The sequence below is a fragment of the Quercus lobata genome, chromosome 5, assembly GCF_001633185.2.
Source record: "Quercus lobata isolate SW786 chromosome 5, ValleyOak3.0 Primary Assembly, whole genome shotgun sequence".
In the NCBI taxonomy this organism is placed as follows: domain Eukaryota; kingdom Viridiplantae; phylum Streptophyta; class Magnoliopsida; order Fagales; family Fagaceae; genus Quercus; species Quercus lobata.
In genome coordinates this window covers 65,089,591-65,161,679 of record NC_044908.1, presented here as the reverse complement: position 1 = coordinate 65,161,679, position 72,089 = coordinate 65,089,591, and the positions used below count along the sequence as shown (strand labels likewise).

Sequence of the window (72,089 nt, the reverse complement as noted above, 5' to 3'; positions counted from 1 at the left end):
TATTCTTGAGTATAGCCCTTTGCCACCAATCTAGCTTTGAACTTTTCCACTTTTCCTGAGACATCTCTCTTTCTTTTAAAAATCCATTTGCATCCAACTATTTTCATTCTCTGTTGCCTTTCCACTAGCCTCCAAACACCATTCTTTTGCATAGAATCAAGCTCCTCATTCATAGCACTAATCCAATTATTTGAATCAGTATCTTCTAAGGCTTGAGAGTATGTTGCTGGGTCTCTCAAATCTTGACTAACTTTCACCTTCTTATAGTTTTCACTATTATAAAGGTAATAGTCAGACATATCATGCCCCTTAGAAATTCGAGTGCTTCTTCTCAAAGGTGTTGGTTCTATAGCTTTCACTATTCTTGACTCTGTATCTCTTTGTTCTTCCAAGACTTCCTTTTGAAAATCATCATTACCCTCAATTTCAAAAAGATCCTCCAAAAATTTTACATTTCTACTCTCCAAAACTACTTGACTTTCTGGATCAAACAATCTATATCCTCTAGACCGCTGTGGGTAGCCCACCATGACACACCTTTTTGTTTTAGACAACAATTTATCCCTACTAGGATCAGGAATTAAAACATGAGCAATACATCCCCATATCCTAATATGAGACAAACTAGCTATCTTACCAACAAACAACTCATGAGGTGTTTTCTCTAAGGCTTTAGTGGGAATTCTATTTAAGATATGCATAGCTGCTAGAATAGCTTCACCCCAAAATGAAGTTGGCAAATTTGCTCTTGCCATCATAGATCTAACCATGTCTAGGAGTGTTCTATTGCGTCTCTCAGCAATCCCATTAGCCTTAGGGGTATATGGAGGAGTGCGAAAATGAACAATTCCATTCTCAGCACAATATCTCTCAAAATCATTTGATACATACTCTCCACCTCTATCTGAATTGACAGATTTTATTACATTGTTTGTCCACTTTTCAACCTCAAGTCTATAAGTGATAAACTTTTCTAAAGCCTCCGATTTATGTTTCATCAAATAGACATACCTATATCTAGAAAAGTCATCAGTAAAGGTGATAAAATAACGATATCCTCCTCTAGCATTTATATTCATAGGTCCACAAATATCAGTGTGAACTTTCTCCAAAACCTGAGAAGTATGACCTCCTATAGAGTAAGACTTTTTCGTCATTTTCCCTTCAATGCAACTTTCACATGTTGGATAATCTTCTAATATGACATCACTTAACAGACCCATTTTGATCATTCTTCCAATTTTTTGTTTACTAACATGTCCCAATCTTAAGTGCCATAGATAAGTTGCATTATCTTTCACAGAAACATTAACATCACACACAATACTCCCACACAAATGCACTTGATACATATTATTATTTCGAAAACCATATAGCACTACAACATTATTTTTCTTCATCAAGAACCGTCCATTTCCAAAATAAAAATCATAACCAAGTTTTTCTAGCATAGAAACAGATAACAAATTTCTCCTAAGACTCGGAGCATACAAACAATCAACTAAATCAAAAGTTGACCCATTATTTAGTTTTAACTCAAAAACTCCTATGCCTTCAATCTTGGCTTTTGCATCATTTCCCATATAAATGTAACTTGCTCCATCATTTATTTTCTGTAGCCCTTTGAACCCCTGCATAGTATTAGAAATATGAGCAGTAGCTCCTGAATCAGCCCACCAAGATCCAAACTTAATAATAGTGGTATTAATTTCATTGAGAATAAGATTGCCAAAAATACCTTGAGGTTGTTTCTCACGTGACCTCAAAAGAGAATGACATTCAGATTTTTTATGGCCTAGTTTGTTGCAATGATAGCAAATAATCTGTTTTGTTTTGACCTCAACATCTTGCTTAACTAAAGCCTTCTTGTTACTTCTCCAATCATTTTTACCACTTTTGAATTTTCTTTTCTTCTCAAACCTTTTGCTTCCTTTAGGAACAGACTCCTTTTATTCAGCAATGTTAATTGAAAAATTATTAGCTCTCACCTTTGCATCCTCTTTAGCTGTGACCTTAGATAAGAGATCATCTAATGTCCAATCCAAACTCAAAACAAAATAAATTTGTCTTAAGGTATCATAAGAATTGGGCAAGGATGACAAGATAGTTGAAATTTTTGTTTTATCATCTATTGGTCTTCCTTGAAGGGCTAATTCATCGGTTAAGGCAATTATATTAATCACATGTTGACGAGCATCTTCTCCTTCTGATAATTTAGTCCTAATAAATTTTTCCCATAAGCCTTCCACATGTGCACTATACTTTTTTCCAAACTTCACTTCTAGGCTATCAATTATGGATTTAGCACTAGGGGAATTCATATAGCTAACCATCAATGAATCAATCATATATCCCAACAGACTCCTCATTGGGCTTAGGTGGACATTCAGATTTAATACAATGACTATAATCATAAAACCCCATGTACAAATCTACTCTACGTTTCCACTCTGAATAATTGGGTCCAGAAAGTGTACAATTTTTCATGATATTAGCCATGTTCAGAGAACCAGAGGAGTTTGCCATCTCTCTGTAAAACGCAACACATATAATTTGTGTATTAAAATCCAATTCTTTTGGCTATCAATTTCTTTTGATAACATACAAGAATTTATATTTAATGACAAATATTTCAACCAATTAAATTCATCCCGTATCCGTAGGGGCGTAAGGAAGAATTTAATCAATTAGTATTTATCTCTCAAATATTTATTTATTTATATTAAATTAGAGCCTGTGTCTATCCGTAGAGGCGTTGACACACACACACACACACACACACACACATATATATATATATATATACATTGTGTCTATTCGTAAGGGCGTTGACACATTTATATATATAATCTTTCAAAATCCTATCTCATCCATGTGATTAACCGAAGGGGTGTCATCATGTTTGAGTTTAGAATAATGAAAGAATTATAGATGTATTAACTTTGAAGAAAACTAACTCCCACTACAAACTTAAAATTAACTAAATGGCGTTATGCTGTATTTGTTACAACCATTTATTAATAAAAATTTATTGTAATAACACATGTATAGGGGGAAAAAAAATTAACCATAAAGACAAGTTATCATAAATATTAGTAGAGCCTACATGCTTGTGACTGTTGGAATTATACTTAAAAAGTAATAATTCAAGAGAAACAAATATAATACATCTATCAATTAACAATTATATCATGTGCATATGTAATAAAAAAAAAAACAACAATAAGATGTGAGAAATTTACATACTAGATTATGTTATTCAAGGACCTCACAAGCAATCAGGATGCTCTCCCCAGCTGGTCAGGATTAACAAGAGCTTTATTTTATCTTTCACACCCCCTTGCAAGTGTGGCCTTGACAATATTTATAATATTCAGAAAGGACATGACCAGCCATAAAATCCTTCCTATCGTAATAACACTTCACGTAACAAAAATGTTACATTTGTTAATAAACAACTTTATTAATTAGATTCATTAATGAAGAAGTTTATTAATGTGTTATTACTTTTGTAACTCCATGCTAATACATGGATTCATCTATCGTTCATATCCAGAACTACTATAATGACAACACCTTTAATAGGAGTTCAAGTTACTGGTATTGACATGATAGATTTATTAAAGCCAACACTCAACGTGCATGAATCTCATTATGGAAGGACTTCCGAGATTATTATGCACTAACCATCGAAAGATTAGCCCTTATTGTCTTCTATAGTCTGAGCAATTTTAATTTGCACCTCCCTTCCATCATGGTCCAACAATGTACCTATCAGAATAGGCTACATCATGATGGATATGGTCAAGTCAAGGACTACAATGAATGCATTCATAATCTTAGTCTACTAAATCAAGTAGACCTATTTCAATATATCAATATCTTACATCATAAAAATATTGCATAATTTCACAAGAGACTGAATATTTATTTGTTAATAATAGAGGCATCATACATATTATGTTGGGCCACATTATTCTAACAAACATAAACTTGTATTTAAACATATCAAAGAAATTATATTATTTTTTAACTATATCCAATATGTACATGTTGCTAAGTGAAAGATTAATTGGCAGTAAGCTTCTGTACTGGTAGTTTGGTAGTCTTCAAATCATTCTTGATTGGTGGGGGTCCCAAAATTGAAGGCTTAGACACTTCACTCCATGGTCTGACATTCTTCTTGCACGCAAAAATGTATTCTTCTTGTATTTTGGCAAGACCAAAGGCTGCATTCAAATTCTGGGGATTCAGCATCCTAATTGGTAATCTAATTTCATCCCTCAGTCCACTCAGGAAACAGCTGAGTCTATGCTTCTCGGATAGTTCCTTAATTCGATTGGACAAGGCTTCAAACTGTCCCTTGTAAGCAGATACAGACCCCACTTGCTTCAATTTTGTTAGATTTTCCATAGGATCATCATAGGAAGAAGAACCAAACCTCACGTACAATGCTCTAACAAAGGCCTCCCAACTAGTAAAAAGACCAGCCTCCTCTGCATCTTGAAACCAAATCAGGGCCTCATCTTCCATATGATATGATGCTAATAATATCTTTTGGTTGACCGGGGTATTATACAAATGAAAGAAGAAGGGTTGAAGATCGAAAGAAGAAGGGATTATGCTTCCATTGTGAGGATAAATGGTATGTGGGACATCAATGCAAGACACCAAAGATTTTCCTTATGGAAGGGTTTCAATAGAACAACTTGGGAAGTGAGCAAGAGGTTCTTGATGAAGAAAGAATAGTGGGGTATGATGTTTCCACAGAATTGCAGCAACAAGGGGCAGGGTGTGCAGAAATCACTCTCTATGCCTTACTTGGAAGTCCTTCTCTAGGTACAATGAGAGTATGGGGTAGAATTCATCATCAAGATGTGCTTATCTTGATTGACAGTGGTAGTACTCATAATTTCTTGGATGTTTCTTCATGGTCATCCTTGAAATTGCCATTGTCAACTCAAGAAAGCTTCACAGTTAAAGTAGCTAATGGGGAAGTACTTAGAACACAAGGTGCTTGCCATAAGGTTAATCTCAGAATTCAAGGTCAGGAATTATAGATTGATTTGAATGTTTTAGGCATAAATGCACTTTTAGTCCCTACATTTTGAACTTTTTCCATTTTGGTCCTTACATTTTATTTTTTTCACTTTTAGTCCCTAAAACCAATTAGCGCGTCCCATTTTAGTCCTTTCCGGCATCTAACTAGCGGAAAAGGCTGACGTGGCAGCCGGAGCAAATAAAAAAATAATATAAAATGCCAGTCAACATTTAATTTTTTTTAAAATAATTTATAAATTTTAACTAAATAAAAAAATTAAAAACAGAATTAAAAACAAGAACACAAAGAACACAAAAAAAACCCAGAACCAAACACAAACTCAAATTTAAAAACACAAAAAAGAAGCAGAAGAAGGAATTCAAAATCCCAAAATGGCAGAACACACAAGAGCACAAACCCAAAAAAATCATACAAACCCAGAAATCAAACACAGAAAAATCATAAAAGAATATTGTAAGAAAACTTGATTGCTCAACACAAACCCAGCTTAACCACAAACCCAGAACCAACCCAGAACCAAACACAAACCCAGCTCAATCCCTCTGTTTTGCCCTTTAACCTCCACATCTCATTTTTGTGGATCAAGCGCCATTCAGATCTACATACCCAGAAATTTGAACCCACAAACCCACTAATCTCCAACTCGAACACGCACTGATCTCCACCATCCTCTAGATCCCACCATTTCGCCACAAATCCATAAACCCACTTATCTACAACTCAAAAACCCACTCATCGGAATCACAACCCACAAACCCACCAATCTGCCATAAATCCACAAACCCAGATCTCCAACTCGAAAACCCACTCATCGGAATCACAATCCACAAACCCACCATCGGAATACACGACCATCTATCTCAATCTCAACCTCAACCGTGATCTCCACCACTGAGCAGATAGAGAGATGAAAGAGAAAGACCCATCGATTTGACAGAGACCCACTGATCTAAGAGAGAAAAACACCGATTTAAGAGAGAAAGACATCGATCTGTGAGATAGAATCTAGAGAGGATGAGCTTGAGCCATTTAGGTATGAGTTTGAGCGAATCGAGAGATATAGAAAAGATGGTCGGTCAGAGAAAGAAAAGAAAAAACCACCGTCGATTGTGGTGGTGGCGGTGGTGATAAGTGAAGGAGGCTAGCCATAAAGTTTGAAAGATATTTGTGAGAGTTTTGGAAGAGAGAGAGAGAGAGGAAGGTTTGAGAATGTTTTGGAAGGGTTGGTTCTGGGTTTGTGTTTGAGCTGGGTTTGGAAGAGAGAGAGAGAGAGACGAAGGTTTGAGAATGTATGATTTTTTTGGGTCTATGCTCCTGTGTTCTGCCATTTTGGGATTTTGAATTCCTTCTTCTTCTTCTTTTTTGTGTTTTTAATTTTGAGTTTGTGTTTGGTTCTGGGTTTTTTTTGTGTTCTTTGTGTTCTTGTTTTTAATTCTGTTTTTAATTTTTTTATTTAGTTAAAATTTATAAATTATTTTAAAAAAAATTAAATGTTGACTGGCATTTTATATTATTTTTTTATTCGCTCCGGCTGCCATGTCAGCCTTTTCTGCTAGTTAGATGCCGGAAAGGACTAAAATGAGACGCGCTAATTGGTTTTAGGGACTAAAAGTGGAAAAAATAAAATGTAAGGACCAAAATGGAAAAAGTTCAAAATGTAGGGACTAAAAGTGTGTTTACGCCTATCCTTGGGTGACTGTGATGTGGTTCTTGGTACTCAATGGTTATGTACTTTGGGACCAATTAAATGGGATTTCAAGAAGTTGGTCATGGAGTTTAGTCTTGGGGGTAAGGAAATTCTATTTACAGGATTACAACCATCCGGTCTCACTCTTCAAGAAGCTGACCAATTCTTTAAACCAGTCATCAAGAAAGGACTCCTGCTGCAAATCATATCCTGTCCTACTCCTTCCACACCAGTGCAGCAACATGGGGCCATTACTGAGTTACTAAATGAGTTCAACAAGGTCTTTGAAGTACCTACTGCATTGCCTCCTCTCCGAGGACATGAGCATCAGATAGTCTTGAAGGAGGGCACTGAACCTGTTTGTGAGAGACCCTACAGGAGTTATTCAAGTTGCAGGGCACTGAGCTAGCTATGTCTTCAGCTTACCATCCCCAATCTGATGGCCAAACGGAGGTGGTGAATAGGAGCCTTGAACAATACTTGAGGGCCTTTGTTGGTGACAAACCTAATGCTTGGGCTGATTGGCTTCACTTGGCTGAGTATTGGTTTAACACCAATTTCCATACTTCAACTAAGCTGACCCCATTTGAGGCTCTTTATGGCATACCACCTCCCAGTTTGTTGGATTATATTCCTGGTGCTACCCAAGTGGCTGTTGTGGATCAGTTACTGCAAAACAAACAGGACCTCATCTCCTTGCTGAAACAGAATTTACTTTCTGCTCAAGCTAGGATGAAATCTCAGGCTGATTTGCATAGATCTAATACAAGTTTTACTGTTGGTGATTGGGTTTATTTGAAGCTACAGCCTTATAGGCAGCACTCATTGAGGTTGAAAGGTTTCAATAAGCTTTCTCCTAGGTTCTATGGACCTTTCCAAGTTGTGCAGAAGGTTGGTCAGGTGGCATATAAACTTGCCTTGCCTACTGATTGTTCTATCCACCCAGTTTTTCATGTATCATGTTTGAAACTGAAGTTGGGATCAAATGTAGTTCCAGTTCCAACTTTTCCTCCTGTTACTTCTGCTGGTGTACTTAATCCTGAACCTATTGCCATCCTTCAACACAGGACTAAATGGCTCCGGTCTAGAACTATCTCTGAAGTCTTGGTCCAATGGCATGGTCATTCTCCAGAAGATGCTACTTGGGAATCCCTCTACAACTTGCAGCAGCAGTTTCCTCACCTTGTGGGCAAGGTTTTGTAACCGTTGGGGGGAGGTGGACCTTGGGGGCAAGGTCTTTTTAAGGGGAAGGGAATTGATAAGATTTGTAATGAGGAGAATTGTAATTAGAGAATGAGTGGTGAGTAGTGATAGTTAGTTAGTTGTTGTGTTAGTGATAGTTAGTTAGTTACTGTGTGTTGTCATTGGCTGTTGTGATGATGTCATGGAAGTTAGTTAGCTTAGCTGGGGTTAGTTAAGAATGTGGAACTGTAATAGTATAAAAAGGGGAGAAATAGAAGGTTGTAGGGGTCTTTGGATGCATAATAAGAATTACATTCTCATTCCTATCTTCTCCTCTCTAATTCCCATCTATCTCTCTTATCTTCTTAATTCTCCTTCTTGAATGTTCTATCTCTCTTCCTCGTTACTCTATTCAATTCATTTCTTCACTGGTTACTAAGATCCTATCAAAAAGCTGCATTATTTCAGATAATATTTTGGTAGCATTTGAATCCCTACATAGCATGCAAAAACACATAGGGAAATATGGCTTCATGGCAATCAAACTTGATATGAGCAAGGCCTATGATAGGGTGGAATGACCTTATCTAGCAGCTGTGATGAAAAAATTGGGGTTCAATGATAGATGGATTAAACTTCTCATGTTATGTGTTACTACTGTATCATACTCCATTATTGTCAATGGGGAACCCAAAGGATTAATCCATCCATCAAGGGGCATCAGACAAGGAGATCCCATCTCCCCATTCTTGTTCCTACCATGCACGGAAGGCTTTCATGGCCTAATCAATCAAGCAGCAGCATAGGGTGATATTCGGGGCTATTCTTTATCTAGAAATGGTCCTCACCTAACCCACCTCTTTTTTGCAGATGATAGCCTCTTGTTTTGTAGCTCCACAGTTCAAGAATGTCAAAAAATCCTAGACATTCTAGATACTTATGGCAGGTGTTTGGGTCAGCAGATTAATAGAAATAAGACTGCCATATTCTTCAGCAAATCCACAGATGAGGGCACAAGGGACCACATTAAGCTTGCATTGGAAGTGGAGGAAATAAAACAATATGAGAAGTACCTTGGCCTTCCATCTCTTGTTGGAAAAAATAAAAAGGCCAGCTTCAACTACATCAAAGAAAGGGTATGGAGAAAAATACAAGAATGGAAAGAGAAGCTCTTATCACAAGCAGGAAGGGAAATTCTAATCAAGGCTGTGGTTCAAGCAATTCCAAGTTACACCATGAGTTGTTTTAAACTCCCTTTGGTTCTATGCTCAAAAATTGAAAGCCTTATAAGGAAGTTTAGGTGAGGTCAGAAAGGAGACAGAAGGAAGATTCATTGGGTCAAGTGGGAAATATTATGTCTTCCAAAATCTGAAGGGGGTATGGGCTTCAAAGACTTGGCCCTTTTCAATGATGCACTACTTGCAAAACAAGCATGGAGACTCTTGCACAATTAGAATTCTCTATTTTATAGGGTCTTCAAATCCAAATTCTTTCTGGATTGCTTGATTATGGAGGCCTCAAATTCTCATTCAGGATCCTATGCTTGGCAAAGTATCCTAAAAGGGCGTGATGTTTTGTTGAAAGGTGCTAGATGGAGAGTAGGAAGTGGGGAGTCCATTAGTGTGTGGCTTGATGCTTGGCTGCCATCATTGGAGCACCCACGGATCCAATCACCAATTGTAGTAGGTTTTGAGGATATTAAAGTCCAAGACCTCATAGATTCGGTGACACATAGCTGGGATGATTGTCTCATTCAAGGTTTGTTCAACACTTAGGAGGTAAGCTTGATAAAGAGTATTCCCTTATGCACTACCTCTGTTGCGGACACACTCACATGGCCCTTCAATGCATTGGGTACATACATTGTCAAGTTAGGTTACAAATTCTTAGCAAAGGAAGAGCTCCACAATCAATTTCCTACTCACTCAGATCACAACAGTGAGTTGTGGAAGCTGATTTGGGGTCTTGATGTCCCAAACAAAATCAAAAATTTTGTATGGAGGTCAAGCAAGGATGCGATTTCAGTGAAGAAAAACCTGAAGAGGAGGAAGATATTGAATGAAGACAAATGCAATCACTGTGGGCAAGCTAAAGAGTCAGTCTTACACACAATCTAGGAGTGCTTCAAGCTTTCTCCAATCTAGGATGCCATACCAGACTTTTCATTCCGCCAAGCTCGCTCATTTGCAGACATAAAAGAATTGCTTCTCTATGTCCCAAATGCAGGTAGCAAGGTGCATTTAATGGTGGTCATCATGTGGAACATCTAGTTTCGTAGGAACCAATTGAGAGTGAACAACAAAGATCACCCCATCTCGCAGGTACTTCAAACTTCTCAACAATCCTTAACGGACTTCCAAAAGGAAAGTAGAGTTCAAAGAGCTCAGATGGTCACCCCAACACCAACCTGAGTTGCATGGCACCTCTACTTAATGGCTGCTTGAAAATTAACTTCGACAGGGCAACATTCAAGGACATCAATAAAGCAGGTTTGGGAGTTGTTATTCGGAATGGGTTTGGACAGGTGCTGGCCTCTCTATCAGAGCATATTCAACTCCCTTTCTCTTCAGACCTGGTTGAAGCTATGGCAACGACAAGAGTTCTCTCTTTTGCTACAGAACTTGGCTTCTTAAGATTCGTATTAGAAGGGGATTCAAAATTGATAATCAAAGCACTACAAAACAAGGAAGACTCACTAGCTCCCTTTGGTCACATCCTAGCTACAACAAAAACCACAAAAGATGTCAACTGTATTTCATTCTCCCACATTCGTAGACTTGGCAACTCTATTGCTCATAACCTTGCAAAACATGCACAACATGTCGCGGGTTTAAAGGTGTAGATGGAGGATGTTCCTCCACACCTCTATTCTATATTGTTAACTGACCATGGTTGATTTACTTTAATGAAATTCAAGTCTTGATTATCAAAATAAAAAAAATAAAAAAAAAGATTACATGTATATAACCATTCCTTAATAAAAAAAATCTTTGTAGCCACTCACTGTAACGTTTCACATGGTATAATTGCCAAGTTACGTACACGGCATAATAACAAACCTACGCTCAGAAAAATTCTTAAACTTACATGCGTACTATTCCTTTTATAATTATTAATTAATGATTTAAATGTTGTTACTGACATATGGTTGATCAAGGAATCATGATCTTTATATTTGAGTGGAGGTTAGTCTTGATTTTGGTCTCGTCTCCAACACTATTTTCATGGTATAAACACGTGAGTCGTGTGTTCAAATACTCTGGTTGTGGTATAAACACGAGGCATAATTGTGAACTCTTAAAAGAAAGAATAAATAATAAATAGAAAGAGGTTGAAGGTTTCAAAGTTGGACCAAATATCGGGTCAGGCTTAGGTTTAGTGTTCAATAGCATTGTACCTGTTGAGATGATAATATGTGTTCATTTTTAAGCACGTGTCACCATCTGACCGAGTTCAATGCACTAGATGCACATGACTTAAACCAAGTCCCCAAATATCATCTTAAATACTAAACAGAAAGAGGTTGAAGACTTGAAGGTTTCAAAATTGGACCAAAGATCAAAGATGATATAAGAATTAATATAATAATTAATTACATTGCAAAAAAATGCTATTGATTCTTAAACTTTAATTCAAGAGTGATTTTTGCAATGAGTCAATTTCATATATGAAATATTTCGATATTAATTAATATCAGTGTTCATTTCAAGATTACCTCTATTTATATATTTCTATACATAAAATATATATTTGTATTATTGACAAAAGTATGAATTTATGAATTTTTATATTTATTAATATAAAATATAAAATTCACATATTTTATAAGCCTACATATTAGCTTTAAGTACATTAACCAATATATTAAATTAAATATAAATGTTTTTTAATAAATTTTTTTATTGTATCGACCGGAACGCCAATACCAGGTGGTACAATCTAATACCGGGTGGTACAATCTTATACAGGTCGATATAACCAATATAGGCTGGTACTACCTAGTTATTTTTTCGGTATATTTTAGAAGAATACCAATACCAGCTTAATAGTTGGTATGGTATATTTCTTCGGTACAACATTGGCTTCCTTGGATTTTAGTCCCTAAATTGTAAACAATTTCATCATGATGCACAAAAGAAGCGAGTCTTTTATACCAAAGTAAACAAATTATCAAACACATTAAGACATCCATTAAACACAAACACAACTTATGCTACAATCAAACCATCTCCACATTCTTTAGTCAGAAGCCTATAACAAAAGCAACTCGATCATGCTACAATCAAACCATCTCCACATTACTTAGGCATAACCCTAAAGAAAGATAAAAAGAAAAAAGAAATTTGCAACTCTGACTTGCAAACTTTAAGCAGGAGGAGGTGTAAGGAAGGGGATAGTTGGAATAGGGAGTGGAGGAGCAGGTGGTAGCATAGGAATTTTAGGTAATGGGGGAATTCCAGGAATCTGGATTGGAGGTGGAAACGAAAATTGAGGAAAAGGTGGAAAAGGTATATTTGGAAAAGGCAGCATGTCCTTCATCTCACCCAACTCTTTTGTATTCGACTCCATCTTCCCTTCATTTGCTTCTCCACTACTCCCAAGATTTTCATTTCCTTGACTGGCTTCCAATTTCTCAAGTTGTCGACCTTCACCTAGTGTTATAAAATTGGTGATGACCACGATCAAGCTTAACGTAAAAATGAGGTTCAAAACCACTGTAAAAGACTTGTGGAAAGCCATGCCTTAGAGATAGAGCCCAGTTTAGAGCTGTACTTAATTTGTGGGGTTTATATAGAGAGATCGAAAGAAGAGACTGGAATTCAAGGGAAGCACTTTCTATCTCTAGAAGATTGTCTAAATTACTAGGGTGGCTCTTGATGGCTGTGCCAACCATTGGGAGAGTAACAAATGACAATGCATGCTGCATGGGAAACCTAAGCAGCAGTGCTTTAATGCTAATTGTGGCAGAAGAGTTGAAATGAGTGCCAGTTCTATCTGCTGACCACACAAATTAATGAGAAATCGACAAAGAAGTTTACAACTCATTGCCATTTGCATTACTTCACCTGTGGCATATTCTCATGTTATTTGATAAATATTTATAAAATAAAAAAGATATAACTTAATTACCAATATATATATATATATATATATATAAACATATTATAAGCTACGTGATTAAAAAAAAAATAAAAATAAAAACGCCGTCTAACACTCTAACGAAGCACGCGAAGGAAGAATAAGGCTAAACTTTTATCAAATGAACAATTATAATAAATTATTTAGATAATTTAAAAAAAAATGAACATCATTTTGATTATTTAAATTATTTTAGAAAAATAAATAGTGAATTTTCATTAAAGTTATTGAAACTTTCAATAGGTTCATCATAAACTATCTTAAGCTATAAAGAATAATCCATATAATATTTGTTTGTAAAGAATAATTCGTATAATATTGGGGTTGAGTTCAAGTTATATGATATAACTATAAGTCATGTTGAACAATTTAATATTTTTATTTTGATGTGAATTTTAATAAATATATTGTTAGATTATTATTATTATTATTTTTTATATTCTTTATGTTTATAAAATTTAAGATGATCAAAGATCAATAACTATATCATTTATCAAAATTTTAAATTTTAAGTTCTTTATTTATTTTAAAATAATGTATGAAAATGTGTTTTTGTATTTGATAGGCTAAGAATGTATTGATCCCCTAGGTAAATTAATCAATTAATTAGCCAAGTAAATTAATTAAGTCAATTAACATGCAATACGCGTGGTAGCACAAAAAAATCACCAAATAACTAAATGTAGCAGAAAATAAATTTGACACAACTGATTTGTTTATGAATGGGGAAAACTACCGAGGCAAAACTCCACCGGGTGAATTTAATGTCACCACTCTCGAGAATCCATTATTTTCAAAACAAGCGGTTACAAGTAAAGGAATCTCAGTACCTTATACTAACCCACAGTTGAACCCATACCCCAATACACAATTGGGCTTATAATGTAGTGACAATATCTCCTTTCAATGCACGGATCCAAGTACATGACTAACCAATCGATGCACGGATCTCAATATGTGACTAACACACCAACTTGAGAAGGATGTTGGCTGCAAAGTTCTTCAGTTCATTTACACGATGAAGATCAAGAAGCTCCTTGATTACAAAATCCTACGGTGTACAAACGCAACAGATTCTTCAAGAGAAAGATGAACCAGGACAATTTTTGTCTTCGGTCACAATGTGAGTGCAACAACAATTGCAATAACCTTTGCATCAACTGAGACGACCATTAAAATAATCCTTATATATGTTTAGGGTCATAAGAAAAGAAACCCTACACAAATAACTTAGATATGTGTGAAAAACAAATTTGGAAATTTGAATTTCGTAATTCTCGATAAATACAGTTGTCGAGCTATCTATCGAGCTTCAAATATTAAATCCCAATAGATAGATCTGTCGAGATATCTGTTAAGTTTTAATGAATAACACTTCTTCACTTGATTTTTGGATAGATTTGCATGGCTTCAATACTTGGAGATGAACTCTTGTTCTTTGAAATATTAAACACATTCTAGAACTATCCAATTACAAGTAAAATACATTTTATCAAAGGATTAGATTCTAAATGACATATGTTCATAACATGTTCCACATATGTCCTAATAGTATTGTATAATAAATAACAACCAATTCATACAAAATTTCACATGTACGTTAAAAAAACAATATGCAATTCAATAATAAGATTTTTAAAATTTTAATGACAAGTAATTATATTATAGTAAATCATGTGCTGGAAGCACCCCAAATGTAAATTGAAATCAAAGTTAGTCATGTAAAGGAAACTTCACGCATGGTTCAATTCCTTAGCATCACATCATAGCATATACTATATAATAAAATATAGACCAAGAAGTAATGGTGCGCGAAGTAGCTATCCTTCTTTGTACGACAAATCTTTAAATTCTCGTCAATTAGGATAGTTTATTTTATGTAGAAGCCTATAAGCTAAGTTTTAAGAAATTTTAAATTCTACTTCAACTATAGTTCAAATTTAGATAAAATTCTATTAGCTAAGTTTAAAAAAATATAATATTCTACTCCAACTAAAATTTTATTTCATTAAAAAAACTCATCGTGTGAGTGAATGATTATTATTATTTTTAAAAATACATACCAATAAAATTGGCCCCAACCAAATACATGTTTTGTGGATTTCTTTTAATCATATTATTAATTGAAAATGACATTTTAACAAAATTTAAATACAAGTGAGAAAAATTTAAATACTGGATTGAGATGCAAAATTATCAATAAAATATAAAAAATATCTTATATTATAATTATCGCCATCTGCGTCAAATTGTATTGAGTTGGCCATGTTGTTACTTGAACGCTATGTGCTTATTATTTTTATTTTTTTGGGGGGGTGGGGGGAAGATGGAGGTTGTGAGAATTGTTAGTAGAATGATGATATAGCTAGCGTAATTTGGACTATTTAGGATGGTGTGTGTGAATATGATCATTTTGACTATTTACTTTAAAAGAATGATTACAAGAACTTTATGTGGTAAAATTTCCTACAATATTAAAAAAAAAAAAAAAAAAATTCTTATATATAAAGAAGTGGTGTCTTATATCGCTTTTGTCTAATTATTCCACTTTTTGTTCATGCTTCACTTTGGAAACTCTATAGACTAATAGTATGATAAATAGAACTTGGGACCTCGGGTTTAATTCATTGATTTGTGTAGTTGATATAGATACAAAAACTCAGTTCTATGATTATCTCCCTATCATTGCAAGAAAGCCATACAACCATACGCCCAATGATGGAATGTACTATGTAATGCATTTGAGACAATGTGTCTAGGGGCTAAGTTTAAGTGGTGTAGCAATTCACGAATGAACGATTGAACTGGGAAACAAAGTCTAGTTACGAAAGTGGCCTAGTAGAAGCAAATCTCTCCCATGGGCAAACAAGCAAGCCTACCAAGTATTAATTTGGTCTTCCAAAACTCATCTCAACGACTGGCCATTGAGATATTCTTTGTATCATCGAAAGCCATTTAATATCAGAAATTAGTCCTTGATAGTCATTGGAGCCACAACATAATTAACCCAAGTGAAAGTAAATATCTAATCTGGCAGAGGAAGAAAACATCACGAACATGCTAGCTCTTGTTAGTATCACTATTGTTTATCAAACACAAACACAAACACAAACAAACTCAAACACAACATAATTAGCTTAATCTCTACTCTTGTCCATATCACTATTCTTTATCAAATTCTCTCTCGTTAGGCTACCTCATGGCTTCCACACTCAATCTTCTTCACTTGTCCTTCTTAGTCCTATGCTTGTTGTGACGAGAGTCAAACTTCGTCATAGATTGCGTTCAGGGACTACGAACCATGAACCTTGGGAGCAAAGGTTGCTTTCTTGAGGTTGAGGATAACAAAATGTAATTAAGGATTTGTTAAATTACTAATTGGCCAGGTAAATTTTAATTTGATCTCTCAACTAGTAATTTTATCAATTTTGTTCATCAACTTTTAAAATTAAATTAAATTTATCATTTGATCTCCTCTTCGTTAAAATTTTACCAAAATTAGTTAATGTTCCAAGGAAATGTCACATTAAAGATTGTTAAATAATTATTTATTTAACATGGTATCAGAGCTTGATGAAATCTTGAGATTTGATAAGGTTGAGAAGATCCCTTGAGTGAAGTTTGGCTCTGTGACGGTAGTTTGAGGAAAGTAATAGTCTTGTAGTGTTGATGCGACTTCTAATAGTGGCTTGACTATACCGGAAAGTTTTAACGGCAGCAGTAAGAAGCCAAAGAAGATGAACACAGCGAAAAAAAAAACACCGACGAAGACAAATAGGAACATCGAGAACACGAGGGTTACGTGGTTCAGCCTTATCGCCCTACATCCACGTGGTTAAGGGCTACATCTTTATTGTGTATAAGAGTGTAGTGCAATAACCTGTGTTACAATGAACCCTAACATGAGTATATATAGGCAACTAAACCCTAGACTACTAGTACAAGCAGGAGTGGGCTTGGGCCTATTACATTGGGCTAATATGTCTAATATATATCTCTAATAAAGATTATTATGGAAAGTGTAAAATTCAACCGTCTATCCATATAGAATTATCTAAAATTCCCTTAAAAAAATCTATACATATATAATATTCAAAAACTGAAGCATATTATTTATTGTTTCTACACTTTTATTGAGTCATATCAACGTAGCAATTCGGTCAATTTTAATTGTAAAATCTATAAGTAAATAATTAAATGAGTTAATTTAAATATTCTCAAAAAAAAGAAGAAGAGTTAATTTAATTATTCTATCCTAATCCATTAGTACATGAAGTCATTTAGGCTCGATTCTATAAAATAAATCATTTAAGCTTTTTAAAAATTAATATTAATCAAATAATAAAATCTTTTAAATGATGCATTTTATGAATGTTTCCATTTAATTTTTTTAAAAGTAAAAAGAACATTTAAATGATATCGGTTACTAACTAAAAAAATTTACAAAGTGATATGATTAGTTAGTTTCATATCAACAACATAATAAACAAATTCTTAATTAGTTTTTAGTGATACCGTAGTCGATACAAATTTTACTTTTTTTTTTTTTTTGAAATTAATTAACTGTTACACACACACACACACACATACTTAATTACACTCTTTCACCAAGTTCAAATACATTACTTAACTCAAAGTTCCATTACAAAAGGGTCTAAATTTTACTAAATATAATTCTTAGTAATATATATAATATCTAAAAACAAAAGTGTATCATTTATTGTTGCTATGCTCATTTTGAGCCACATCAATGTAACATTTTGGTCCATTTTGGTCTACTTTAATGCAATTTAGTCCATTCCTTTTACTTTGGTCCATATAATCCATTTTGGTCTACTTTGTCCAATTCAGTCCACTCCTTCCACTTCGATCCATACAGTCCAATTTAGTCCACTTTTGTCAACTTAGGCCCATTCCTTCCACTTCGGTCTATTTCAATACATTTAGTACCTTCTATCCACTTCAATCAATTTGGTTAGCTTTGATCTATTTGGTCCACTTTGGTTCATTTGGTCCACTTTGGTTCATTTGGTCCACTTTGGTCTACGTCGGTCCATTTTGGACTAATTGAACTCTAAATTAATTCATTTTGTAGGTTGTCTTTTTTAGTTTTGAGCTCAAAAAAATTTTCTTAATTTTTTGGTTAAAAATTATGAAATTTTATTCATTTGGGTCAAACTCTTTAAAAAATACAAACAAAATAGACATTATAAATTAGAGATATGCGTCTTTAAAAAGTAATAAAAATGATAAATATTTAAAATATTTCCTTAAAATTCAAGTTTCAATAATATAGACATTATAATTATATTTGAAATGATAAAAAAAAATACTACAATTCTAACTTATATAATAATTTAAAATTAATATAACATGTTACATGTGTTCCGTGAAATGGAGGTGTACATTTTTATTATTATTTAATATTCTTGGATATGTTTAAATTATTCAATCGACTATGGTATATTTAAAAAAAAAAAAAAACCCTTTTAATAACATCTCTCTCTCTCTCTCTCTCTCTCTCTCTCTCTCTCTCATATATATTGCTATGTATTATTGTAGAATACAAAATACATTATATGTTACATTATATAAAAATTATAAAAATAAAAAATACTTTTAAATAATACATGCACTATTTAACCTACGAAGTTTATATTATACTCTTATAAAATAATTATATTACATTTTTTTATGCATTGCGTGAGTTTGGGACTATTTAGGAAATTATTGGAAAAAGACTTAAACCATTGATCACATGGGGCCTAGATTGGAAACCAGCAGACTAACCATAGCTGCATATTGTCAATTATTACAAATTTGGCAAAGGATAGAATCGATAGATGCATTTCTCCATTATCAAAAGCGGTAATCAAAGTAATTTAAAGGGGTAGAAAAAATCATGCATCAGTGACGGATATTGGAAAATAATTGAAACATGGGTGCCATGTTTTCATCGTACTGTTGGCATCATCAAGTATTTTTTTTTTTTTTTTTTTTGAGGAACTGGCATCATCAAGTCGTGCAAACGAATGCAGAGTGATAATCATTCCCCCCCACCAACTATTGGCATTAAGCGTTGCAAACTAATGCCTCTCAACATTAGGTTCTACATTACTAAGCCAAGAGTCTAGGCTCAATGCTCAAAAAAGAAAATGGTCTTGGCTCAGAACATTATTCCAATTGCAAAAATTTCTTTCACAATTACCTTCAAATTTTCGTCATTATATATGCTTCTTCGTTCAGTTTGTAAAGTGAACATTGTAGCCATGCATGCAAGGAACATCAACTTAACTTACTGAGAACAAGGATTTCTTTAAATTCAGATGGTTGAGAGAGAGAGAGAGAGAGAGAGCAAAATAACTGCTGATTATCAATCATTCATTCATAGTTATCTATATTGGCAAAAGGTGCTTTATCATTTACATGATAATGAATGAAAAAATTGGTTAACACTTAGCACATCTTACAAGACAGAGAAGAGGGGGGAAAATAGTAGAAGAAAGAATTATGAAACACAAAACAAAAAAAAAAAAAAAAAAAAAACAAAAAAAAAAAAACTATGCAGTTAGCCATTAGTGAGACATTTTAACAATAACCGATAGAGGAATGTTGACAATATGACCTTGATTTCCAAAAAGACCAATTCTCCCAAAGCTGGCAACAGAACTGTTCGTAGTTGCATTAAGGTACACACTTAAGACCTGTCTTTCCCCATATACAATAGAAAAGTGCAGTGGAACCACCTTCATAGACACCCCGTACGGAGCACTCCAACCAATGGTGTAAGTTTCATTTCCAGCAACATTGATCACTGATCTTTGTATTGTTTTAGACTGGTTAAGTTTTGCTATCATGATGGAAGGCAAGTTCAGGTCAGCACCACCCATGGTATAATTATAAACCCAACAGTTTTGGCCAGTGTAATTCAAAACCACAGGAGCTGATCCATTAATGCCACAAAGAAACATCATGTAGTCATCATAACCTGTGACAAGAAAATGCTCTAGTTAGACTTCAAATAAGATTTGGCAATTTTCATGGAAGCACTTGGCACAAGTCAAATAATTTCAATTGAGATTCAGAATGCCAACAAATAGAAGAGAGTCACAATGTTTTATGTCTTTTTTTGGATTATTATCCATTCTTTACAAATCATCATCTAGTTTTACCTCTTGCTTTTCAACAGCTAGCAATGGATTCAAACCATATTATGTTTAGCAATTCATAATAAAGTACCAGGTGCATTTGCACAACTTAACTCATTGAGAGGAAGACTATTGACTTGGAAAACGGACAAAGCAAGGAAGATGACATTACTGCCTCACTATTTCACAAGCGCAAAAGCTTAGTAAATAAATTATTGAGAAGTTGGGATAAGGGGCAGGGTACAAATAAATGAAAGCCTACAAGAGCACTTTTAACCTGAGGTAAAAATATAAAAGAAATTGATTAAAAAGTGATGACTGGAAGAAAGTTTCTAACTTTAGAAAAAGCCCCCTGCCTACCCATCTCTTTCTTCACTATTTCTACCCATATTAATATAGGCCTCCCTCTGACTCCCACTCTATCAACTTGAATTAAATCACTCTCTCATTCGTGCAACTCTTGCTAGTCTTTATCTAAATAGGAGCCACCTATTCCTTTGAACGAACAATTTCATTCCTTATCCTATCTTTCCTATATTTACATTCCTCCAGCTTAACCTTCTTGTTTCAGCTACCCTTATTATATGAATATAGAGCTTCTTAATAACCAAACATTCAGTATCCTAGACCATATTTGAATCCAAGGAACAAAGTACATGACAAGATCAAGATCACAACCAAATTTCCATAATTTAGATAGCCTGAAACTTCTTGACTAATAAAGCATATAGGCTTGATGTAATTAGACTTACTGGAATCAAAAATCAAACCCGGATTGAGTGCTGCAGTTGCATTCACAAAACCACTGCCCATGTCAAAGGGAGTTGCTGGAGACTGGTTTAGATCTGGGTTGGCATAGGCGCGCTGAGCCATTATTGGTCCACCATTCTTGTCATGTGGGATAGCAGTGGTGGAAAGGGCAGATGCAATGGCAGAAGGACTGAAACTGGGGAACTTTTGCTTAATAAGTGCGGCAAGTCCAGCAACATGAGGGGCAGCCATGCTTGTCCCAGACATCATTGCAAAGTTCTCACCTAAATTGTGGGGAAAAATTATAAATTATAAATTAATAGAGAATGTAAGTTTTAAAAGAATTGGTAAACTTGGAAACTTATGGATTAAAAATTATAAAGTTGATCTAATCCTTATTTTTCTTTTTTTGGTGATATATTTTCCCTTTTTTGGTTTTAGATATGCAGGCAATCATAATGGCAGCATTTATTGTCTGTGTATTCATACCTTGAAATTCAACTGAATCAGTGCCAGCAGAACTCCAAGCAGCCCATATTGAATTTCCAGGAGCTACCAAGTTGGGTTTCATTATGTCAGCATCATCAAGAAAACCGTCTTCTGGATCTGGTCCTCTAGCAGAGTAATACATAACCTTTGGAGCAGCATTGCTGTAATTTGCTTTTTGTCCACCACAGATGCTTGCAACTGCCCCAAATTTAATAATTTTCTTTGTGAGCTCATCTCTCTCCAAAGAAGAATTGTAGTATTGGAGTAAAACCTGTTATATAGATCATGAATGTAAGAGAGAGAGAGAGAGAGAGAGAGAGAGAGAGAGAGAAGAGGTTAATCAAGAGCACATGGCTAAACAAAATGTGCACACTCATTATCAAACACACACAGACCCCAAACCTTGGAAATATCTGAGGACGGAATTATGATCCCAGGCATTTGCAATGGAACTGGATTAAGCTGAAAACCAATTACAAAGGGGTCCATGTAGAACACAACACCAGTTGCACTGAGGTTTTTGGCTGTTTGTAAGGCCTGTTTGATAGTTGAGAGCCCAAGCACAAATCGTATTGAGTAGCTACAGATCAAGAGGTTCCCTTGGACGAGATCCTGATTGAAGCTACTGGAGTCTTGGCATTCACCCACATACATATCCTTGACCGTTGTCGTCTCATTGTTCAAAGCATGCGTTGCAAGAATCAGTGTGTACATTGAGCCATTTGTTCCCGCTGAACAAACAAGAAAAAAAATCAGTTTATCTTCAAATCAATTGGTTACATTCACAATATGCATCCAAGTTGTAAAGCATGCATCTAGAGGTAGGCCATAGAATCCTACGCAAGGAGCTGTGCAATATTGACATGATTTGAAGGTGAAAGTAACTGTGCAAATACATAAATAACGAGAACAGGTAGGATTCATAACAACTAGTCCAGACTACATCTTAATCATAATATTCAGGTTACGGACCACAATTACTGTATAGGTACTACCTAATTATTGTGCTCAAATATGAAGAGGGAGTTCAGGTTTCTCATTTACATCTAAACTGCTTCTTCTTGGAGTAACTTTTTTGAGGAAAGAATGCTGAAGTTACTCCATCTTGTAAGAGATTAGGCAGCAGCTTCATAGGTATCTAAATAAAAAAATGAGCTGAAAATTGAACTGCCTATGATCTAAATAAATGAAATTAGAAACTATCCCTTCCTTCCTTTAGAATAAACTATCCCAGAGAAGCTCCAATTTTTGCACAATGAGCTACAAACCAGGTTCCAGCCCTCACCTTCAATTCCCAATGTCTGTTCACATGGATATGATAAACTAACACTTGTCCCAAAAGCTTAAGCTTTAGGATGAGGTCAATTTAATCATTCAACCATTATTCTAATAGCATATAAGTTTCGGCTAAGACTGGAACCATATAAGAATGTTATCTTTGACATCCCTATGCCATGGACAAAGCCCCCATCTTCATAAGCACTTGCCAAAACTCATAAACCATAGAAAGCTATGTGAGAACGTTTAAGGTGAGAACTGCAATCCTGGTTGCAACTCATACTTGTCCTTTTCTTTGAGTTCCAGTAGAAGACAGAAGCCATCTATAATGAAAAGTGCTGCTTTTTCCAGTTTTTTCCTTTTTTGATAATTGCAACTCTAAACAGCTTTAACTTCTATTCTTTTATAATTTTGCATATATCAGCAATTGATGAGACATGCCACATCCTCATCAGATCCAAATGTTGATTGGCTACCATATAATGGACCTTGAATTGTTCAAAATAATGACTGGTTTATATTCACTTTGAAATCTTATTCCCCTGCGAAAATAGTAGTTGCTTATAGCACGGATCAAGAATCTATGTATTTGTTACATGGTGCACTATAAATAAACTGAAGGGGGATGAACCAGTTAATTGGGGAAAAAAAAAGACCTTACGTGCAAGCCCAACTCCATTAATGGTTAAATTATTGCCAAGGACTATAGAGTTACTATAGACTCTGTCGTGAGATACAGCACCAACAGTATTGATCCACGGACTGAAGGAAGACATGCTCTTAGGTGATGGTCCAGTATTGCCTGCTGCTTGCACAGCAAAAATTCCAGCCTTTACAGCAGATAGCAATGCCATGTCTATGGGATTAAAAAATGTTGCAATACCAGGAGGCCGCCGATTGGGGGTGATAGATAAGCTTAATATGTCAACCCCATCCTGAGCTGCCTGCATATTTATGTCATCAAGATCAAGACAGTGCATATTTGGATAGATACTTATGGCTGACTTTTACATAGATAAGTTAAAAACTCTTTTCTAAGCAACATAAATACAATGATTGACACCTACTGTCTGACAAGTACTCCACTGAAGATATTGTGAACCAAAAACACACGATAACACGAATGCAAGTGGTTACTGACAAAAGATATGCAACCAACAGTGGTTGTATTGATGAAATAGAGCTTGAAACCCGTAAGGGGAAACAAAAAAAGGCAATAGGTCTCACAACTACAGTAGGACAAACAGAACAAGAATTAAAGCTTATTGTTGAGGGTATCAAATGTTGCCATGCTAGGTTCTAAACTACCAAGCAGCTAAGTTAGTTGGGAGACAGAAGATCAATTGCAGAAAAAAGACCAATAAGATCTACCTGGTCTATGGCAGCGACTACATCTGCAGCAAAGCCTCCAAAGCTCCTGTACAATGCCTTGTAAACAGCAATGCTGGAATAATTGGCATCTAGTTAATACATAACCGCATAAATGTACATATAAACATTTATAAAAGAGGGAAATTGATGTATGCTGTTAGGCATTAATATAGAAATCCTAACGCTTGCTTTCTTTATTTGTTTATGAAGGAAAACAGTATTTTCTAGTTAGTTTTCTTTCCTTGTTTTAGTTCAATTATGTATAAGTTTTTAGCGTGAAACTTCACCAAATTACTTGTTTTGGGTAGGATGAAAAGTTGTTTTCAAGTGAATATTTTGAGGATGAGGTGGCCTGCACAAAATGAGAGGAGTAGCAGAGAACTTAAACATAAAGGAGAGATATACAAAAGCTAAGGAGCATGCCAGGGATGAATGAAAACGAAATCCAGCACTCTCTTGGTTTGGAAGGAAGGATATGAGAGGAACAGGCAATAGGAGAAAAAAGGGGAGAGCAATGGAACCTACATTTATTTTCCATGAATTTGGTAATCCATGAAAGGCAAATTTTGGTCTTAGGTAGGATAAAATGAAAAACAAAAAACCCCTATCTAATGATCCTTTCAGTACCATTTTTCTAAAGGAAGGAACACCTCCATTAGATGGAGAACTGGGGTGAAGCATTAACCCAAGGCTTGAACAAGGCCCTAAGGACCCTTTTCTAGAGGCAAACGTAGATCATGCAATGAGTAAAACATGCCTGAATAAACTAAGGAACCTATTACTATTGACCCATATATGAGTGCCAGGCACACAAATTTAGGCCAATTCTTGACACCCAGTCAAGACTGTCAAATTATCTAACAAACTCGAGGGCTAAAGCAAACTGTACTAGACCATTAGTACCTAAAGAAAGATGTTAGGTGCAAATCTATGGGTCCAATAATTTATCTGTACATCCATATACAGACGCATGATCCACCTGTGGCCAGTGAAGAAAGTGGAGTGTTTTCTCTATACAGAACATCTATGTACGTCTAAGATACATATCAACAACAATAACAAATCAATGCTCAGATCTGGACTTATTACTGTGAACGAGGAGCCATCCCGCTGGCATTTCCAAAGTGATGCCCAGCAACTACCACTGGAACTCCATGGTTTCCTGCTGCAACTGAAGCTGTGTGCCTGAAAATCAAGATTAGACTCGTCAGTGGCTTCTTTTTTGTTTGTTGAGATTTTAAAGGCCTTCTGGTGCATGCATAGAAGTGGAAATCCATATCATTGATTCATCACTTGTGGAAAGTGCTATGTACTGCTATTATAGAAGGAACATATATGTAATGCTACATAAATTTTTGATAAGTACGTACTGCTACATCTGCCAGGCTTGTCCATGTTACATTGCAGATTAAACCATTGGGAAGACTAATAATTGTTTTTTAATCATAATTGACCACTCATGGAAAGTGGAATCCTCATTTAAAAGACTCGGCCAAGCCAAAAATGAACTAATAAAATAACCAGGTATAGAATAAAGCTCTTTTCCACTACCTTTCTTTCTGACCTTAAAAGTATTGATTTGTATGGATGCAATAATCTTTTGCCTCTTTCTTTGTGTGTGTGTGTGTGCACGTGTGGGAAATTTAATACTCAAGATTGATTAAGATATATCCCACTTCCACCCTATCCCTTTTACCTCTTAAACCAATGTCTAAGTTGCAATCAGGCTGCAATAATGCAAAACCAGTTCATATGGCTGCAGTTGAACATATTTAAGATGAGTAAAACCTAATCTGGATTCCAATTTCAAGATTTCAGTACACTTGGCAGGCTGAAATTGCTTCCAGAAACCAGGTTAGCTCAGAGCCTTTAATAACTCATGGAAAAGAAGAATTTGGAAAAAGGAGTGCAAATTCACAAAAATACAAAAGACCACAGAAGTCAAAAACAGTAAAACTATGAGACAATCAACCAGGATATAAGACAAACACTCACGTGCCATGGCCATCACCATCAAATGGTGAAGCATAGTCCTGAGTTGAATTGAAAATCCCTCTGGTTATAGCAGATGCTGCAAAATGGCGGGCCCCAACAAGCTTCCTATTGCATGAACCAGATGGAAACTCCCGAGTAACCTCACAGATGCCAGAAAAATGAGCCGGAACTGGATATGGATGTTCAGATATATCATCAGCAAAGCTGGGGTGTGTTGGATCAATGCCAGTATCAACAAACCCTATCACGATTCCCTCTCCAGCATATTCAAAACCTCCCTCTTGAATCCATGCCCCATTTGGTAGTCCCAAGAACTCTGGGGTATGGGTGGTTGCAGTTTTAACAGAGAAATCCAAAATCACATTTGCCACTTCTCTCCTCTTTGAAAGCTTGTCTGCCTTCAATTTTTCCAAATATTAATAGAGATAACAGTCACAAAGTGTAAAAATTTCTACAAACATGTAACGCCCCAAGAATTCACACACAAACACAAAACTCATAATTTTAAATACACAATCTTTTCCAAGAAAATATAAGCATCTACATTAATTATACAGTATCACCATCTTATAGCATTACAACATACAAGTATGATCATGGGCAGAGCTAGGTGTGGCTGAATAGGGGCAGTAATAGTATCCCCACTGAAATTTTGAAACTTTTAGGTTTGGCTCATAATTTATAAATTTTTTAGAATATCTATTGTTTCATTCACTTATATTTTTTCAAGATAAAAATAGGCTCACTTTGTAGTACTGAAAAGTTATGAGATTTTATTATCAAACAAAATGATAAGATTTCAATCAATCTTCTTTGTCCCACTTTTATATCCGTTTATGTGCTTCTTATAGGCTATGTTCTATGTATGTATTGAGTTACCCAATTGTATGACCAAATATGTCTGCAGCATCAATTGATTTCCTAATACACATTGAATATTGTAGTAATTAGGTTTTCCTATAATAAACGTGAATAATTTGAAGATAATTTAAATTGTTCAATTTAGGACTTCTAATTTCATGTTTTCCTATGATGAATTTCTTAGTTAGACATCACATTGGTCTAAATGTTGCTAATTATAGTCAACTCCTTATTAGTTAGTATAAAATTCATATTAGGTTCTCTTTTTGAAAACAGATATATGTGAATATAAAACAATTATAAGGTGTATTGAATTATTAATTTTGAATCAATTATGGATAAATATTAAGGCAATCATGCAATGTTTTTGGAATCCAAAAACACAATCAAGGGCAACGGTAATAGGTTAATGATTTGTTCCAGATACTAACATACACACATACACTTTTTGGAAAACAATATCAACCGAAAATATGGTACTTGTTTATAGAGTTTGTAATTTGCATCCACTTAGGGAAAATCCTGCCACTTAGTACTTCAGAGTATGATGATAGAATAACATTATAACAATGATGGAGAAATTTGACTTATGCAATACCTGGTGTGGGGTAACAAGGACAGCAAATCCATTGATCAAGTAGTGGTAGCTGTACAACTTCAGATATTTCTCCCCCCTTAACACCCGCTTCAATAATGAATCATGAACTCGAGCAATATGAGAACCATACCTCCGATCCGTTCTTGAAGTATTTCTAAATCTAGAAAGGATACAATTAAAAGCATCATTGTCATGTTAAAGCTCCTACTTTTACAGACTGATTGAAAAGGACAAGCAAAGACTAGGAATTTAGTATAGATACAGAAAAGAAAAGCATAAATTCCAGCCCAAAAAAAAAAAAATGATCCATGCTATCTGAATTATGGCATTGGGCAAACAATTATACAAGATAACATCTTTTAGCAAGGTAAAGCCATCACTATTTTACACTTACTATATGTGAAGAAATTATTAACTTAACAAATTATGAATTTATGATAAATACAAGATCCACACTTTCATAAAAGACAGTTTCCAAATAACCCCACGAAGAAGACACCATCAGACAGCCCCAAACTTCCACGTCTTAACCAGTCAAAAGCTACCAAATGAATACACTAATAATTCAAATCTTTTCTATGGTCTAAAAAGATAGAAATACAAGACCCAATTCATAAAATGCCCAATTTCAAACGGTCAAATTTTGAGCAACCATTCCAAGAGGAAAATAACACAATAATGAATCGTATACATGAAGAATGTAGTACCTTTTACCACAACTCTGGACCATAACTTTAACACAATCAATTAACACCCACTAAAAGGTGTACAATCTAGCATCTTTCTTTTCAATAACATATCAAAATTACCAATTAACTCGAGCTGCTGAACACTACTGATAATTACACCACAACTGTAAACTGTACACATATAAAAAGAAAAAAAAACAATAATAAAGAAATAAAGTACCTTGGTTTGTGAATATTCAATCTTTCCGAAGGAGAACCATGTGTGAAGTCGCTTCTTAACTCACCATAGTAATGAGCAGCAGGAGCTTGTCTCAGAGTAACAATATACACATTTGCATCAGTGCTTTCAACATGGCACAGACTTTTCATAAACATCCCCAAGCAAAGCACCACCAATAGACGCACCCAGTAAATGCTGATCTCCATTATCTCTGAACAAAACAGTACCAAAAGTTTGGAAATTTTGCTGACCCCAGAAACACTTTGAGCACAAATCCTCAGCAACCCATTTTGGTATTCACCATTCTCAAATCAAAGAGAGAGAACCTTTTTTCCAGAGTGTGAAGAAAAGAGTGCTGCTGCTGCAAAAGCTTTCGCACTAAGCTTCCACTGATAAGAAAGAGAGAGAGAGAGAGACAGAGAGAGAACCCTTCTGAGTTCTGATCACTTTTTGATAAAGCAAGTAAAGAGAGAGCATAAGAAGTGGTATAATATATAGTTGGGACATATGAGAGAGAGCATAGAGAATCTACAAACTTTCTTGGGTGCTGTTAATTTGAACGTTTTGTTTAATACAATACAAAAATGATAAAAAAGAATGCGACGAGAAAAATGAACGTTTTCTTTTGTTTTTATTCTAAATTTTTCGACTGTTGGAGGATTTAGCTGTCCTTCCGTGCAAACTAAAAAAATACTATTGTTGTTCTTTTCCTATAATTATTTTTGGACGTTTTGACCTTTGATATGTAATTATGTATGATTTTTGAAATTCAGAAAATGATATTGTTCATTTTTTTTTCTTTGTGAAGTATTTAACTCCATATAATTTAATCATAAGCAAGTTTAAGGGGAGAATTTGATATCACATCTATATCAAAAAGTAAACTGTTAGTTAGACTACTATTTTATTATAAAACAAGAGTTAGTTACAGTACTTAAGTGCAATTTCTTAGATTCCTCTCTTAAGATTTTGCTATGTAAATTTTTTTTTTTTTTGGAATGGAAGTGTATTTTTTAGTTAACCACATGGTTGAATTTTAAGAGGGAAACCTAAGGAATAACACCTAAGATACTGTACCTAAGTTTTGTCTTTTATTATATATAAATCTTGTATTTTTATTTTTTTGTAATATATAATGTAGGGTGTAAATGATTTATGGGCCAAGCCGAGGAGGATTATGGCCCAAGTTCAACGAAATAGACTTTGGGTACCGCCGAGGGTAGTTCAGTCCTCGGCAGACCCAAAGTTCCCCCTCGTAAAGAAGGGTAAAAATGGTATAAAACTGAAACTCGGAAAAAAGATCTAAAATATCCAGGGAAAGCTGCCCTTACTGCCATTCAATACTCTGAACCTGACAAAGCTGCATTCTTTGGCTTTTACAACCACCCCCGACGACTTTGAATATGGGCTGATGGGACAAGTATCAATCTAGGAAAGGTTGATCCAATACATGGACGAAGGACAATGAACGCAGGCAAATATAAAAGGAAAAATAAGTAACCTAAAAAGGGGGTTGGGAAAAATGGCCAGAAACCTGAGCCTCCCAGCCCACCTCCAGGAGAAAGACTCCAGGGGTGTAGGAAAACTTAAACTGGTACGAACCCCCTAAAAAACCCACCGCCTATCGATCAAGGCCTAGCCTTTCAAACCCACGCTCTACAAATGATATTGTTAGGGCCGTTTTACATGCGAACCCGACACTGTTACGGTCCGCCACGAAACGCGTCCCTACAATTGGCGCCGTCTGTGGGGAGGGCTTGTGTGTTGGTATAGGAAGTGGGTCGATAGAGTTTCTCCGATATGTCTAGCCGTTGGTTACAGAGTTCTAAGTATAAAGTTCTGTTAGGAACTACGTTTCTTGATTAGGGGCTTGGTTGAGGAGCCAACTCCCTTAAAGCCAAGGTCCCCTGTAAAGAGTAAACTAGGTACCTTGCAACGTTAACCGTATGGATAAACTCTAGGGGCTTGGCTGAGGAGCTAACTCCCCTAAAGCCAAGATCCCGCACAAGGAGAAAACTAGGTTTTGGACAGAACCAAGGCATTGCATGGTCCTCGGACCTCAAGCCTCAGGGGAAACCAACTACCTGGATGTGAAAAACTAGGTTTTGGACAGAACCAAGGCATTGCATGGTCCTCGGACCCAAGCCTCAGGGGAAACCAACTACCCGGATGTAAAAAACTAGGTTTTGGACAGAACCAAGGCATTGCATGGTCCTCGGACCCAAGCCTCAGGGGAAACCAACTACCTGGATGTGGAAAACTAGGTTTTGGACAGAACCAAGGCATTGCATGGTCCTCGGACCCAAGCCTCAGGGGAAACCAACTACCTGGATGTAATGAAAACTAGGTTTTGGACAGAACCAAGGCATTGCATGGTCCTCGGACCCAAGCCTCAGAGGAAACCAACTACCTGGATGTGGAAAACTAGGTTTTGGACAGAACCAAGGCATTGCATGGTCCTCGGACCCAAGCCTCAGGGGAAACCAACTACCCCGGACAGAACCAAAGCCTCAGGGGAAACCAACTACCTGGATGTGGAAAACTAGGTTTTGGACAGAACCAAGGCATTGCATGGTCCTCGGACCCAAGTCTCAGGGGAAACCAACTACCTGGATGTAATGAAAACTAGGTTTTGGACAGAACCAAGGCATTGCATGGTCCTCGGACCCAAGCCTCAGGGGAAACCAACTACCTGGATGTGAAAACTAGGTTTTGGACAGAACCAAGGCATTGCATGGTCCTCGGACCCAAGCCTCAGGGGAAACCAACTACCCGGATGTTGAAAACTAGGTTTTGGACAGAACCAAGGCATTGCATGGTCCTCGGACCCAAGCCTCAGGGGAAACCAACTACCTGGATGTAAAACTAGGTTTTGGACAGAACCAAGGCATTGCATGGTCCTCGGACCCAAGCCTCAGGGGAAACCAACTACCTGGATGTGGAAAACTAGGTTTTGGACAAGAACCAAGGCATTGCATGGTCCTCGGACCCAAGCCTCAGGGGAAACCAACTACCTGGATGTGGAAAACTAGGTTTTGGACAGAACCAAGGCATTGCATGGTCCTCGGACCCAAGCCTCAGGGGAAACCAACTACCTGGATGTGGAAAACTAGGTTTTGGACAGAACCAAGGCATTGCATGGTCCTCGGACCCAAGCCTCAGGGGAACCAACTACCTGGAGTGGAAAACTAGGTTTTGGACAGAACCAAGGCATTGCATGGTCCTCGGACCCAAGCCTCAGGGGAAACCAACTACCTGGATGTAATGAAAACTAGGTTTTGGACAGAACCAAGGCATTGCATGGTCCTCGGACCCAAGCCTCAGGGGAAACCAACTACCTGGATGTGGAAAACTAGGTTTTGGACAGAACCAAGGCATTGCATGGTCCTCGGACCCAAGCCTCAGGGGAAACCAACTACCTGGATGTAATGAAAACTAGGTTTTGGACAGAACCAAGGCATTGCATGGTCCTCGGACCCAAGCCTCAGGAGAAACCAACTACCTGGATGTGGAAAACTAGGTTTTGGACAGAACCAGGGCATTGCATAGTCCTCGGACTTAAGCCTATGGGGAAACCAACTACTTGGATGAGGAACCAACCATTTAAAAAAAAAAAAAAAAACTACGGCCCGTAAACCTCGAAATCCCTCCGAAGGGAATTCCGCGTTAGCAGACGGGTTAATACCTTGATTGCGCGGATTCCTCGGTCTACCCTCGGATCCCCAATATCAAAGGGGTTGATGCGATACGGCGCAACATATTACCCCAAAAGCACAACCAAGGTCCCTCGCTACTTAGCTACCCTTTCAGACGAATTATTTAGAGATTATCGTTCTCGAACATCGGTCTAGCATGCATCGCGTAATACTCAGCGCTTATCCCGGTTAGTTCCAGGAATTTAATTTATTGAAAGTTGTCATTGTTATACTTGATAATATTTGTGAGTTTAAATTAGAAGGAACCTGTGTTAAAGCATTTTTTCTGCCTGGAATATCCTTAAGGGCAAGCTTGCATTTAATATTCATGCATAAAGTAGTGGTTACGGAGAAGGAAGATATGTATGGAGAAACAGACACATATTTTATTAAGACAAAAGAACAGTACAGTGTACAATGAAAAGCTGAAATAAGCTTACATTAAAGCTGACTACATAAGTAAAGGAAAATACAAGCGAGTGGAGATAAGGCCGTGGGGACAGCTCAGAGGAGAGGTTGGCTACTGCGCCAAGTTATTGTTTAAGGAAACTATTCCTCGACACTTCTGCATGCCCATAACTCAGGCAGCAAAAGAACCTGACCTCAGGCTAACACCGTCTACAGAAAAGGCGCAGGGAGCCGGAAGTTGGGAAGCCCCCGCAAGAATTTGCCGGTTGCAAGGTAGACAGTGCTGATGGTGGAAATTCCTTCTTCGGACATACAAAAAATCTGGCATGACCAGAACCTGCTTCAGATTTTGACTGAAAGAAAGGTGAGGTTGATTTTGAGTCTTCGCCATCCTTGTCCCGATCGAGCCATGGTAAGCTTTATCGGAACGTGGCGTTTTTGGGATGGGTGGGGCTTTTGCATCCCTTGTTGTTATGGTAAAGTATTTTACGATTAAGCATATAAACCAGCGAGTAAACCGAATCCTAAGGGAGGCTAAGTATTCCAGAGTCGCAGGGGGATGAAAAGGGATTTTTGGTAAAAACAATAACCTCCTCCTGTCCTACTTATACAGAGGGCGGAGCGGGAGGCATTTAATAGGTTCAGATCTCCAAAGGAATCAGCAAACCCAAACACGCCGGTTCCACTTCTCCACCCCATCAGAATAAACCGTCGAATTAAAGTAGTCTCGTAAATAGTGATTATTCAAAGCTCGTTTTGGATACCCCAAGCGATAAGAACGCCTCAAGCGCGAAATTAAAAACTATCTCGTAGACCGGTGAATCTCTTGGGCATATGAGGAACCGCCAGCGTGTTTAATAGGCCGAATGGATTGGGCCACAGGAAGAAGTTTGGCGTCACCAAAACCCCCCTGTCCAGCCCAGAGGTTGGACAGCCGGGTTTTGAGGGGCTAATGTAGGGTGTAAATGATTTATGGGCCAAGCCGAGGAGGATTATGGCCCAAGTTCAACGAAATAGACTTTGGGTACCGCCGAGGGTAGTTCAGTCCTCGGCAGACCCAAAGTTCCCCCTCGTAAAGAAGGGTAAAAATGGTATAAAACTGAAACTCGGAAAAAAGATCTAAAATATCCAGGGAAAGCTGCCCTTACTGCCATTCAATGCTCTGAACCTGACAAAGCCGCATTCTTTGGCTTTTACAACCACCCCCGACGACTTTGAATATGGGCTGATGGGACAAGTATCAATCTAGGAAAGGTTGATCCAATACGTGGACGAAGGACAATGAACGCAGGCAAATATAAAAGGAAAAATAAGTAACCTAAAAAGGGGGTTGGGAAAAATGGCCAGAAACCTGAGCCTCCCAGCCCACCTCCAGGAGAAAGACTCCAGGGGTGTAGGAAAACTTAAACTGGTACGAACCCCCTGAAAAACCCACCGCCTATCGATCAAGGTCTAGCCTTTCAAACCCACGCTCTACAAATGATATTGTTAGGGCCGTTTTACGTGCGAACCCGACACTGTTACGGTCCGCCACGAAACGCGTCCCTACATATAAATTTTCAAAGCAAAACTTTTGTACCTATTTTCATACAACCATTAAATAAAACTGTTAAGAGTACTTCTCCATCTTATCTTAGAATGTATATATTCTCCTAGTTATTAATTATTACTAAATAATGTGTAAATTTTACAAATTCATTACATCTGCTCAGGTTGTGAGAGAAAGAATGCATCATTCCATTTATGAGATAAAATGAGAAGATGTGTTATATTCACAATATTTTCACAACAAATCATAGGTGGTAAGTTGTTATTGGTTATAATTTGAATTTACAACTTAAATTAATTTTTTGTCCACCCATAACAACTAATAACAAACTACCACTTATGATTTGTTGTAAAAATATTGTGAAAATATTGTGGACAATTGGACATAGCATTTCTCTAAAAAGAGTTTATTTTTATTGACTTAATTTATTTGAAAAAAAAAAAAGGATAGAAATATAGCTATACTCCAAATGAAAGTAAACCTTTAAAAATAAATAAATAAAAATCTTACAAAAGTAGTTCACAACTAAAGTGTAAAGAATTCCTAAATGGAGAGCTAAAGGGGATGTTGGACTCTGTATGAAAAAAAAAATGATTAGGTTGGGCTTTTGCGATTTCGGCTCATTTTGTGGTGCTTGTCTTTTATTCCCAACGTTACAATTTTTTAAAGTCACCCGTGATAAAAGAGAGACAGAGAGAGAAAGTACTTGGTGACTTATGGAACGGTGGTACAATAAAAGTCAAGAGAGACGCACTCTATGGCTTTGCCGAGAGCACATGTGAAAGTGAAAGTGTCCCCCAAAAAAAACAAAGAAAAATCAATGGGTTGGGTATTGGATTCTGGTTCTATGCTTTATATGCCGATGAATCTTTTTCATTCTCATAATTAATTCCCTCGTCTATGATGAATGAATTTTTATACGCCCTTTTTTACATGGTCCACACTCCACCTTCCCATATTATCTTTGTCAAACTTGTAGGACCAATGGCATCATCATCATCCACTGTTGGGTCCATTTTTATATAAATAGTCGTTAAGTTTAACTTTATGCTCTTACTGTTTCCAAAAGAACCTGATGCTACAATCATGAGTATCACATTCTCCTTGATCTCACTTGATTACCCATCACTATATATCTCACTCTCTTAACTGATTTTAAGGTTACATTTGGCATGGCTTAATTTTATCAGTTTATTTTACTATTTAGTTTATTTTTGCTATTATTTATGGATTTCATTGTAATTTTTGATACTATTTATGAATTTCATTATACTATTTTAACTAATTTTTACGTTTATTTATAGTACTTTCAGTAAAAAGTACCCTAATATGACCAAAACAAACTCTTACCGTTGGTTCTTGTTCCATTTGGTGGACATTTTATTGTACTCTCATGGTAAAAACTTAAGTGAAATCTTTATTGTAGTTAAGCAACAAAGAGTCTTTGGAATTGATGCAAGTAAAATTTACATGAGTGATCATCTGAAGTAAACTACCACCTAAACCAATTTGGATAAAGCATTCTTCAAAAGACAAGTACTCAATAAGGTTGGGATGGATAAGGGAGAAAAAAGTGGAGACTATAATGGAAATGGAATACTAATGGTTATTATAAAGGAAAGATGCCCTTTGTAAAGTTGAGCCTTTTCCAAGAATATAAATATTATTGTTTTAAACATTATTGTTTAAATTTTGAGTTTTTTTTTTTTTTTTTTGATGAGATAAATTTTGAGTATTTAGTACGAATATAAATATTTTTATTTTTTGCCTAACCCAAGCTGATCAAGTACTTTGTAAATTTTTTTTAGAAAAAATCCAAAAAAACTCCTTTTCATATTTGAAAAATAGGTTAAGCCAAAGATATCTACTATATCTTTTTTTTTTTTGTGTGGCTAAAATAATATTGTTCTCACGTGAAAAAAAGTTATAAAATTAATTTTAAAATATATTTTATTTATTTTTTGTGTGAGAATTTATTTTCAAAAATCATTTTTCTAAAAATATTTTTTCATTAGTTAATTGCATACTTAATGACAATTCTTTAATGGAACTGGACGAAAGACATATATTGAATATATTTGAAACTTAGAAGACTCAATTCAACGAAAGTAAAATTAGAAAACTAAAATGATGCAATTTGCATTTTAGTCTTTTTTATTTTTATTTTACCTACTAATAACCAATCATCACATTAGTACTTTGTAAAAAAAATTGTAAAATAGTTTATGACTTTAGCATTTTCCTTATTTTTTTTATTAGGTAACAAAAAAGGCTTTTCTCTTGCATCTTCTTCTAATCTCTACTCTGATAAGTAGGTTGTTTATTTCTTGCAAGTCCTACTCCTACCTAACCAAAGATTGATCATGTTATGATTCCTCCTCTTCAATCCCTCGCTTACAAATATAATAATTTGCATTAACATGGAAAAGAACCTTGTGTACTTCTGCAAGCTACACAATTTTCCGATGTTTACATAGGCCGAAGACTAACTCAAAGTTTTTACAATAAACCCTAGTTGGTAGAAGGATTTCACACAACTTAGCTCGGTTTGACTCGTTCAGTTTTTCAATTACCAGCTCAATCCAACAATCGATAACTAAGAGAAGATTCATTCATAGCCAAAGCTACAAAATAGAATGCCAAAGTGAGGAAAAAAAAGACATTGAACTAGAACATTACGAAAAAGAAGTCTAACAAGGTAAATTGTTGTTAACACCATCAGTGGTTGAGGATCAAAGAGGCCAGGGGCAATTTTTTTTTGAAAATTATGTATTTTCCCATATGATGTAAATATAATTACAAGTAGCTCCTTAGAAAAATACAACTTGACCCTTCAATTTTTTTTTAAATGTGGAATTAAATGGATAAGAATTTGTCGTGGGATGGGTAGTGGAAGAGAGAAAACACTTGGCATACCCAGGTGTAGTAAAGGCCAAACGGCCAATAGGGTAGTGGGCAGCTCTGAAAAGGTGTTCACAGCAGATAAAAATGGTTGGTAAGCAACAAGGGAAAAAGAGAGAAATCAAATAGGGTTAACCCAATATAAATAGGAACAGTAGCCACAAATGGAAGGGAGATAAGGACTTAGGAAAGAAATAGAGAGGATTGAAAAGGAAATAAGAGAGAAAAAAGAAAGAATGAAGTAAAGGCAATAAAAGAGTGAATATGGCAGAAAAAGCATGCATCAATAGACAATCTTTTCCCTTCCTCTTGTAACAGACCCATACTTTGTAATCCCAACAAAACAAGAAGTAGCTATCCAGGCCCATTCTCCAAATTGCACAACTTTAATGGCATAGTTTGTCAATAAGGTTGTCCAAGTTGGGGTTTGGATTCTTTTTAGTTCACTTCCAGCAGGAGACCCATCATTTACATTCTACTGCTTTAAATACGTTAACTGTTTTCTCTCTTACTAGCCTTTTTGCCATAATACATGTACCAATATAATCATATACATATGTACAGATATATGCGTATTTAAACATATGCATTTGTTGTTATTTGTTGTCTTTCTTTTGGGATGTTTGTCTTATGCATAAATTGGCCCTTTAGCAAGGTCATGCTAGAAATAGTGGGCCAGGTCCAACTCTCTAACCCATAGTAGAAAGGACCTCAACCTAAGAGCACAAGGAGCCCCTACACCATTCAAATTGGGATTTGATCTGGGAAGGTGAAATTTTGGTGCTTTTGATTGTTTCCTTGGCCTTGATGTGGATTTATTCAACTGAGTATGAATCAAAATTCGTTCTTTTAGCTTGTAGTTCCTAGGGTTTTAGGCTGTTTTTGAAGGAATGAGTGGTAGTATGACTTTTGAATGAATTTCATAGGTGATTCGGTTGGTAGCAACAACAGTGGTTCGCCATGACAGGCGATGTTGATGGCATCAATGGCCGGCACTGGCAAAGGTTGGTGGTGGGGAGGTATGGTTTTTTTTTTTAATGGATTTTACGTAGTTGAAATAAGAAAAGTTATAATGATAGGATTTAATTAAATAAGTGGACATCTATTATATATTTATTGGTAGAATAGGAAAAATGAGACAGAAGATTTGGACTCTTAAAGAGGTGCCTAATCTTATGTATGAGGCCCATAAGAGAGAGAGAGAGAGAGAGAGAGAGGCACCCAAAAAAATGCAACTAAAGAGAGAGACATACCTTGGCATTAATCAATTCAAGAAAGAATCAAATCTTATTTTTTATGGAGGCATATTGCTTCAAACTTCGATCAAAAGTTTCTCATTTTCTTTGAAGATGGATGCAAATTTAAGTTGGAGTCATCATCTAGAAAGGTAATGGGCATTGAAGAGGAGCCCAAATCAAACCCATCATTAACCGTTGAGCAAAACCCCAAATCTGGCCAGCCCAAGCCTAAGTTGGATTCACTAGTTGTGTCCATTGGAAGCTTCAAATAAGATGGAGAAGAATCATGCCTAGTGTCATTAAGGATTGCTAGAGGCCGAAGTTCTCCTGTAATTGATGATGAATCCAAATTATAACCATCACTATGAAATATTGAGTCAAATCCTAAATACTTTCCACCTCCTAAACTAGAGTCAAACCCATTATTTGGTGTTTCCGTTGGAAGCTCTAAATTAGATGGCAAAGAAAGTTGCTCAATGTTATCAAGAACCAAGGGAGGCCAACCATCTCCAGCATTTGAGTCATTATATCCAATGCTTGCAATTGGTGATGAATACAAACCATACACATCACTATGAGTCATTGAGTCTAATCCCAAATATGGTTGTGTCAAACCTGAGTTTGTTTTCATTGAAAGCCCCATAACTCCTACGTTGTTGAAATCCCTGTTATCCATATCTGAACCATAAGAAGTGGAGAACAATAATGGCAAAGGTGGGTTTTTGGTATCTCCAGGAACCAAGGAAGACTCACCATCAAGTGTAACACTAGGAAAGGGCAAGTAAGGCACAGCCATCTTGGCCCCTTCACATTCATTTAGGGGTCTTGGGACAATGTTGGAGTGAAATTGGTGTTGCATTCCTGGTTCACCAATCAGCATATTTTGTGTCTCCGAAATACTTGTAAAGCTAAACATCGCTGGGCACCTCTCTTCTTGTGAATCATCATCAACATTTTTGTACTAGTCATGGAAGATACCAGATTTCTGAGAAAAGTGTGTGCATTCTACATAGATCCCCCACCTTTTTATGATATTGGTAAGATTTATTGGATTGGGAGAAGAACTTATCGTCCAATTCTCAATTTTCCATATAACCTCAACATGATTTTGTTCAAATAGATTTGAGTAATTTAATTTCTTCAGCAACGCTTGATGAGATATAGAAATTAACCACAAATGATTAGAAATTTCTTTCATAAAAATTGAATCATAGAAATTTTTTTCGCAACCATTGATGGAAAGGTAAACCTCACAATAACATTCACCTATAGGTGCCTTTGGTCCAAAAGCAATGCAAACAGCAAATTTTGGAAACTTCCGACCAACCTGCTGGAATGATATGGAATTTCCAACACTTTGATAATTGAACCACTTTGGAATCTCAATTCCTGGTACTGTAATTTCACAATCATCGTGCTCATCTTCAGATCCATAATCCTCAGTTTCAGATGAGAAATCATCAAAGAGCGAGGAAGAGAGAACAATCTCATGCAATAATCCGCTTGATGGTCGTGGATCAATTAATATGTCACTTATTGCACGATCCCTTAGAATTTCTCCAAACTGCAAGCAATTAGCAAATTCAAAAAATTACACTTTGGCAAACCTATTAATTTATTTGAGAAGGTAACAAAATAGTTTCTCTAAAATTGAGAGAGAGACCTGAATTAATAATCTGCTTGATGATTGTGGATCCAACAATAGGGAGTTCTTTGCGTATACTCTTCTTATAGATTGTGGAAGTATTGGAATTTCTCGAAGTTGATTGCAATTGTATATTTGAAGTTCCTTTAATTTAGTAAATCTACTAATGCTTTTAGGAATGGTAACAACATTAGTTCTAGATAGATATAGATATTTCAAAAAAGGGAAGTAATCAGGCTTCAAAAAAAAGTCCAATTCAATTATATTTTCACAATCGATAAGATTCAGATGTTCCAACCTTAAACCCCATATGCAGAAAAGCTATCAAAAGAATTGCACACTGGTCTCAATTTGGTGGTAGAGATCCATAATTTCTTAAGCATTTGCAATTTATAGATGCTGTCTGGTAGATCCTTAAGGTTTTGACAATTATTTAGGTGTAATTCAGTTAGACTAGTGAGATACTCAATTGATGAAGGCAACTCTCTAATACCACTCCTTCACAAATCTAAATACTCTAAGCATTTCATTTCTGGATGAATATCAGGAAACTTCTCAAGGCTTAAGCAACCCTCAAGATCAAAAACATCAAGGGATGTCAACATGAGGTTACTTGGAAGAGTTTTAAGTTTTTCCCAATATATGAGGTACCATCTTTCAAGCTTATCAAGAAATCCAATAGACTCATGAATCTCAACTAAGTTTCTACAATAACGAAGGTCCAATTTCTCTAAGTTTGGTGCGCATAAGTTAGGTAATTTTGTGATAGATTCACAATATTGGAAATTGATACCCTACAAATTTTTGAACTGGGACCCCTGTAGAAAGGAAACAAAAATCTATATTTATCTCCAGCAAACTTTAAAATCGAATAAAATTTCCATAAAAATTTTTAAAATAAAATATAATAAAATTACAATTCATAAATACTAATAAGCATACCTGGTCAAATAGTGTCTCCAATCTAACTAAATTTTTACAACAAGAAAGGTCCAATTCCTCTAAGTTTGGAGCTAATAACTTAGGTAAATCTACAATCGATTCACACCAACCGAGGTTGATAAGTTTTAAATTTTCAAACCCGATCCCCTGTTTAAGGAAAAAAATATTCAAAATTTATCTTTAAAAAATACTAAAATAAAATTTATTAATTCATACATACTAACAATCATACCTGTTTCAATAGCTTCTCTAGTCTAATGTGACTATGGGGCATATCAAGTGCAACAAGTTGTTGAGGACAATATTTGGATGGCAAGGAAAAAGGAAATTCATGCCATTCAAGCAACCTTAACCCGTAGGGAAGATATTTAAGTTCTTCACAAATGTGTACATTACGAACTATAAGAAATTTGAGATTTTCCATCATTTTAAAAGTTTTAGCTTCCAATGACACCATTATTGGTTTAGGTGAGCACCACATTATGCCTCAAATTTTATTCAACCCCTAGTTGGACAAAGCATTAGTCACACTACATATTAGAATTTTCCAACAATATGAAGATTTTTAAATTTTAAACAAAACATATATTAATAAAATTATATTTTTTATTCAACGTTAATAAGGGAATCAATAAAAAAAGTTCATTTGAAAAAAAAGGTGAAACAAAAGAATTTAAACCATATTTCTGGTTAGTACTTCATGAGCATCTTTATAACACCATATCCTGCTATGATTTTCAGGCTCTTTTAATTCTTGTTGAACGATTTCGCTACCCATTTGTTGCAGCAAATCATGCATGATAATTGGCCAAATTGATCAATAGTTAGGAGATGCTTATTAATAAGTTTTTTAATACCATAATCTGGATATAAATTACAAGCATCTAATATATTTACAACAAAATCCTTGGAGAATCCCTTGAAGAAACATGCGATATAGAGAAAAATATCCTTTTCGGTTTTTTCTAGTCCATCATAACTAATTTTGAGTGTTTCTTGTATTTTTTTGTGAGGAATGTTTTTATAATTTTCTAATGCACTTTTGCCACACAAATCAAAACCTATTTTTTTAGAGCCAATGGAAGGCCATTGGCATAATTTATAATTTGCTCAGCAAGTTTCGAATACTCCTTCTCAAGTTTATCTGTTTGGAAGGCATGCAAACTGAAGAGTTCAAGAGCTTCACTTTGATTCAGTTCCTTAACCTCATAAATTGGATGATCTTTACCAAGTGCGGTTATTAGATGTTTGTCTCTTGTTGTTATAATGACTCTACTTCCCAAAGAAAGCCAATTACATTCTCCAAGAAAATTTTCTATCTCTTTCAATTCATCAACATCATCAAGAACTAAAAGAATTCTTGTTCGACAAAGTGTTTTCTTGATCATATTGATTCCTTCGAGTACACTGTCCACCTTCAAATATCTATTCCCTAAGATCTTAGAAAGAAGCCTCTCTTGTTGTTGGATTATGCAGTCATTTGTCCCTGACTTTTCTCTAACGTTCTCTAGAAAGCAACTTCCTTCAAAACGATCAATAATTCTGTTATAAATAGCTTTTGTGATTGTAGTCTTGCCTACTCCCCCAAGGCCACAAATGCCTAGCATGTGAACTTCATATGTATTCATATCAAAAAGCAATTCTATAGCCTCAACATGAGAATCTATTCCAATTGGGTATTTTGTAACAAATAACTGCATACGATTTGGTTTGGTACTTGAAATCTCTTTAATAATTCTTTGGATGAATTGAAATTCATATTCAGTGCAACTGCCTATCACAAAATATAAGGAACATATAATAAGTTGGAACAACTGAAAATATAAATATGAAAATGAACTAAATTCAGGATATATTTCTCTTTCAAAAAAAATTCAAGATGTCCAATTTTGTGCATGCTTAATGAAAGCAAAATGCATGTAATTTAAAGATTTGAGAACTATCTTTAATTTTAGGTCCTTCCTTATTTTCTCTTTCCTTTTTTCTCTAGGAAATTAGTTATAGTCTTTTAGCAAATAGTTGTATGGAAAGTCCCCTTGGGTAAGGAAACAAATTGATTGGAAACCCACTTCTAATAATTGAACGACATGAGAGTTTTGGCATAAGACGGTAACTAGTGCAAAATGTTTCAATTAAAAAAAGATTTCCAAGGAATATAGTTTATTTTCCAATATTAGCTTGTGTTCTTGAAAATGCTTTTCTAGCATTTGGCTTAAATAAAAGATCACATATTTTTCTTTATTTTTATATAATATTAAATAGCAACTTTAATTAGCTACTTCAAATATTAATGTAGAACAACTTCACTCTAGTTAATAAGTAAACACAATCAAAATAAAATTATTAAAAATTACACTAATGAGCACAAAAAAATAAGACTGCAACAAAAAAGAGTGCTAAAACAATTAATAAAAATTGTTAATTAAGCTTATACATTCATATGCATGATTACAAACTCTTAGATGTTGTTTTTGTGCAACTTTTAAAAGTTTGGAATGATTTTATTAAAGTTTTGAGGCATATCGTGGTCATTTTGGAGGTTTCAAGAAATATTTTATTCATTTTGGTGGTTTTTCAAGGGTACTTTTGTCACTTGGTGGTTTTAGATATATTTCTATCATGTTAAATATTTTTGGTGTATTCTAGTCATTCTAGAGGTTTTTGGGAGTATATTTGTCATTTTAGATATTTTGAGGGTTTTTTTTTTTTTTTTCAAAATTTAAGAGGCATTTTAGAGGCGTTGAGGATATTTTGATTATATTAGTGGTTTTATGGGTGCATTTGTTCTTTTGGAGGTTTCAAGGGTGTTCTAGTCATTTTAAAGGTTCAATTGCATTTTGAAGATTTTGGTATATTTGTATCATTTTGGAGGTTTATGTTTTCTTAAGTTTTACTTTAGAGGCATACAAAATTTTCAACCTCAAAGAGGGTATTTTCCATGGTTAATGAAAAAAGATTTTGATTTGATCAAGATTTTCACCTGCCCCAAGTGCCTATAAATTAGAAAAATATTTTACAACAAAACAAATGAGGCCTAAGAAATTTTGTGAAAAGCTTTTCTAAAAAAGATAAGACTTAAATATAGTACATTAGGATACTTAATTAAATTTAAACCCTGGTTGCATTGACCAATAAAGTACAATTTGTATTATCATTTTTAAGGACAATTAAATTAAATTCAACTACGTGTTTGAATTCAATTAGAGAAACATAATATATTGCACCTAAGACACTATACTTAAGTTTTGTCATTCTAAAAATGACATAATAAAAATTAATTAATTGGTAACATTATTTTATATTAAATTCTACTTGTAGGGTCACGATTCAGGGCCCAGGCCTAACAAGTATGGGGTTTTGGTCCAAGGAGCCCGAAACAATGAATTTATATAGAGTGGGCTACAAAACTAGGCCTTAACGAAGTGTATATTAGCTAAAATTGGGCCATGCAATAATTGAAAGTAAGAAAATTCCCTTCATGTCCATTAGATATTCAGTCCGAGGAGACATGGAGGGTGTATATCGGTCCCTACTCAAAGGCTATGGTTCTAACACTGTTCTTCTGTTCTAAGGTCCTTTTTTCTCCGTCCCCCTCTTCATGGGGACTCCCCTCTCTTATATAGCCCTCTTGAAGTTATCAGGGCCTTACATTTGTTGATCATCTGGACCTTCACTTGAGTGCCTATCCCATCAGACATCCTCCCCATTTTTCTGTGAGTTGTGGTAGCCAAGGCAACACTGTTCACAAGTCTTCTCCACATTAATGCGGCCAGAAAAGTAGCTGCCATGCATTTAATGTGGTAGTTGCAGCCTCACCCTTGGCATCCTTCGCTTTCTTCCTTCTTACGGGCTTGTGGGACTCATCCCTGTTACTAATGCTTGTTGGGGTGGATCCTTCTAACAGGCAAAGTGCATGTTTGAACCATATTTGGTACGTCCGAGGAGACATTTCTCCTCGGACTGCCTTTTAAACATCTTCAGGCCCACAAGAATTGGGTCGAGAGCCCTTTTGGCACCCACGCCTTCTCCTCAGACGTGATCGAATTTTCCATACAGGACCCAAAGCCCATTGTATGATCTTGGGCCTTTGCCCCTACACTACTATTTATTATATTGACCTTTGTAGGTTAACTACCTGCCATGTGTAGTAGAAGATAAGAAAAAAAAATTATAATAATTAAAAAACAAAAACAAACCAACAAACTTTTATAATTTAATATTTAGTGGTCAGAACAAAGGCATTAAAGGTTTAATACTAACAAAAGCACATAAGAATAGTTGTTAGACACATACCTATCCTTGTAAATCAGTCCAGACAGATCAGTAGCCTTAGTTAGAGCTTTCCTCCACCTTTGAACCTTCTCCAAGTTATCCTTGAATTTTTCTTCATGATTAGCTAGCGCTAATTTGAACTTTCCCTCTTGCTTACATATTTCTGATGGATTCACTTTATAAAAATCGGTTTAACTAATTGGCTATAATTTCTACACTCAAGAATCTTGACAAGTTCATTTAAACACCATGTAGAAGATGCGTAGTTTTTAGAAAATACAATAATCGAAATTATTGACATTTCAATGGTTTTGAGAAGTTCTGTTGAAATTTCTTCTCCTTTCTGAAGATTACTATCAATGAATGTATTAAAACCCTTATCACATAAAGTTTGATAGAAATGACTTGTAAAACCGTATTGAATATCTTCACCTCTAAAATTCAAAAAGACATCATACTTTCATAGAGGTATATAAGAAGAAGAAGAGGAGGAGAGATGGATTTCAATGTGAGGCAGAGAGGAATTTTAAGAAATTATGGGAATTTGACTGAGAAACGCGCAAGTAAAATGGAAAAATAATAATAATATTTAGGAAAGAAAGGGAACGCTTTGAGAAGACTCAAGCACGGACTGCACACGCTACAATAGATGGTCAATTGTCTTGTCTAGAGGAGAAACAGTATTTTCAATATGCAATCCTTCGAACTAACAGCCACGCGTTTTCAATTATGAGATTAATAAGACTTAAGACTTAAGAGTGTGATGGCTTCTTGTTTTCTGACAACGTGGTCTTTATTCTATGAGCAATTTCATTTGTCCCACTAAACGCGGAAATATCAATATCAATATCAATGATTCAATATCAAGTAACAACAACAAAAAAAATTAAAAATTAAAAAAAAAAAAAGGAGAAAAAAAATAATGAAGAAGAAACAATCAACATTTGTGTGTGTTTGACAAAAATTATTTTTGCCAGTTTATTTTACTATTCAGCTTATTTTTGGTATTATTCATGGACATCACTATACTTTTTAATATTATTAATGGGTCACACTGTACTATTTCAGATAACGTTTACCTTTATTTACAATACTTTTAGCAAAAAGTTTTCAGTTTCAACAAAATATTCGGATTCTAAATAGACCCTTAATTTCAATGTTTTTATTTATTTATTTATTTATTATTTTTAAGGTCAGTTATAAATTCTCAATAGATTAGTTAGGTTAGTTACATGAATTCTTTTCTGTTATTCTATTATATCCAAAGTTATACTATCTATTTTTTTTTGATAGACATATATATTTTTTACTATTTTTAACCGATACAATCATTCTATTTTGAACATAACCAAAACATCTCAATTTTCAAATGATCATGGTTTTTAAACTCGGATCGTTTAACGAACCATTAAAGGAAGATGTTCAACGTTTTAGAGGTCAGACTGAGATCAAACCGAGGTCGAACTGTGATGACATCATAATTAATTTAATAATTATTTAAATTATAATAAATATTTTTAATTAGTGAAAATAGAAAAATTGACTAAAATAATCCAATTAAATGTATTTTTCATATAATATATAATTATTTGGTTATTTATAACTATATATAAATTTATGAAATGAAATGCTAAATTGCTAATTTTGTATTTTTAAAAAGAAAAAAAAATACCAATGACTAATGTTTATATATTTAAATGGGATAAATAGTTAAATACAACTTGTATTGCATGCAAACAATGTGGCACAATAAAGACAACATACATTGAATGAAAAAAAAAAAATTAAAAAGTCTATCAACCAATGGAAAGTGAAACATGACACTTCATAATTAAATATCTCCACCTACCGCAACTTCTTTCTTTGCCTCTATTTTGGCATTTCAGTTTCATACTGCCACTTCATTTCCCTTTTATTTCATATTTTCTCATCCACACAGTTTCTAGTCTCTGACTCTTCGATTTTACCCTTCTCACTTTTGAATTTCTTTTCTTCTTTATCTTCACTTTTATCATTTTATGTTTTATCTTCCTCTATGTTATTCTTTTTTCTTGTGTGTTCAACCCAGTACCGGTAGAATATCGATGTCATTCTTTACTCTAAATTCTATTTCATTTCTTTTTGGCTGAAAAAAAAAATCTAACTCGATTTCATTTAATTACTCTTTCTTTATTCATTTTAAATTATTTCATTCATTTTTCAAAACATTCACTTTTCTACTACTTTCCAAAACACTCACATTCACTTTTCATAAAATGAATAAAATATTTATTTGGAAAAGTTACAATGTTATCTATTTTTTGTGGGAAGCATGGTAGCTAAATGGCATTTTGGCTAATATACAGGGAAGCCAATGTAAAGTGTTTTTATTGGGTTCATTTCCCTTATTGGGCTCTTATGTTATTTTAGTGAACCCAAAGTGTGTTAGGTTAGCTAACTCACGGTACAGTAAAACGAACTACGAAGTACTGGATCAACTTGGCTTAGGCCGATTTGATCTTGAGCTGGATAGTGTTAGCCCAATACCAGAAAAAAGTTATTAGGCTCCGGCCCAACCCAGCCTAGCGAAGGTACTTTTTTATTTTATATTTTATTTTATTTTTTTGATAGAAGGAAAAATGAAACAATCTTATTCAAGATTGGGGAAAAAAACTAAAAACTAGTAATAATCATTGGGTTTGGCGGATGTTCTAATTTCCTCAAATATATATATGGGTATGAGCTTACTGTAAAATGGTTTGGGAGATTGAGGGAGTGTTTGGTACATGTGTTTTGTTGTTTGAAAATATGTGTGAAAATATATGTAGGTAAAAAAATATGTAAAAATGCGTGTAATATTGTTTAAAAACTGAAAATATGTGTTTAAACAAGTCTACCAAATAGCCTTTGAGGTTTTAAGTTCAAATTCTATAATGGAAAGAACTTAAAAGAAAAATCATATGCCTTCACCTCAATGCCCACTAGAGCTCTAGTGGGATTTGGATAACAGCTCATCTCCAGCAGATTCTTCAAATTTTTGTACTGTTTAGAAAATGAAGATTGATTTTTATTTTTTAACTACCTACTTTTTCAAATATACTTTCCAACAGATCTCTATCTCATTTAAATATTATTTCTTCATTAATTCTTTATTTATTCTTTATTCTTTTTTTAACATCTATACATCTTCCAACATTTTTTTATTCAATACCTGATTATTATAATAAAAAAAAAACATTTGAAAGATGAATAGTAAAAGCTACAGTGTTCTCTACTTATAAAGAAGCATTGTAGCAACTTTACTCTAAAAAATAGAGATAGAGAAGCTGTTGGAGTGGGTTTTTAGGGTGTTGATGTTCTAAAATTGACTTTAAAGAAGCCATTGGAGATACTCTAACTCACCACTTATAGAACTAGATTAAATGGGTAGAATGCTACTATAATAACGTCCAGAGAATAAAATAACAGCTATGACTCGTCCACTTGCAGAACAAACTAAATGGGTAGAATGCTCCTATAATAATGACCAAATAACGGCCAAAATGGCCATAAAATCCTAACTATATAGTTAGTAGTTCTAGTTTCTAAACTATATTTTTTACTAGCATTTCGAGTCTAAGATACTTGATTTAGGGGCTATAAATCGAGTTTTTGGAACTCGATTTTTATGGGTTGTTCACGACTGATGTGGCACTTTTTCCACGTGGCATTTACATGGAAATCGAGTCTCTAAGACTCGATTTACATCTAAAATAAAAAACAAACAAAACCGCAATGACAACAGCAAAAGAAATAGAAAATATTTGTTCATCAGAGAAGAAAGAAAAAAAAAAAAAAAAACCCAGAGACAGAAACAGGGGTAGCGCGCGGCCTGGGTCGGCTGCGACTTGGGTCGTGCGGCGACCTAGGTGGGTTGCCACTTGGGTCGCGCTGTAACCTGGGTCGCGTGGCGACCAGCTGCGGCCAGGGTCTGCGCGGTCTGGTCGCAGTTGCATCTCTATTAGATTTTGGCTTGAGCTGCATCTCCATTTCTTCTTCTTCTGTTTCTTTCTGCGTTTTTTTTTTTTTTTTTTTTTTTTTGCATTTTGGGTAAGTAATAATAATTATTTTTGGGTTAGAAATCGAGTCTTAGAGACTTGATTTCCATGTAGATGCCATGTGGAAAAAATGCCACATCAGACGTGAACAACTCATAAAAATCGAGTCCCAAAAACTCGATTTATAGACCCTAAATCGAGTCTCTTAGACTCGAAATGCTAGTAAAAAATATAGTTTAGAAACTAGAACTACTAACTATATAGTTAGAATTTTATGGTCATTTGGCCATTTTGGCCCCAAATAACAGAGTCACTCTGGTCGTCCCTTCGTCTCTTTCTTACCTTAATAATAAAAAAAATTAAAAAAAAAAAAAAAAAAAAAAAAACCCTTATCCAGTAGTGCCATAATCCACGACCAAAAGAAAAACATGTTCCTTATCCGTTAGTACAAACAAAGGCTACTACATACGTAAACACTGAAAGGATAGTCCTGGTTGGGAGGAATGGCATCACTACTTTCATCATCAGCATCATCATCATCATCATCAACTTCCCTAAAGCTTTTGCATTTTCCCTCAGCTTTTGAATTTGATGGCATTGGCAGAAGAAGAAGAAGAAGAAGAGATAAGAACAATTCTCTACTCAAAGTTACTCGTTCGAGTCTCGCTGATGCCTCTACTCTCCTCCTTGCAGCCCATCACACTGTATGTCTGATTCCCCATTCAAACCCAAAACCCCTTTCATCGTTCTGTCTCAGTATCAAAATGTAGAAGAAGATAAAGAATATATGGAAATTTGATTTTATTGGGTTTCGTTATTTACCATTCCAAATAAACTCCAACCTCACGTAAATAATTAGTTCCTTTACTTGTTCTCATCAATTTTCTCATTAATATTATGTAGTGTTATTGAGAATTAGCTCTAGATAGCTCAAATGACGCCACCAAACCTATTGGGTGTGTGTAACTTATCAATTTTAATATTAACAAAAGGGCAAAACTGTAGAGTTTCTTATGTGCTATTCTACCTCAATTGAGTTTAATTTCATGGTTGTATACTTGTATAGTTGTATTGACCTATGCAACAAAAATAGTGTTATTTTTTTCAAAGACAACTAAATGATACTTTGTAACCACGTGGTTGAATTTAATTCAGGAACTTAAGAAACCGTACCTAATACCCTAACAAAAGTTTACTGTTCTAGAATATATGGTCAATGTTGTGCTTTTGTGAATTTTCAGTCTATTAACAGCCTAAAAGTCCTATAAACTACACGCAGATAACTAAGAGTGAGCATTGTGAACTAAATGTCTTGTTGTGGAAGAAAGTAGGAAAATTGTGTATCATAATAGAGAGGGTTTATGTGGCTTGATTTTAGAAGAGAAAAATGTAGATGATGGTTTTTCTGGTGCCATTTTTATGATTTTCAATAAATTCCCACTTGTTCCAAAATCCTAAGACAATGGGAAAATGACTAATTTATTCACTTCATCAATATTCTAACAAATTTGTCATAAATGTGTTTGAATTCCTGAAATGCGGCTTGAACATTGCTCTTTCTGATTTTACTGCACATGATTTAAGTGAAAATTGGTGGTCATCTTTTGTTATTTGAGTCATATCTAGTGGAATTATGGTATATGGGTTCACAAGCAATATGAAAAAGAAGCCAAATGTATCAAAGAGTAGGAGATGGAAGAAATAGGATTGCAAGTTTGCATTTAAGTGTTTGGAAAATTGACATTTTTTCTCCTATCCAGTGCAAATTACCTGGGGGGGGGGGGGGTGCACCTCTGTCTGTGTTTCTTCCATTCGTGATTGCTGATATGTAAGAATTAATTCAAGTGAAATTGGTTTGTGACTCTGATGTGTATTCTAGGTGGATAGATACATAAGAAGCGGCATGGTTATTGGGCTGGGGTCTGGTTGTGCTTCTGGTATGGCCATACAATATATGGGTCGGCAACTTCGCGCTGGTGCTTTAAAAGATATAGTAGGGGTACCTACGTAAGTTTGATCTTTTCGATGTCATTGGTTATGGTAATACTTGATCAGAAATGTAATTAAAAATTATAACATAATTTCTCCATTTTTCCCTTTATATGCAGCATTTCTCTTTTGATTTATTCTGTCTGCTAAAATAAGTTCTTATGCTGCCTATGGTGACTGTCCTGTTGTAATTATATTGGATGGTCCAAGTTTCCTCTGCAGCTAATTGTGTTGTGATCTATTTGATCTGTGATTCATTGAATGGTGCAAATAAAACAACTTAATTCATCCACAAGCTGCTCCATTATTTGCAGCCAGAATGAGATAAAAACCATGCAGTGCACTAAATGATTCTATTCATTCCCCCAGCATTTATTTTTGGAGCAGAACTTCATTCTTGATGGCTCAAAGAAAAGATGCTTCGTTTCTATTCTACTTTGCCTTGGTTCATTTCTATGCTCTCAGCTAGGTTGTATAATGTTTGTATGTTTATTTCCTTCTTGTCTTGGCCTTGAGCAAAGTGTTTACTTCTTTTCAGTTTCTGTTATCACATATATCTTCTTCTTCTTCTTCTTCTTCTTTAGGTCCGTTGGAAGTGCAAGTGAAGCTGCAAAGGCAGGAATTCCATTAAATCAGTACCAAGATTGTTCTCAAGTGTGCACAAGTTTCCTTTTTATTATGTTTTGTGAGTATTATCTTGCATGATAGCTTGAACATACACGTTGTGTAGACATATCCTAGCGAATTTTGCCAAAGCAAATACTGCAGTGGACCAGAAGATTTTTCAATTGTCTTTCCTCTTTTTTAGGTATAATTCTTTAAAAAAAAATTAACACACAGATTGACACATGACAAGTTCATAAAGGAGTTAAAATTCTTGTGAGAAGTGCAAGTGAGATTCCATTCTTTTGAAACTTTGCTTACTAGTTTCAGAGATTTATGAGAAGTTTCCTTGACCAATGTCACTGCATGTGTCTGAGTGCATGATAATTATGATATCTTTAAAATTTAAGACTTAGTAAGTTATCACTTATAACTTGATATTTTGTAGATTGATTTTGCATTTGATGATGCTGATATTATAGAAGAAGGAACACTTGTTGCTGTCATTGGGCGCCGGAGATTACAAGGTGAGGAGTCAATACTCCAAGAGAAGGTGAGCACAATACTGTTATGTTTCCTGTTTCAATGGGGCTCTCCAACTTGTGCTTTAGCATGGGAAATTTTTAGAAACCATTTAAGTTATTTATGTAAAGTATAATGTTCTCTCTCTGAAAATTTTGAGTTCACATGGATTCATGTTTCCTGGTTAGTTCTTTTTTCAAGATACTTACTGATAAATTTCCCTTTTCATTTTTTTCCCGTCCTTTCAGTCTGTACTAAATGCAGCCAACAAGCTTACATTCATGATCACAGAAAGCCAGTATAAAGGTGGTCTAGATGGAGCTGTTCCAGTTTTAGTTCAATCTGTAAGAAGTTATACACATTATTGGTTTCAAACATACAAAGCGATAATGATCAGAATAAGACATTTGAAACCATGTTTCAGCTCAACTGGATGGAAATTGCTGAAAAGATCGATGACCTGTTTTTAGGTGATGCTGAGGTATGCTTAAATTGTGTTACTAAATTGATGCATACATACATATCATGAAATTGAATATAATTTTCTCTAATGAAACATTGGAAATTATAAAATTTTCTTCTCCTATTCAACTTGTAACATATGGCGTTGGAGCCCCTAAAATCTCATTGGTTTGCAGCAGTGACATTGACTTGCACTTGACCATACTTCGATAAACAGTTGGCTTACATACAGGAAATGTGGTCCATAGAGATTGCTAGTTGCTTCCTCAAACAATTTGTGACAGGCAGACTAACTTAGTTTTTTAAAGGGTTGTCTTTTCTATGGAAGAAACCATGACAGACAATAGTTACTTGGCTTCCAATGTAGTAAACCTTTGAAATGTTCATTATGTTTAGGAGACAAGGAGGAAGTAGTTGATGGAATGAAATCTTTCCTATTAAAATTATAAATTATTTTTTTGGGTTTGCTTTGTAATTGCAGGTATGGAGGAGACCATCTATAGGGCAAGCAGATCCACTAGGGGGTATTAACCCATTAGTCACTAAAGAAGGACATAATGTTCTTGATCTCATATTTACATCTCCAATTCTAAGCCTTGGTGGGTTTTACATTTATGATGGTTCAAACTTAATTTATTCATCCATGTTTCTTCATTCTAGATAATCTCTATTTTTTTAAGTGAATTTTAAATGCAGCTGAAGTAGCTGAAAGCCTTGATAAAGTCGATGGGGTTGTAGACCATGGAGTCATAAACAAGTTCCCGTTAGTCTTCTTGTTCCCTTTTAAACTCTTCTTTGTTTCCACACAAATCAAATACATGTCGACACATGTACAGTATGCACACACACATTGAAGAATTAATACATCATGATATTTTGCAAAACAAATGTTAGATTCTGGATGGATTGTGGTACACATGATATGCTTCAACTTATGTTGTCTAAGAACCTATGCCTTCTTTATGACATGAGGTTGTAGTGATCTTTTGAAATATGATTGTACATGTTGCAATGAATAGAATTTATGGTATAACATAAAAACTGAAAATAGTTAGATAACTACTGTAAGCAATCAAGTGTTATTGCCATGACACAGGACAGTTTTTTGAACAAGGAACTTGAAGTTTTTCCTGTTAACTAGTTAAAGTATGTGCGTGCCTGTAAAGAAGTTCGTAAATGCATGTCAGTGTATTCTTTAGGCTGATAGCTAGCAGGCGTGATACTGCTTAATTTTGTAATTGTAAAGTTCCATACTGAAAAACAATCATCATAGCTTTGCTAACAAAATAATCATGATAAATCATTTTGAATGTATATCACAATATTATTTATAAGTCATATTTGTGTAATCTACAAGATTAGATCAGTAATATTTAATATCTCTTGGCATGGCATGACATGGTTTTTTTTTCTTAATGGTATGAATTGTGTCCACTTGAGAGTTCATTTTTCAAAGCTTTATCTATATTAGTATGTGCATAATTTCTGAATATCTAGTTCAAGCTTCTCAAATTTCCTAACCTTATATGCTTTACCTGGCTTAATAATTTGTTGAAGAGATTAAGATGTTCCTTTATGATCCAATATTTGCCTATAACTCTATAAAAAAAGTGGCATGATTTTTCTGATTCCCCCTTTCTTTTTTATTATATTAGAAGCTTGATCAAATCCTATTTTGTCAAATTTCCTATACTTCTTGAGATAATTATAAGACATGGAGAGACATCTGACTGATTTCAGTAACTAAAGACACCTATGGAGAAATATAGCATGGCTATTCTAGTGATTTATCTTCAGCATGGAATTTTAATGAAACAAACAATAGTATAGCAAATGAGAAAAAGAAAAAAGTCATCCTGTTAAGATCATGGTGACCAAATTTCATCACAGCACTCATACCAATGAAACGCTTTTATAAAAAATTGGAAAAGTTAAAATACGGAATTGTCACAAAAATCTGCTAAACAACTCTAATGGCCTATTTGGATTGCGAAGGAATAGGGGAAGAGTGGAGGCGAGTAGAGTTAACTGAAAATAGACTAATTTTGGGACTAATTGCCACTCACATATGTCAACATCCTTTTTCTTTTTTGTTTTCTTTTCTTCTTGAACTCTCCGCGTAGTTTGTAATTGTACAGGATATACATTAGCATAAACTATTGATTATTTCTTTAAAAAAATTTGGTTTAACATAATAATTTCTCTTCCATTTATCTTTGAACTACAGGTGCACAGCAGTGATTGCTTCAGAAGATGGGCTGCAAATTGTTGATAGTCTGCCAAGGAATGCAATGGAGGCACTTTGATTGTGATAGCCTGAAAAGAAGACAAATGTGGTCCTCACCAGTCACCTCCAACGGTACTGAAAAGGAGTTCAGCCCTATTGATTTGATGTCTTCAAAGATTTTATATGTTGGCCTGTAAGAAAGTCAAAGAATTCCAGCCCTAAATTTTCTTATGCTTTAAGTCTATAATACTATTTGTATGAAAAATGAATGAGTATCTTTCTCCATTTTGACATTACCGTTGTGGTGTACGGTGTCATAGGACAAAATATTCACCCAAGTTTCAAGCAATATCCAACATTCAAACAAACAAAGCACTAAAAGATAAACCAGCCTGCCCAACAAGCACACAAAGCATATGGAAAAATTCAACCTTTTAGTACTTCGCCTTAAGAGTACAAAGGTTGCTCCGAACTGTTGATGAGTTTGAAAAGATTTGATTGAGCCAAAAAAAAAAAAAAAAGCACAAAAAAAATCAAATTCCACAAGCCCACATCCAAATTTGCAAACCATAATATTTTGACTAAGATTGAGCAAGTCTTAATTGAAAGGGGACCAAAAATCCAACTGTCTGATTGAGACTAGTGAAGTTTCACATCGAAGAAGATGAAGATCTCTTTAAAAGTTTTGATAACGGGTCGATATGGGGTTCAAAATGGAGCTTGATATTGCAAAATTATTATATATAAAAACTACCTAGATACTTGGCAATTTTTGCTGTGTCACAAAATTGAATATATTAAAAGAAAAAATATTCAATTTGGAAGGCTTCAATCACGAGAACACCAAACGAACAAAGAAAACTAGTGAAAACAGCTAGGAAAAGTGGAAATTTTGACCAATATATTTTCAAGTAGCACGTTTTTTGCACCAGTAACTTTTCAAATTTGAAGCGTTGAGAGTCAAATTTGGTTAGAATAAAAAGTTAGTGCCGCAAGTTTTTTTGATGGTACCTCAATTGAACTAAAAATCTAGGAATGAGTTTGTTACAACTGAACTCATGGCTTACCGACAGAGTGTACCAATATATGTTTGGTATGCGTATGCATAACAGATCAGATCATGCGTCTCTAGCTGACACCAGCAGTGCTAGTCATATGCAAATGGTTTGGAGGAAGATATTTGGTTACAGCACTTCTTATATGCTTGACATGTGGACCCCACTTTCAAAAGATAGAAATTCCTGTACAAAGAGATTTCTCGGTCGGTTAAAGGAAGATATTTTTTAAAATTTTAGTGAGAGAATATAAGAATGAGCTGTAAATTTCAAAGTAGGCGAGTTAGCTGACTTTATGTGAGCGTTTGGGTGGGCTGAAAGTGGCGTTTCAGTTCTGCGTTTTCATGCTTTTTTTTTTTTTTTTTTTTGTATGTAAACAGTAAAATTATTGTGTTCATGCACTGTTTATATACTGTTTACACACTATTCACAGGTCTTACGACACTATTCACACATTTAAAAATTATTTTACTACAGTGTTTTCAGTTTTCAGTTTCAGTAATAATAAGTTCAATCCAAACGGACCCTATAACTATGGATACGCGTTTGCGGTTGTGCGTTTGCATGTTTTCCCCTTTTTTTTTTTTTTTTTTTTCAGCGTTTATGAACAGTAACTAACACTGTTCATGCACGTGATTACACTATATGAGGGACAAAGTTACTGTTTATGTACTATTCATGAGACCCAGAACCACTTTTTTCAAAAAAAAGAAAAATAACAATGGGTCTCACGGTACTATTCACACATTTAAAAATTATTTTTTTACAGTGTTTTTAGTTTTCAGTAAAATAAGTTGTATCCAAATGGACCCTATATATAAAAATAGTTAGAATGGGTGCCTTTTTTTTTTTTTTTTTTTTTTTTTTTTTGTGATAATCAAACATAACCAAATTTCATTACTTAGGACTTAAGCCCATAGATAAAACATCCATACAGATTTGGACAGCAATCATGGGTGGGGTATCCTTAACCCATATTACACTATTAGAAACATTATAAGCATGCCTAGCAAGCAAATGGGCTGCAATTTTACTATGTCTATAGACATGATTTGTCTTCCACACCTTAAAAGCCTTCAACCACATTCTTGCACCTTCCACAATTTTCTAGGTTGAGCTTGGTGTATGGTTAGGTTTTGAGATAGCAGACATTACAATTGAAGCATCACCTTCCACATTCACTTCCCCAAGGCCAAGGACCCTTGCAAAAATAATTCCTTCTTTCGTAGCTCTTGCTTCCACCTCCAGAGCCCCCAATGGGAAGGGTATTTTTCTTACACATTGCACCCATCAATTGTCCTTGCTCATTTCAGATGACCACTCCCACACCACAGTGCCCTGCAACTTTGAATACAACTCTTTCGGTGTTAATCTTGTACCACCTGCATCTAGGGGGGTGCCATGGTGTTCTGATCTGACCCACCTGTCTAGGATTGGTGGCAACTGGGACATTACCTTGTCGAAATTCCTCCATGTAGTTGGCTGCTTCCCTAGCTATGGTTTTAGCCAATTTGCACCCACCTTCATGCTTGACGAGGTTTCGATTTTTCCATATTCCCTAGGCCAAAGTCGCAAACAACTTCCAGTCAACATTTGTGGAAAACTCCCTCATCAACCACACTACATCGATGAAATCTCTATGTGGTGAAATCTTGTTAAGGAGTTTTATACCCGATTCCTTCCACATCTCAGCAGTTGCTTTGCAACTCCATAGAGTGTGACTTGAAGTTTCGCTTTCGCCACAAAACACACAACCATCCATATTCATCACTTTCCAAATTGAAGTGTTTAATCTTGCTTGGGCAGTGAAGCTTCCAAATTGACTTCTAAATGTTGGTCATTTTTGAGCTGTCCGAACAATCCCCATTATCCCCCGCTTGTTTGCCTTCTTTGAGAGCTTGGAGTGCAACACTACAAGCACTTCAGACCGTGAATCTCCCATTATTTGTCCATGCCCAAATTAAGGAATCCGATGGAAGGCCTAGGTTTGATTGGAATATCCAACATAGCATTAGCTTCATGGGGGAGGAAGGTGTCTTTCACCTTATTAGCGTCCCAGATACCCTTTTCATAGTCCAACAGGTTAGCCACCATCTCTACATCTGAAACCTGTCTTCTTGAGCTACACACCTTGAAGGATACAAGAGTTGGGAGCCACTTATCCTTCCAAATATTGACCTTCCTGCCATTCCCAATGCTCCATCTCAGACCTTTCTCAATGATACCTCTTGTAGCCAAGATACTACGCCACGCGTAAGAAGGTTTTTTCCCCAATTGAGCATTCATAAAGTTGGAATTCTCATAGTACTTGGCTTTGCATACTTTGTGGAGGAGGGAAGAGGTGTTTTAGAGCAACCGTTATCCCTGTTTTGCAAGAAGGGCTAATTAATAGCCTTTAAGTCCTTGAATCCCATTCCTCCATCCACTTTCCTAGTACACATTCTTTCCAAAGAGACCCAAGCCATTTTCCTCTCGCTACCTTTTTGGCCCCACGAAAAACTACTCACCATAGTGTTTAGCTCTCAACATAGGGAATCCGGGAGCTTAAAACAACTCATGGTGTATGTGGGGGTGGCTTGAGCCATTGCTTTGATGAGGATTTCTCTGCCTGCATTTGATAATAGTTTGCCCTTCCATTTGGCTATCCTTCTTCCCACTTGGTCCTTCAATCGATTAAAGGCTTTCTATTTTCCTTTCCCTATCATCGGGGGTAGCCCTAAATATTTTTCGTGCTGCGTATAATTTGTGCCTCAAAGAGTTTTTTCACGCCTTCTTACATCTCTCTCTTCGTATTTTTACTAAAAAAAGAGCGAGGTTTTCTCCTTATTCAATTTCTGTCCTGAATCCTTTTCATAATCCGACAAAACCTTGATCACTCGGTTGCTCTCCTCCATGGAAGCTTTGCAGAAAATGATACTATCGTCGGCAAATAGCAAATGAGAAATCTGAGGGGCCTTTCTACACACTTGGACTCCTTTCAATCTTCCCAAACTCACCTCCCTTCGAATCATAACTGACAGACTCTTGGCGCACAACAGAAAAAGGTAGGGGGAGATGGGGTCTCCCTGATGAAGCCCCCTAGTAGGGTTGATATAGCCTTTTGGTACACCATTTATGAGGATTGAGTATGACACAGTCTTCAAGCACATCATAGTAAGGGCAATCCACCTTTCCTGAAGTCTGTCATGTGTAGGGGTTCCAATTAGTTCAATTGGTAAAGTTTTTATTTTTTTATTTTTTATTTTTTTATTTTTTATGGTTGAATAAGAGATATGAAGTTCAATCCCCACCTACATAAAAAACTAATTGGTGTCTTGGTTGCCGTGTGTCTTTTTAGCACATTTTGTCCTTTGTTTTGTTCAACATAGACATGATCCAATGAGACATTGCACCTGAAAACCTAATATTGATTACCCAATTTATATAAGGTATTGTTGTGAACATGTGTCATGGGATTCCTAACCTTTCCCATGTGTATTGAAAATTCAAAACTCATGTTTTTGGTTGGATACAGGATTTTAACCCTCACTTAAGTTATGAGATCTCAACTTTTCCTTGACGATTGGATCCCAATGATTGCTGGCAACTTTTTATATACAAATTTAGGTTTGAAAGTACATGGAACTTGGATTGAGATTCAATGCAATAGCCAATAGTTAAGACTAGGAGTGTTCACCAAACCACACAAACCGAAAATACCGCACCAAAACCACCCTCAAAATGGCATAACTGCACTGCACCATAACTAACAATGCACTGCACCGTATGGTGTAGTGTAGTTTGCAGTTTTATAAAAAAAAAAAAAGCACAAACCGCACCACACTGCACCCTCTCTATATATTAATATATTTATTTTTTTAATATTAAATATATTTTTTAATAGTTTAATAGCCCTAGTTTTCAACCAAAAAAAAAAAAAAAAGTTTAATAACCTAAGCAAGTGTTGATTAGGAAAGCCAACCCAAAATAAAGAAAAACTAGCTCAATAATTTAAAACTTGGCCCAAAACAAAGGGAAAAATCAGTTTGGGCTGGACAAGAAAAAGCCCAAAATTTGAAAAATATATTACGCTTCAAACTGCATCTTATACGTTGCATTGCACATCTATCTATTATTAAAAGCTGAAGCGTGGCATTTATTACTGCTGAGCTCCTGTTGTGCCACCTCATCCTCACGTCATTCGCCTCATAATTATTATTTTTTATTTATTCCTTTTTTTTTTACAAAAAAAATATAAATAGATTATTGACTCATCTTTGTCAGTTTTAACATCTATATATATTTCTTTTTTATTTCCAATCTATCTATTACTAAAAGCTGAAGCGTGGCATTTATTACTGCTGAGCTCCTGTTGTGCCACCTCATCCTCACGTCATTTGTCACGTAATTATTATTTTTTATTTATTCCTTTTTTTTTTTTACAAAAAAAATATAAATAGATTATTGACTCATCTTTGTCAGTTTTAACATCTATATATATTTCTTTTTTATTTCCAATTTTCCTATAATTTTTTTTACATTCACTTATTTTTTAAATATTTACACTTTCTTTAACGTTTCTTCTTCCCTTACCTTTTCACTTTCTCACTATCTTTTACTTTAATATTGCTATTCGTCTTTCCCTTCGTCTTCCTTTATTTGTCTTTTCTTATCCCTTCCCTCTTACTATAAATTTGTCACTTTTTTCCATTCTTTGCATAGTTTTCTCTCACAAAAAGGTTCTCTCTCTCTCTCTCTCTCTCTCTCTCTCTCTCTCTCTTTGTTTTGGTATTTTTATTTTTTATTGCATCTCTACTTTAGGTTGATAAATTTTTGTGTTTTTAAGAACTCTAATTTAGGTTGATACGATTTAGTTTTGTGTTTCAAGTTATTATTATTATTTTGCTCCTTGATTGTTAAATTTTATCCGATTACATTATAAAAAATTAAAGATAGTAGATAAAAATAAAATAGTATTCCATTACTTACCATAATTTGGATAATTTAGTGTTTATTGTTATATCTTTTAATTTTTTTTTTCTTCTCTTCTATTTTACTCAATATTGAAATTCAACCACATCCTCCTTATCATTAAATTATTTATATTTTATCTCTCTTTTTGTTTTTAAAAATAAAAAATGTAATTTTTTATTGTGCTCATCAAATTGTACTCATTTTTTTTGAACATTTATACTTTCTTCAACCTTTCTCCTTCTCTTTACCTTTTCATCTCCCCAAACATTCTACCTTGATATCACTCTTCCTCTTTTCTTTTATCTTCCTTTATTTTGTTTCTTTTTATTATCATCCTCTTAGCATAAGTTTGTCATTCACTCTTCCATTCTTTACATAATTTTATCTCACAAAAAGTAGTTATTTCCCGCTCTTTCTCCCTCAATTTTTTGGTGGATTTTTATTTTTATTTTTCTTGCATCTCTATTTTAGCTTGATAAAGTTTTGTATTCCTTAGAACTCTATTTTGGTTGATGGGATTTAGTTTTGTGTTTTAAGTTTTATTTTTTATTTTTTTATGACTTTGATTGTTAAATATTATCATATTGCATTATAAATAATTAAAAATAGTATATAAGAATGTACTATTATTATATTACATAGAATTGTTTGGATAAGTTAGTGTTCATTGTTATGTATTTTATTTATTTATTTTATATCATTTTATTAACATTTAAATTTAGCCACATCCCCCATTAAAAAAAAAAAAAAAAAAAAAAACACACCTTTGACATAGCACTAACATATCTATATCTATAACTATTTAAGCCATCCATGATATCTATTTCTTATTAACAACCATAAAATTTACAACTAGCAAGGGAACATACAAAGTAATAAAGAATAAATGAAGAAAGAAAAAAAAGAAAAAAAGAAATGAAATCAAAACTAATCAAACTCTAACTAGGGAAATTATATATATATATATATATATAATCATAATCTTCATACACCATGACTTAAAAAAAAATTATTGAATAGTTCTACATCTCATTTAATGTCTACTTTATACAAATCATCAACCAATAAATATATGATAATGGTAAAAAATGTTATAGATAGGATTATGAAAAATATGATAAAACTATTAAAAAAAAGGCTCTCTATAAAGTCTAGGGACTAAAATAATATTTTATCTAAAAAATTATCATGCACAACACGCGGGTCTGTGACTAGTATGATCACAAAAATGAGATTCGGTACAGTTATGGTTTTGGCTAAACTCTAAACTGCACTGCATTACACCGCATCACACATGTGATGCAAAAGTGAGGTGCGGTGTGGTTATAGTTTTGGTTATACTATCGTAAAGTGTAGTGCTAAAAACGGCCAAAAATTGCACCACACCACACTGCACAGCGAACACCCTTAGTTAGGACTATTGTACCATGCAAACTCTTTTAAGGGATAAGATTGAATCTTGAAAAGTTGACTCTTAATCTTAGCCCTTGAATTTTGCACCTTCACTTTCTTACCTTTTATTTTTGAACTTTTTAAACTTCTCTCACAAGTCAAGGGGTAATTGCATGTAGTAGTGGCAAAAAGGCCAAAAACTACACCACACCACACCGCATAGCGAACACCCTTAGTTAGGACTATTGTACCATGCAAACTCTTTTAAGGGATAAGATTGAAACTTGAAAAGTTGACTCTTAATCTTAGCCCTTGAATTTTGCACCTTCACTTTCTTACCTTTATATTTTTGAACTTTTTAAACTTCTCTCACAAGTCAAGGGGTAATTGCACGTAGTAGTGGCAAAAAAGGCTGGATGGGTCGAGTTCGAGTCGAGTCAATCAAGTTCTAGTCAAAAATAGGTTTGGGTTAGAAATGGCTTGAATCAATCGGGTTGTAGGTTGGGTCTGTTTGAACTGTATTTTTCACATGAATATATATTTTTTAAAATGTATTTGCCATTTGGTAAATCAAACAACAAATTACTTAGTGTAGAATGCATTACTTTGAATTTACCACTCATATCATGAATGGACTTAGCTCTACAAATTAATACTTGTTCAATAATTATAAAATTATATAAGCCCCAACATTGCTAACCAAAACAAAATAGCGCAAACACACAGAAGTCTAGTCTACCATTTGAAAGTCTAATTAAAACAAACAAACAAGTTCACTTCTACATAATATCAACATCCCAAAACATAAAACAAAATTACAAATACCCTATTAGATAACTAATTTGACAAAGAATAAATACATATAAGAAATTTACAATCTTGAAAACTAACTTCATAATCTAATATCAACTATTGTTGACACTTTTTTTTTTCAATTTAAGAATATACATCAAGTTTGATTATCCACTTATTTATAAATAGTCTCTTTTATGAATATCATGTCATTGCTAAGCAACGCTCACTCCAATAAATATTATCATTTATTTTGAAAAGCCATTTATTTTGGCCATAGATTATTAAAAAATTGGCATAAGCATCCATAATTTATGCCAATTTCATTGATACATTTCGATTTCACTCTTTTCACATTTATTAATGCTTCTCATACATGTCTATAATTTCAAATATATGCTTTTAACTTTATTGCAACCAGATTATCTTGGCATGTACTTTATTATTTGATATCTAAAAATGTTTACTTATTTCAATTCGTTTATATTGATGCGGGATACGGAAGCATCAAGAAGAAGAGCACGTTTACTTCTAGAAAATAAGAAATAAAACATAGGGAGAAAGGGGTTTGGAATCCACCAAAAAATAGGGAGACAAAAAGTCAAAATTTTATTGATTGAATAATTGTTAAAAAAATGTTTATAGATTTAAGGGCCTATTTAAGGGCTTCTTAAAACTCGAGGACGGGTTTGGCCTAAAAAGCATTAAAAGCACCTAAAAACAAGGAAATAAATGCCTTAAACCTAATATAACGAAAATTACATAAAAATACCAAAAATAAAAAATTACATAAATTAATTAGTAGATTCTGTCATACATCAGACCCCTCCACTTGAAACAAAATCTTTCTCAAGTTCATCTTTGATATTTGAAATCTTCCATTCCAAATAAACAAATACTTCGAATGCTAGAGCCGCTTGATCTTCTATCTATACTTGCCACTCATCAACGGAATAAACAAATCAACTTGAATTTCTTTTTCCTTGGTCTTCATGTAATTGTAGAGATTTATCAAATTAGAACTAACAATTGAATCAAATTTATCAACCCCAATAAAATTTATAAAATTCGGTGTATCGCTTACCACCAAAATAAAAGGATATTGAGATTGACAATCATATGTTTGATTTTATTGAGATCCTTGAAACTTTCCTCTTCAATTTCTTCCTCAGTAGTCTCTAGTATCTCGACTTCAAGATCTTTCTTTATAATAAGATCTTCATTATTCTTCTCCACAATAATCTTGATTTTATGATCTTCTTCCATTACAATACCTTCATTAATTTCCTCAGAAATCTCTATATTTTGTTCTTTGACTTCTAAATAATCTTTAAGAACAATATTTTCTTCAACATGTAATTCTTCTTTTAATGGTGGAATATATGGCTCTTCAAAATAATTCAAGTATGAACTTCTTCGCCAATAATAATCCGGTTTGTATACGACAATATTTCATCACAATCCATAGGATAAAAGTTGATAGCAAACATCTTTTTCATCTTTGGCCATGAATGAAATTTGTCTTAACCTTGTTGGATTCTATTAGATTGTAATCGTTCCCACCAATGTAAGGCATATTCACTAAGTTTTTACAAAAAAAGTTTGTTCTCTCATTACAAATATTCTCATAGTCAAATAAATCATTTAGATCCAGCAACCAATCAAGAAAATCTTCTTTATAAAAATAACCATTAAAACTTGCAATTCTTCTATAAGGCTTATATGAAATTTGCTTACCAATAAGTTGCTTGTGAGTTATGTCTCTGCTAGAGCTATCCCTATTGTTTCTATGCTTCAATGACGGAATCCTAGCAATGATATTTGTGAGTGCTAGTTGTATGTCACGTAATACTTGCTAAGTTTTCTGTCACCAGAATTGCTACCGTCTCATACATTGGCCACTAGACCAGGATAAGTCAAGGCTTTGATACCAACTGATGCGGGATACGAAAGCGTCAAGAAGCAAAACACGTCTACTTTTAGAAAACAAGAAACAAAACATATTTACTTCTGAAAATAATCTCGAATCCATGAGGGTTCCTTGAATCTACAAGGAGAAAGAGGTCTGGAATTCACTAGAAAATAGGGAAACAAGAAGTCTGAATTTTATTGATTGAATAACTGTTAAAAAAAAAGTTTACAAACTTAGTGGCCTATTTAAGGGCTTCATAAAACTTGAAAGATAAGTAAATATATTCTAAAATAACTCATAATTAATACCTAATCATAACAGGAACCAAATTTGATCTAAAAAGTATTAAATGCACCTAAAAAAAAGGAAATAAATGCCTAAATCTAAAATAATGAAAATTACATAAAAATACCAAAAATAACAAATTACATAAATTAATTAGTAGATTCTGTCCTACATCATATATGCAGCTAGATAAATGTTTCAATTGTTTTCTTAGGATTCAACTTATCTCTAGTAATTTTTTAACTGGATATATCATTTTGTTTTAAATATACAATAGTAAGGGGTAGTGGGTTTTAATCTTCACATTTTATTTATTTAATGGATAATGTGACAGTTTCTCATTAAAATAAAATGAGATTCTAGTTAAAAAAGTATTGGAGGTAAGCTAAACTGTTTTCTTAAGATCATGACATTTATATTTGGATGAAGTTATCCAAAAAATGTTGAAAAAAAAATGTATTATATTTGTCAATTGAGTTTGAGTTATGTACATTAAACTATAAAGATCACAACAAACAACTAAACTAATAATGTCCTAATTTTTTTTACCAAAAAAATAATTATTAAAAAATGGGTTGGATGAACCCACCAAAAAAGGATCGAGTCACAGGTCAATCCATTTTTACTTCTAGTCGAAAAATTCGGATTTAGGTTGGGTTGGTGAATCACGACTTGTTTTTCCATGTCTAATTGCACGACAGCAGATCCAAATCTGTGGAACTTAAGGATGGAGCATATACAGGGGAAAAATACTTGACCTTCAATATGTCAGTTCATTCTTCCGCACAACAAAAGCTTAGAATGGATATGGAAAGTTAGGAATCATGTCATGTTCCGGAAAAAGAAAAAAACAAAAGACTCTGTACATTTAGCAGGCCCTGTTGGAGATAAAACAAGACATTCCACTCCCACTTGAAAGACTGGACTCGGCATAAAAGGAAGTCTAAAAAGGAAATTGTGGAGAAAGCCAAAATATGATACTCTAAATTCTAAAAGCCAATTGTGATTTTCCATGGGAAAGAATCAGTCATGGTTAGTCGTGATCATTAGATGCCATCGTAGGAATTTCCCAACTTGGTCCCACGGTTAAGAAGAGTTACACCTAGAGGCCGTCGAGATTGACCGTTGAAGCAAACAGATGCTAATTCAGGTAGCTAGGAGTCAAGGTCAAGGTAATTTTAATATTATCATAGAAAGCTATATGTTAAATCTTATTTTGAAGCTATACAGTTGGTCAAAGTTTCAATTCTTCCAAGGACACATCTTTTACCATATACTCTGCCATAATTTGCACAATCTGTCAATATGTGATTGAATTACATCATTTACACTTAGAATCACTACTGATAATTGGCGAAAAGTAATCCAATTATCACTTGACACATGTACAAGTTGTGGTAAAATGTATAACAATGTTTGTGTCCCAAGACTTTTTTGTCAAGTTGAGTTGGAAAAAATTCTGTGTAACGGTAATAGATGTAATGCTTTTTTCCTAATTTGGTCCCTCGGTTAAGAAGAGTTACACAGCTGACCTAGAGGTAGTTGAGGTTGACCATTGAAGCAAATAGATGGTAATTCAGGTATTTTATTTTTTATTTATTTTTTAAATAATTTTTTATGGTAGGAGTCAAGGCCAAGGTAATTTTAATATTATCATAGAAAGCTACACATTAAATCTTATTTTGAAGCTATACACAGTTGGTCGAGTTTTCAATTCTTCTAAGAACACAACCTTTACTACACACTTTATCATAATTTGCAAAATCGTCAATATATGATTGAATTACATCACTTCCACTTGGGATCACTCCTAGTACTTAGTGATAAGTAATCTAATCACTATCTGACACATATAATTAGTAAATTGTGTGGTAATGTTTATGTCCCAAGACTTTTTTTGTCGTGTTTAGTTAGAGAAAATTTTGTGTAATGGGAACAGGTATTACGATTTCTACATGGAATGGGGGTGGGGCACACATATGTAGGATCGCTTCCTATGTGAAAGGCACTCCACTTGTCCCTGTTACATACACCTAACGCTATCTTATTTCGCTTTAGTCTTATGTAATTTAATTTCTTTGTTAATGATGGTGCATTAAAAAAAATAATTTCTAGCGGGTTTAATGGGGTTTGACCGTCGTAGTGACTTTGTCAAATTGCAATTAAAGTGCTATAGCAAACTCATAATAGACTGGGGACAGAGATTGTAGGCTATGGCCGCCCATAATAGACTAAATAAAAGTAAAAAATGCAAAGCTAAAAAAACAAGCTGGGAGTAGGTGATGTGAATCACAAGTCATGATCATGATTTTTTCCCCAACATTTAATGAACAACTAGTGTGGGAAAACCGGAAAAGGGAATGGAGAACACAAAAATTGAAAAATGTTGCTACCATTAATTGCAGTAGATTTCTTGGCTTGTCCTTTTTGAGACATTTGATTCTACTTATAAATTAGGGATGGTGTTACACTCCTATTTTGATAAGTTTATATTACTTTAAATATAAATTAAATAATTCTTAAAAGAAATATAAATTAAATAAACATAAAAAAATTAAAAAAAATTTATAGTAGCTGTCAAAACAGCTGTTAATGTGTTTATTCCAACTATGTTTAGTTTCACATATGTAAGTTAAATAAATAAATAAGAATAAATTACAATAACTTTTCTTGAGATTAGGAAAATGTCAAAAAAACTCTCTCTTATTTTTTTAAATTACACTCCACCTCTTGATGCTTTAATTTATATATCAAACAACCCCTATACTTTATAACCAATTTTGGTACGGATAGACTAATTTATATTAGTTTATTTTGTTTACTATTTAAAAATATAATTTTACTAAAAAGCAAGAAATTCTATTAAAAAAAACTGTTCATAAAAATAATTAAAATAACGAAAATAAACACATACAAACGGAGCAAAGCATGTTTAAAGATCATATCTCTTCAATTTCATAATCTATATTCTTTTTTTTTTTTTTAAATAAATCTTTTTTCAATATTTAATTCAAGATAAATGAAATTTTAAGAAAACTTATAATTATTTATTAGTAATCAGATCATGGTGAACCAAAATATATAAATTTGACTGGAGAGAGAGAGATACATAACCTCCTTTAAAACGTGGTAGCCTTAATTAATTTCGCCCAAAATCTTTGAAAGAAAAGCAAAGCAATTGTTAAGAACAAATCCCTCGGTATCCTCTGACCTTGAACAAACTAATAATCGAAGTTTGACGTGCTAAACAAAGTTGGACATTAATGATTTCCCATGTTCCTTTGAAATTATGTATCATCTAGTTTTTTTTTTTTGAAATAGTCTGCTGTGGCACCAGAACTACGCCCTTTTTTTTTTTTTGGTAAACTGTATGTCTGTATGGTCAGAACGGTGCGTTATATCTTCTCAGCAGGAGAAAGTATATCATATTTCGGTAATATCAACTCAGTATCTGTTTCGATATTTCATACTCAATAAATGAGTGACATTTGTTTCAAAAAACCACATCAGACTAATCCAATAAATTAATCACAATAAATTTATTAATCACAATAAATGGTATACTTTCTTCCTCAGCAGACCACCGTTGGTCTTTGTTTACTAATAAGTTCATCATTTATTAATTGGAAGATGATAGAAATTTGATCCCCAGAATAAAGTCGCATCAGGCCTACTTGTTCGACTTGTCTTCTCTATGTCCAATCAATGTTCACGTTCACCTAACCTAATGTAGTAACTAGTAATGGAGTTCATATGCAATCAGTTTATGAATGACAATGACAATCAAGCATAGATATGACTGAATAATTGGGAAATTTATGGGGTAGTTCAAGAGGTCCATCCTCTCACATGAGGGGTGGGCCCTAAGATGAGGCCCACTTCTTATGTGAGAGGTGGGAGCAATACTTCCAACTATACAATAATTACTTAAAAAGTGCAATTTCTATTCTTATGGATTGAGAGATAGTGTTTTAGGCAGTGTCTATGTTGGGTTTGGAGGGTTGTTGGCACCGCCCCTAAAGGCTCCTCTATGACCTACTTCCTCCACCGCGAGTTGTCCTCCACCTTTGATGGCCGTAATCGGAGTCTCTCAGCAGCATCTCTATTTAAGGAAGAAGTGGCATGGGATTTGGTTTTCTATATTGAAGAGGGTTTGATTTAGTGTGGAAGTGCTTAGTCTTTTATTTGCAAAATTCTGATGTAGCACATCATTATTAGAGGGCATAAAAGTACCCTTTTATGCCGCATCCGGACTAAATTTATTCTCTTACTTGAATAAAAGACTCTATTTACCCAAAAAAAAACAGCATAGATATGAGTGCATGGACATACTAAATTTAGGCAAGTAAAAATGACTTTTAGAGTTTCAAAAACTTTGACATTGAGATTAGCTTGTTTTTTAATAAAATAATGAAGTTAATTAGTGCTATATCAACAATATAATATTTACAAAAACAAAAATTAAGTTTTGGTCCCAAAATTTTGGGATCATTCTGGATTTTTAATAAACTAGTTACGGTAGGTTGCATATAAATTCTTTCTTTAATGTATTCTATTATATATTTGAAGTCATTCTCTATAATACTTTATTAATTGATATGTTATTTTTTTATTACTTTTCTATTTGTGATGCATACATTGATCTCACTCCAATTATTGTTCCGATTGTATTTAATTAACTTAATAAAAACATAATAGATATATTTTTAATTTTTTTTATTATATAAAATTGACATGCCATCTTGTAATTAAAGACTTATGTAATAAATTTTGTAATGTCGTTGAAATCAGTTTATTCTTAAAATTCCTTTTTTTTTTAGTTGGGAAAAGAAACTTTCAAAGCATTGTATTTTTTAACTCCTACAAATAAATTAGAATAAGAATTTTTTAACTCGTTCATTCTTATTTTCATTCCTAAATAGTTTTAGACCTTCAAACACTTCCAGAGGCAAATCAATGCATGGCTCCTTCAGTTGCCATGTTTTTTCCTCGGCTCCTTCTTTCTCAAACTTCTTCCTCCTCTAAATTTTCATGTTTTCGTTTTTGCTTTTTTCCAGTCTTTTCCTTGTCCTCGCAGAACTCCCCAGTAAGTTCCAAAAGTCTCATTTTTTGGGCTAAATAAAAATGGGGTCATTGGTGTGGTCCGCAGACTCATTGACTTTATATCACATGATTGATAAAAATAATATTACATGTGTCATGGGGATCTTAATGGGACTATCTTTGTGGACACGGAATGTTAAAAGTATGTAGTTAAATAATTAAATTTAGTGCATTTTAATAGTTTAAGTTATTAAGATGATTGATAATTTAACATAGTATTAAAGTGAAAGATTTTAAGTTCGACCCCTGTGCCTTTCACTGTACTTCTTATACACAGAACCCCCTTCCCCAGTAAGTTCCAAAAGTCTCCACTTTGAAGTCAATGTATTTTTTAAAATTAAGAGAAAGGGATTCATGAATTAGTCTAATGTCAACTCCAGACTCCGATCCTCCAGATCTCTCAGTTTAATGTCAACACAAGATGGCCAAAACCAAACTCTTCCTATCGAAGTACACATATCTACATGTGGTTTGTAGACCGCTAACGTTTCCTTTATCAAAGTCTTCCATTCTGCTTTTACTCTGATTCACATTCCAGATTTGATTTCTATCAGACAATCAATTGAATTGTTTAATATTGTTATTGTGGTTCCCATTCCCTTTTTTTGACCAAATACAAAAAGAAAAAAAAAAATTGTACTGTCTAGCTTATATTCAAAAAGAAATGAAGAAGTTCATTTGAGGGCAATACTGAACCTGAAGAAATGTTGTAAATTTGTATGTCTCAAATTCTATTTGCCATACTATTTGTTCATATTATTTCTGTAGTGTTTTATAGACATAAAGTGAAATAGTCTGATTAAAAGTTAACATACCGCTTATTTATATTAAAAAAACTATATGAAACGGAAATAAGGCATGTATTGTAGAACAGTTTCTATCCAAGACTTCAAGCAAGTTCACAATTTATCACTCTTGGGTTTAAAAATGGGGATGGAGAAAAGTTTTTTGGAAATAAAAATGTGTGTGTATATATATATAATACACTTTTTTCTCTTTTCAAGACAAATGGAGACAATAATTTGTAATTCTACTTCATGGAGATCGAGTTACAAAACGCTATTATAGGTTCTTAAAACGTCACTATTGGCTCCAGAATTTTTTTTTAACTCTATTTTGAGAAAATCGAATTTTAAAAGAGGGACATTTCCCTAATTAGTTTGGGAAATGGGACAAAATGCTGGATTTTTTTTTTTTTAAAGAGGCATTTGCCCATTTTCTCCCAAAAACTTGGGTTTGATATTCATCTCACTCAATTTCACATTGGGTAGATTCGGGCACATGGTTTTCGACTTTAAAACTAATTTTTTGAGAATCAGACTTTAAAAATTGAATGGCTTAATAAAGTGTTAAGTCATTGACCCATCAAAAAATAAAATACACCCGTACAAACTCAACCGTTAGTCTAACACCAATAATGCGATTGTTGAACAAAAATTCCAACACCAAGCTGCTCAATTATTGCAGGATATTCAGAAATCACAAGTCCCGTCACAAACGACCAATAGTGAAGGGACAATAACTCAGGAAACTAGTAATTGGAGGTGGAGATGGGGATGGGCAATTTATTGCAGCAATAAGTGACTATGGAGAAGTCTGTGTGGATACAAAAAATTTGACCCACTGCTACTAAAAAAAAAATAAAATAAAATAATAATA

General features: G+C 34.4%; 3 protein-coding genes across 5 annotated transcripts; 1 reads left to right on the top strand and 2 right to left on the bottom strand.

Moving 5' to 3' along the window:
• Positions 1–19,470: 19,470 nt before the first annotated feature.
• LOC115991552 (subtilisin-like protease SBT2.2) lies at positions 19,471–28,990 on the bottom strand. The gene is made up of 10 exons (XM_031115331.1): positions 28,470–28,990; positions 27,561–27,720; positions 26,102–26,499; positions 25,196–25,291; positions 24,107–24,179; positions 23,397–23,679; positions 21,860–22,188; positions 21,458–21,728; positions 20,971–21,252; positions 19,471–20,058 (listed from the first exon to the last, which is right to left on the bottom strand). Exons 1-10 carry the CDS (start codon positions 28,673–28,675, stop codon positions 19,646–19,648), a joined length of 2,511 nt encoding a protein of 836 aa, XP_030971191.1. The 5' UTR covers positions 28,676–28,990; the 3' UTR covers positions 19,471–19,645.
• A 12,918-nt stretch (positions 28,991–41,908) lies between these two features.
• LOC115990955 (TMV resistance protein N-like) lies at positions 41,909–44,554 on the bottom strand. The gene is made up of 2 exons (XM_031114721.1): positions 44,497–44,554; positions 41,909–42,621 (listed from the first exon to the last, which is right to left on the bottom strand). The coding sequence occupies exons 1-2, from the start codon at positions 44,552–44,554 to the stop codon at positions 41,909–41,911; spliced, it is 771 nt and encodes a 256-aa protein (XP_030970581.1).
• A 4,975-nt stretch (positions 44,555–49,529) lies between these two features.
• LOC115992133 (probable ribose-5-phosphate isomerase 4, chloroplastic) lies at positions 49,530–55,234 on the top strand. Of its 3 annotated transcripts, none has more exons than XM_031116207.1 (9): positions 49,530–49,839; positions 51,015–51,142; positions 51,709–51,778; positions 52,210–52,254; positions 52,498–52,593; positions 52,674–52,730; positions 53,193–53,310; positions 53,408–53,474; positions 54,939–55,234. In XM_031116207.1, exons 1-9 carry the CDS (start codon positions 49,639–49,641, stop codon positions 55,015–55,017), a joined length of 861 nt encoding a protein of 286 aa, XP_030972067.1. In that variant the 5' UTR covers positions 49,530–49,638; the 3' UTR covers positions 55,018–55,234. The 3 variants fall into 3 exon arrangements, with proteins under 3 accessions (XP_030972067.1, XP_030972068.1, XP_030972066.1); XM_031116206.1 differs by having other exon boundaries at positions 49,533–49,839; positions 52,176–52,280; XM_031116208.1 differs by lacking the exon at positions 54,939–55,234 and having other exon boundaries at positions 52,176–52,280; positions 53,392–53,480.
• Positions 55,235–72,089: the final 16,855 nt, after the last annotated feature.

Excerpts from the sequence above, each read along its gene's own strand:
- LOC115991552 (XM_031115331.1), bottom strand. The coding sequence starts at position 28,675 with ATGGAGATCAGCATTTACTGGGTGCGTCTATTGGTGGTGCTTTGCTTG. Across the intron at positions 27,721-28,469 it reads TTGAATATTCACAAACCAAG|ATTTAGAAATACTTCAAGAA; the intron begins GTACTTTATTTC and ends TATCCTTTCTAG. Across the intron at positions 21,729-21,859 it reads CGTCCTCAGATATTTCCAAG|GTTTTACTCCAATACTACAA; the intron begins GTTTGGGGTCTG and ends TCTATATAACAG.
- LOC115992133 (XM_031116206.1), top strand. The coding sequence starts at position 49,639 with ATGGCATCACTACTTTCATCATCAGCATCATCATCATCATCATCAACT. Across the intron at positions 51,143-51,708 it reads GATATAGTAGGGGTACCTAC|GTCCGTTGGAAGTGCAAGTG; the intron begins GTAAGTTTGATC and ends CTTCTTCTTTAG. Across the intron at positions 52,731-53,192 it reads TGTTTTTAGGTGATGCTGAG|GTATGGAGGAGACCATCTAT; the intron begins GTATGCTTAAAT and ends TTGTAATTGCAG.
- LOC115990955 (XM_031114721.1), bottom strand. The coding sequence starts at position 44,554 with ATGGGGAGGATGTCTGATGGGATAGGCACTCAAGTGAAGGTCCAGATG. Across the intron at positions 42,622-44,496 it reads GGTCCAGATGATCAACAAAT|GCAGTTGCACTGAATATGAA; the intron begins GTAAGGCCCTGA and ends ATTTTGTGATAG.